General features: G+C 37.9%; 1 protein-coding gene across 1 annotated transcript; it reads right to left on the bottom strand.

Annotated features, from left to right (window-relative positions):
- Window positions 1–29,399: 29,399 nt before the first annotated feature.
- On the bottom strand, window positions 29,400–67,589 carry MAEL (maelstrom spermatogenic transposon silencer). The gene is made up of 12 exons (XM_025877843.2): window positions 67,298–67,589; window positions 66,933–67,025; window positions 65,413–65,512; window positions 64,182–64,337; window positions 62,730–62,771; window positions 54,500–54,624; window positions 53,696–53,750; window positions 53,435–53,576; window positions 33,004–33,066; window positions 32,117–32,249; window positions 30,388–30,463; window positions 29,400–29,852 (listed from the first exon to the last, which is right to left on the bottom strand). Exons 1-12 carry the CDS (start codon window positions 67,427–67,429, stop codon window positions 29,665–29,667), a joined length of 1,305 nt encoding a protein of 434 aa, XP_025733628.1. The 5' UTR covers window positions 67,430–67,589; the 3' UTR covers window positions 29,400–29,664.
- Window positions 67,590–72,089: the final 4,500 nt, after the last annotated feature.

Genomic DNA, 72,089 nt, shown 5'->3' with positions numbered 1-72,089 from the left:
TGAAAAGATGGGCTCGCTGTGCCAATGGGTAATTATTTCATATCGCTCTAAACAGAGTACAGACTGCAGTTGCCTTGAAGTAGGAGCGTTCAGAGGTGGATTCAAAGGGTCTCATCTCACCCAGCACCCAGGAAGAGACTTCAAAGAACCTGCTGAAACATTAATTGAGCAACTTCCTAGAAAGATCAGTCTCAGTGACTCGCAACTAGTCAGTCTTCCTATCTAAATATTTTGTGGTATATATACACATGCTTGAGGTTGTTGGGGTGGGAACTATGTAGCAGAAGTTCATAAATGGGGGCGCCTGGGTGGCACAGTTGGTTGAGTGCCCGACTCTTGGTTTTGGCTGGGGTCATGATCTCGGGGTCGTAGGATCCAGCCCCGCATGAGGCTCCACACTTGGCAGGGAGTCTGCTTGGGTTTCTTTCTCTCTCTCCCTCTGCCCCTCCCCTCCCCCCAGCTCTCTCTCTCTCTCTCTCTCAAATAAATAAATAAATCTTTTTTAAAGAAAGTATTGAACTTTATAAAGCATATTCAAAGACATGACCCATTTTGATCCTCACAGTCACACTGTCAGTCAGCCACACCATCTCAGAAGAAACTGAGGCTCAGAAGAATTAAAGTGACTTGTCAAGGATTCAGGCAGCTGTTTGGTGACAGAGCTGGGGCCCAAAGAGAAGTCTAACTATTAAGTCCTGAGCTTGATTATAGAACTATTTTTCTCAGAGAGAGATCCAGAACCCTTGAACAATATATTAGTTGCTTAAGTACCATTCTACATGCCATGAGCCTTAGTCCTTCCCTTCAGGAACAATCTATATGGTTTATCAGCTCAGAGTAGACTTCCTCCTCTCCCAGCATGTTGCTTTTATCATCTTGTTCCCACTTTTCTCTAACTGGGTGTTATTATCTCCCTTATGAAATTAAAAACATCTTGCAGTCCCTTTGAACCCATTCCATGACTCAGGAGAGCTCTGTGGCTTGACACGTAGGGTGGAGACAGGGAAGAGTCAGGCAGAAACAATACCACCACCAAAAAGTGCGCAAGACCCCATTAATTGGAGTTATTCTCTAGATCAGATGGGGACAAACAGATGGGGTTGCACTTGCATTATTTTTGCTCCCTTAACTTCTCTACGATGTTGATGCCGTGGAAATAACGCAGGAAGACCTGAAAACCAGGGCCTTTGGCTGTGTGACTTAGCAGTAATAAGATCTGTGGGGCTTTTCCTTCACTGATAAAAGAAGCCAGTGAGACAAAATGAGGTGACTAACAGTCATCTCTATGGCAAAAACTTTACCACTGTTTTTGACTCGCTAGTAGGGATGACCCCAAATTTCTGGATATCACAGATGGAAACATGGAGAAAATCATATGAACCAAGAATATATTCTTTTAGGGACAATCTTTCAGCCTGAATCAGAATAATGTCATTTCCTTCTTCATTAGCTCCCTTAGGTAGGAGAATAAGCTCATTGTGCTTAGAATAGCGTTTGGATATAGCATGTGCTCAATAAATATCAGTTAAATTAATGAAATTAATGTAAATACCCAAGAAATCTAAGATTTTTAATCTCATAATTCAGAACCCTAATCGATATTTTAAAATATCTGTACATACCACCCTTCAACTGCAGTTTTACCAGGACCTAAGCTTTCTTTAGTGTATCCTATTCTTGCTAAAATCTGAGGCTGTGTTAGCAGAAAGATAATAATCTGAAACATAAGGAAAAGCCTGAAGAATCCATTATCAGAGATATGGACAGACAGTGCAGAGAAAGAGAGTGAAATTAGCCTTAACCATGCAAAAATATGTTCAACATCACTCACTATAAGATAAACGTAAATTAAAACTACACTGAGAAATATTTCCAACCTGTAAGATCTGCAAGAATCCAAAATTTGGACCATACACTCTGTTGGTGGGTCTGTGGAGAAACAAACACATGTATACATTGCTGGTAGGCATGCAAAATGGCCCAATAGTCCTGACGGAGGAGATATTGGCAATATTTAGCAACATTATACATATATGTACCACGTGGTCCAATAATTACACTGAAAATTGATATTTTAGGAATCTAGATTCAAGACACTATACTGAAAACACACTAACAAAAATATGACTAGGTGTATGCCCAAAGTACTATTAGTGAACTATCTGTAATAATAAGACGAAGGCACCTGGGTGGCTCAGTCGTTAAGCATCTGCCTTCGGCTCAGGTCATGATCCCAGAGTCCTGGGATCGAGCCCCACATCGGGCTCCCTGCTCCACGGGAAGCCTGTTCTCCCTCTCCCACTCCCCCTGCTTGTGTTCCCCTCTCTCACTGTGTCTCTCCCTGTCAAATAAATAAAATCTTTAAAAAAAAAAGACTAGCAATAATCTGAATCAATAGGAAAACAGTTAAATAAAAAGTGCTTCAGCTGCACGATGAAATATAATACAGTGTAAAAAGGAATGAGAAGTATTTCTACATTCTACAATGCAGCAATCTCTAGGGTATATTGTTAAGTAGAAAAGGCATAGTGAAGAAGAACATGTATAGTGTGCTACCATTTCCTTTAGAAAGGGAAGATTTGCATATATCTGTATGTTGATATAGATACATACATATACACATGTATGGATTTGCTCATGTGATAAAAATCACTAAAAGAATAGTACTAAATTTCAAAATGGTTATATAGAGGGGTAGAGGGAGGAACTTCCTTAAATACTATGAAGATTTGTCTTTAGAAACAAACATTTCACAAAGTTATAAAACAGAATTAAATAAAAACCCCTGTAAAGCAAAAATAAAATACAAGTGATAATATCTGCATTTCCAGTTAATAGCATAATTGCACAGAGATGAACTATTTTGAGTGACTTTGAAATAGTAATTTGACCATATATTCCCACTGGGATCAACCCGAAGGACAAAAATAACAGCAAAAACAAAAACAAAACCTTAAACTGTCCTCAATAATTATAGTGTTGCTGGTAGATTTAGTGCTGCTATTTTGAGTTTGTTGTATTGAAAGAGTAAAGAAAAGTGAATATTTGTTATCATTAAGAACCAACTATTTCTGGTGTGGTTGAAAGGAGATACAGGATTAGGGAGTTAAGTAAAGTTACGCCTGGGGACCTGCACTTTGTTTGTAATATAGTATAAAATCATGATGTATTTGATCTTAAAAATACATATTCCCTAGTTGTATCTACTGAAAAGGCTCAAACACAGTTTCTGACTGTATTCAGGGGTCCCCAAGACCAACCTCAGGTTCACTGATTCTCTAAAAAATTTTACAGAACTCAGCAAAGCTGTTACACTCACAGTTACAGTTTATTCCATGAAAGATTGCAGAGTGAAATCAGCAATGGAAAAAGGCACATAGGGCAGAGACCAGGAGAGACCAGAAATAAGCTTGCAGTTGTCCCTTCCCTTGCAGTGCAATCATATAAACAGCACTTAATTTTCCGTGCAATGATGTGTAGCAACATGCACAAAATATTGCCAACCACAGAATCTTACTCAGGTCTTGTTAGGATTTCTATTAGGGCTTCAGTCATGTAGGCACGACCCTCCTGAGGTCAGCTGACACTGTATGGCCCAAGGACCCCCCCCCCCCCCCCCCCCCCGCCCCCATAAATCACATTGTTAGCATAGACTACCTTGTATGGCCCAAGGTCCTAGATAAACACTCTTATCAGGTGGGATCTTTCAAGGGCTTAGAGGTTATCTCCCAGGAGTTGGTCACGGGCCAAACCTTTCTTTGAAATGTGCAGGGTTTAGATAATCCAGGCCTGCTGAGTTAATTCTCTACTGCACACATGACCCAGTACCAGTGAGGCACCACTAGTACTCAGATCGTGGTTTTTAAATACTACTTCTCACAAAAGAAAACAGGGCTCTTTGGATAAATTGCTTAATTCAGGTCTAGGGCAGGAAATAATGTACAAGGCAAGCCTAGAACATATTGTCATACCAGAGAGTAAGGAAGTTATCAGACCATTGGAATTGTGTCAGTAGGATTCAGAAGTCAATCTTTCATTGGCCAAACAGGATGACTTGAGCAACAATAAAGATAATTACTACAGTAGATTAAAACACATAAAAATACGTGTATCTATTATTCATAATGGTATTAAAATAACCACAACTCATTGGTCACCTTTGGAAGATGCTAGGAGCAATACAAATTGTTAATTTGAAGGTAGGTAAATGAAACATTTTCTCTCTCTTTTCTAAATGATCAGGGAAACCAGAGAGTTGATATGGAGTGAATATGGAAGGGCTTCTCTTTGTGGAAGTATTTCAACTAAAAAGAAGGGGGGAGGAATGTCACTATTTTTCAAACACTACTAAACTACGGGATTTGGGCAATGATCATCACCCCTAAAAAAAGAGAGAGAGAGAAAACAAGAGACTGTTCCTTCTATTAGAAGTACAAATACTGCCAGTAAAGTAGGTTTGAGAAAAACAGAAGAACCAAAATGTGACCAAGCATCTACCAGTTCACAAGTGACACAGGAGACAAAGGAATATGTTAAAGGACACTCAGGAATACAGCCATGCAGCCAACAAAATCCAGACTATGGGAAAATGCAGTACTATTATGAGTAATTAGTAATATGGAGTTGGCTTTTTCAACCAAAAATTTGCAGAATATAAAGGAAAAACCTATAGAATAAAAGAGGCATATCAACATATCAGAATATACTGATATCTAACAAATTAGAATATCCTAATTTGTAGCCTAATTCAAACTACAAAAGTGAAAAACAAAACAAAAACATTTATAACACAAAATGTGAACACTGATTATATGATGATATTAAGAAATTGATTTTTAGTGTTCTTTTTAAAGGACTCCTTATCTTTCAGAGATACCCAATGGAATCTTTACAAATTAAAATGATATGATGTTTGGGATTTGCTTCAAACTAATCTGTTGGGAGGTACAGGGAATGGGTGGGAATATAGTGCATGAGTGTTCCTTTTTCTCCACATCCTCGCCAATCTGTTATTTCTTGTTTGTTGATTTTAGCCGTTCTAATAGGTGTGAGGTGATATCTCGTTGTGATTTTGATTTGCATTTCCCTAATGATGAATGATGTTGAGCATCTTTTCATGTGTCTGTTGGCCATCTGTATGTCTTCTCTGGAGAAATGTCTGTTCATGTCTTCTGACCATGTCAATCAGATTATTTGTTTTTGGGGGTGTTGAGTTGTAACAGTTCTTTATATATTTTGGATACTACCCCTTTATTGCATATGTCATTTGCAAATATCTTCTCCCATTCAGCAGGTTGCCTTGTAGTTTTGTTGGTTATTTCCTTTGCTGTGCAGAAGCTTTTTATTTTGATAAAGTCCCAATAGTTTATTTTTGCCTTTGTTTCCCTTGCCTCAGGAGACCTAGCTAGAAAAAAAGTTGCTAAGGCTGATGTCAAAGAGGTTACTGCCTATGTTCTTTTCTAGGATTTTTATTGTTTCAGGTCTGACATTTAGGTCTTTAAACCATTTTGAATTTATTTTTGTGTATGGTTGCTGAGGGTTTTCATCATGAATGGATGTTGTACTTTGTCAAATGCTTTTTCTGTGTCTATTGAAATGATCATATGGTTCTTATCTTTTCTCTCACTGATATGTTGTATCATGTTGATTGATTTGTGAATATCGAACCACCCTTGCAACCCAGGAATAAATCCCACTTGGTCTTGATAAATATTTTTTTAAATGTATTGTAGGAATTCAGTTTGTTAGTTTTTTGTTGAGGATTTTTGCATCTATATTTATGTTCTGCACAAAAGATTCGCAATAGTTATGTTTTGGGTCCAAAAAGGAAAGAAAACTTTATTATTACTATTCTAGAATCCTAATAGAAACAGAAGAGGAAAGGAATGTACATATAGACGAAGGTAATAGTAGGCCATAAATGAGAATAAGGCAAAGTTACATCAAACCTGGTACTTACAACATCCAACCTCATCAGCTGGGGAAACACTGTGGGAACAACCAGGCTGGGGTCCCGACTGAGAGGCCTGGGCAGAGCATCCTCCCCTCAGGTAAGCCTTCCAGCTGACCATCCCTGTAAGGGCCATATTTATAGGGCAAGTAACAGAGCTTGAAATTAAACATTTGTTCCCCTGCGTGCAGTTTGGAGCGAGCTGCATTTTCATGTTATCATATTTCTATATTTTCAAGGAGCCTGGGCTGTGTGTGTCTGCCTCCTTTGCCTAATTCCATTCCTGGGGGCCAGCCCAGCCTGGAGCAAGAGCGGACGTGAGACAAGATTTGTAGCTCTTGGTGTCCAGAACAGAAGGGCCAGTTCTGACCTGGAGGCCAGACAATATATTTTAAACAATTAGGCTCCTAAGGTTATTTACATAGCATGAGTCTCACAAACAACATTCCTTAGCCTGTCTGTGTATATGCAGGTCTAGATACCTGGTCAGTTTGCTGGACAAATCATAAAAATACTTATCTATACAGAAGAGTTATCATGCATATTGGCCTATAGTTCTCTTTTTTTGTGATGTCTTTACCTGGTTTTGATATAGGATAATGCTGGCCTCATAGAATGCATTTGGAAGTTTTCCTTTTCTATTTTTTGGAAAATAGTTTGAGAAGAATAGGTGTTAACTCTTCTTAAATGTTTGGTAGTACTCACCTGTGAAGCCATCTAGTCCTGGATTTTTGTTTGTTGGGAGGTTTTTTTTTTATTATTATCATTACTGATATAATTTCTTTGCTTGTTATTGGTCTGTTCCAATTATCTATTTCTTCCTGGTTCAGCTTTGGTAGTTTGTGTGTTTCTGGGAATTTATCCATTTGAGAAGATGGCATTTGAGCGAACATGTAAAGAAAGGAAGGGAAGAGCTGCATGGATATCTATGGGAAGAGCATTCCAGGCAGATGGACCTAGCATACAGGCCCTATGGCAGGAGTGTGCCTGGAGTGCTAACGGAACAGCAAGAGAATAGTGTGGTTGCTGCAGAGTGAGGGAAGGAAGGGGTGGGAAGCAAAGTCGAAGAGGTAGTGCAGGGTCTTGGTAGCTACAGAAAGGACTCTGTTACGTGAATTGAAATGGAAATCACCATTAAAGGTTGACTGGTCTCTTTTTAAGTAGTTTATTGAAGTATGTATTAATATCTTAGGACTGCCATACAAATTACTACAAACTGGATGGCTTAAACCAATAGAAATTTTATTCTCTCAACATTCTGGAGTCTAGAAGTCCCAAATCAGGATGTCAGTAGGGTTTATTCTTCCTGGAGGCTGAGCCCTGAGGAACTATAAAATTTGGAGGAAGGGAGATAATACAGCTAAGACTGATGAACAATTAGTAAGACAGGAAGGAACCAAGAGAATGTGGTGTCCTAGAAACCAAGTGAAGAACCTGTTTCAACTATGTCTAAGAAATGTTGCTGGTAGGTTCATTAAGAGGAGGACTGAGACTGAGCATTCAACTTAGCAATATGAAGGTCACTGGTGACCTTGATAAGAATAATCACAGCTGAATGACAGAGGCAGATGCCTTATTGAGCTCAGGAGACAATGGGAGGAGAGGAAAGGAAGAAAAGACAATTCTTTTGAGAAGCTTGGCTCTAAGAGAGCGGATAATGGAGCAATATTGAGAAGTACAAGGATTACTTGTTTTTATTTATTTATTTTTAAATTTTATTTCTTTTTTTAGAGAGAGAGAGAGTGGGGTTGGGGGAGAGGGAGAGAGAATCCCAAGCAGGCTCCACGCTGGATGCGGGGATTGATCCCATGACTCTGAGATCATGATCTGAGCCGAAATCAAGAGTCAGATGCTTAACTGACTGAGCCACCCAGGCACCCCAATTGTTTTTTATTTTTAACGGAAGAAATAATAACAAGTTTATAGAGTAATGGGAATTATCAAATAGAGAAGGAAGCATGAAGAGAGAAAAAAGAATTGCGGTGCAATGCTCTGAGTGAGAGGGATGAGATTTAGATAGAAGGAGTGGTGTGACCTTAAGGAGAAATGTGAGCAAATAATCCCTTCTAACAGGCTGGGGTGGCTAGGACACAGAGAGAGGCCAGAGGCCAGTGGCTGGGTATATGTCATGGTGGGAGCTTGTATAAGTTCTCTTCTGAATGTTGCTTCTTTCTCAATAAAGTGCAAAGCTAGGAGCGAGGATGGAATAGGAGGTGTTGGAGTTTTGAGGAAAGAAGAGAAGGTATGAAAGAGCCATCCAGAAGAGCGGAAGAGTGAGGGACTAGTGTAATACAGTAGCATTAAGGGTGCCCTTGAGGTGATGATCATAAATTTATAGTGAAATGGGGCAGCCTGGTAATGTGTCTTTCTCCAGTTATTATCAGATGTGCAGGTGTTGACAAAGAGTAGTCAGAATTGGGTTTAGCAAGGAGTAGATTGTACCAAACAAAGGAAAAGATCAGCAAAGGAGATGAGAATGTATGCAAGGGAGTGGCACTTGATTGTGGATTTTAACATGGTAAAAAGCTAAATGAAGACTGTGTGTGGTAAGAGATGGGGGAAATGGTGATTGAATCAATAGATTGTAGGTTCCACATGCAACAGAAGCATTGTTGAACTTGGGGTGCCAGAAGATATGAGCTAAAAAACTGAGGTGGTGAGTAGAGCATAGAATTTGAAATGAATGTATTCTGGGGTTGTGTTACTGGTAATTATAAGGACCAGGATATGAGTAGGAGACTGGGTAATTGAAGTGGGATGCAGGACAAGTTCACTGAGGAGAGGATGTCAAAGAACTGAGACATCAGGATTTGAAAAGATCATCTCCATGGAGACTGAAATCACCAAGAACCACAGCAGAAGTAGCACCGGAGAGTGTGACAGGGAGTCCGGAGTTGAAATCATCAAAGAATGAGTGTGAGTGTGCTGGCAGAGTAGGTGACAACAGCAAGGAGGGGTAGGTGACAATCTATCCGCAGGACACTTCAACCTGGAAGTTCTTAGGGAGAGGTGAAGGAAAAGGAGGAGCCTGGGGGCACCCCTCCCACCTCCAGGCCCAGGGGTATGAGGAAGGTGGGAAAGAGCCAACCTGAAGCTGAGAGAACAGAGAAACATGAAGAAGAAGGGAATGTTCTGACAAGAGGTGGTATATAATGGCGGATGCACCCACAACCCCCCTTGAGCTACAGAGGTCCCAGTAGAAGGGTTTTATGAGATGGGGAGGGCTGGGAGATGGGACCAGAAAAGAAATGTGCACAGCTGTATAGGGATCCCCGTGTGGGGAAAGAGGATGACCTAAGAGTCTGGTGTTTGGGAGCACGGGGTGGGGGTGGATGATGTAAACAGAAATAGATGGCCCAATGAGATTGGTCTCAATAGTCTCAAGACAGGAGGTGGTGAAGCTGCTCACAGCTGCTGGGTGTGAGGGAGTGGTAGGGTCTTGGGCCATGGTAACATTCCTGTCAACCAGAGATGAGGAGGCGGGACAGAGGACATCTGATCAGAGCACTGAGACATCCCCAGAGGCTGGGGATGGGGGGAATGGTGACAACAAGGTTGTCTTACCTAGAACTTGCTTGGTGCCAGGAATATTCTAAGTATATTATATCTTTTAATCCTCACAACAGCCCTAAAAGGTAGGTATTACTATCACCACTTTTAGATGAGAAGCAGAGAGGTTAAGTAATTTGCCCAAGGCCATACAGTGAGTAAGTGGTCAAGCCCAAATTTGAATGGAGACTGTCTGCCTCAAGGGCCATGCTCTTGACCACTAACTCTACCAATATTTGACATTCACTGGGTACCATCTGTGTGCCCACTTCTCCGTGAACTCTCTAAGAGTAGGTACTGCCGTTCATCTTTTCTCTCCTGCACTGGCTTGACGCCAGGTATTTAGAAGCTGTTTAATAAATGTTTGAATAGTAAATAAATGGGTGCATGAATGGAATGAATAAATAGATGAATGAAATAAGCAAACTTGACCTTGTGGTAGGGCAGGGATTGGGTTAAAAGTGAATAAAATCTTTCCTTTGGCATACCAGATAATTACATATATACAACCAGATACTTGTTGTAAAGCTCTAAGTAAAACAGGGCAATGAGTACATGAATAGAACAGAAAGTCGGGAATTAGACCTAAATATACATAGGAATGTATTAAATGAAAAAATCAGCATTTTGAAATTATTGTGGAAACACGGATTTAAAAAATGATCTCGGGAAACTGGTAACCATCTAGAAAAAATGCAATCTGAATCCATGTCACATTCTGACAATTTAGATGGATCAAAATTTAGGATATAATTAGATAGATCAAAAATTAAAATATAAAAAAATGAAATTCTAGAGGTCTGAGAAGCAAGTACATGTAAAAATATATTTAAAAGATTTGGGCGCCTGGGTGGCTCAGTTGGTTAAGCGACTGCCTTCAGCTCAGGTCATGATCCTGGAGTCCTAGGATCGAGTCCCGCTTCAGACTCCCCACTCGGCGGGGAGTCTGCTTCTCCCTCTGACCCTCCCCCCCTCATGCTCTCTCTGTCTCATTCTTTCTCTCTCAAATAAATAAATCTTTTTTTAAAAGATTTTTTTAAAAAAGATTTATTTATGTATTTTATATAGAGAGAGACAGCATGAGTGGGAGGGGCAGAGGGAGAGGGAGAATCTCAGGTAGACTCCATGCTCACTGTGGAGCCCAACACAGGGCTCAATCTCATGACCCTGAGATTATAACCTGAGCCAAAACCAAGAGTCGGAGGCTTAACCCAACTGTACCACTCAGGTGCCCCAGCAAGGATATATTTGTAGCTCAACATGTGGAAGGCATTTATTAATGCAATATAAAGCCCCAAAACATAAAAGATTGATAAATGTGATCAACATAAAAATAAAAATTTCAGCATGGCAAAAGCCACAATTAATCAAGATAATAGATGCACAAAAAGATGGGCTAAAATATTTGCAACTCATTCCATAAAGGGCTTCTAAAAATTAAGATTAAAAATAATTCAAAAGCATAGTGGACAAAGAACAGGAATGCTTAGTTAATAAAAAGGGAAATATACAACTGCTCTTAAGCATATAAAATATCCTCAGCCTCATAATGAGAGAAATGGGATTTAAATTATACTGCATTACCATGTTTACCTGTCACACTGGCAAAAAAGCCACTTTTTTTTTTAAGAATTTAGTATTTTTTTTTAAAGATTTTATTTATTTATTTGACACAGAGAGAGACAGTGAGAGAGGGAACATAACCAGGGGGAGTGGGAGAGGGAGAAGCAGGCTTCCTGCTGAGCAGGGAGCCTGATGTGGGGCTCGAACCCAGGACCCTGGGACCATGACCTGAGCCGAAGGCAGACGCTTAACGACCGAGCCACCCAGATGCCCCAAAAGCCACGTTTGATAACATGCTGTGTGGTGAGAGTATGGGGAAACGGGCACACTTACGTACTCCCACATGTGTAAAACTACAAATGTACAGGGATATTCATTGCAGCTTTGTAACAGTAAAAGATAAGAAGCCATTAATGAACAGGGATATGCCACACCCATACAATGGTGTGTTGCTACATGCACATGTAAATACAAGCACCTGTTATAAAGCAGGAGGAAACTCTATAGAATGATGTGGAATGAGCTCCAAGATACATCAAGTAGAAAGAAATATGGTGCAGAACAGTATGCTACCGTTTCTATTATCTTTTTTCTGAGAGAGAGGATAAGGAATATATGAATGTATACATGTTTGGTATGGTTTGGTAGGTGTAAAATATGGAGGAAGGATACCCAAGAAACTGGGAATCTTGGTTGCCACTGGAAAAAATATTGAGTACATGGGGAGCAGTGGTGTCCTGCATAGAGATTACTGCATACCCTTTGTATCTTTTGTATTTGTATATAAAGTACCTATTCCGAATAATTGTAGTGATATTAAAAGGAATGTCTTTTTGTCCTCAAGTTGGGGAGACAAAATATACATAATACACTGCTTTACTACAAGATGAAAAATGTTAGGTGTCCTGAGAGAGGCAGAGATGAAATTATGTTCTGTTGGCTAGAAAGAGCTGGGAGAAATTTAGCAGGAGTGTGCTTGTATTTTATTTAAATATACCCAAATGGAACTGGATTGAGTGTGCTTATTTCTTTTTTTTCTTTAAATTTTTTATTGTTATGTTAATCACCATTGAGTATGCTTCTTTCTAAGTTTAGGTTATGTTCAGCAGCACTTTGGCCCCCAACAAGTTTTTTTCTGGTTAAAAGCAGGTGCCTGAAAACTTGAAGAATTCCACAAGTACATGGATAGCATGTGGTAAAAGCCAAGGGCCTGATATTACTAAAGGTTTTTTAAATGCTCATCACCCTCCTTTGTGACCTGTTCTGGCGGTAAAATAATTGTGCTTAACTCCATTGTGTGCCAGTGGGAGACAGAAGATGTATGTTATTTTTAGCAAATTCTAGTAAAAATGGTAGATGCTCTTTGGACTCTGCTGGCAGATTTGCCTCTCAGCTCCTGGGAAGCCAAATTTATTTAAATTGCCATCCTGGTCTGTCATCTCAAATGGAGAAATGGACTTTTTAGGTTCCTCAAACTGAGAGGTGGTGGGTGAATAAATTCCCAAGGTGGCACCCAACTGGGGCTGATAGAAAGTTTCCGGTTTGTTTTTCTTAACACCAAGGAAAGACACAAAGTCTCAGCTCCACAGCTGACGCAGACACCTAATTTACTGATGTATCACATAGAGCACTTCTGCCTTTATCTTCTTTTCCTTTCCTTTTCTTTAAAAAGATTTTATTTATTTGAGAGAGCTAGCACAAGCTAGGAGAGCGGCAGGCAGAGAGAGAGGGGAGAAGCAGACTCCCCAGCGAGCAGGGAGCCCCAGGACCAGGTGGGGCTCCATCCCAGGACCCTCAGATCACGACCTGAAGGACCCTGGGATCACGATGAGCTGAAGGCAGACGCTTAACCCACCGACCGAACCACCCAGGTGCCCCATGCCTTTTTCTTCTAAAGTAGAAGTTTCAGGTGACTCATTAACTCTAGTCTTCTCCATATCAACTAGCTGAAACTGTCTTAAAGATTAAAATATTGTAACTTGAGAGAAAGAAACTCGATCTCACTATTGCAGGAGTCACCAAAAAGCCTCTATTAAAATTTGCTTTGTATTGTCCCTTTAAATGTAATATTTGACACATATATTTCTCTGCTTTCTCACTTTAATTCCCCAGAGGCAACCACTATCCTGACTACATCATGCTTATAATTTCCAGCCTGTGGATTGTCTTTTCACAATCTCTGTAGTTTGTTCTTGCTTTAATGAACACAAGTTCTTTAATGTAGTCACATGTATCAATTTTTTTTATAGTGAACTCTTTCTGTATTATGTGTTCAAAAAATCTTTATGACCTTAAAATCATATATGTCTTCTAAAATTTAAAATTTCTTTTCATATTTAAATCCTTAGACCAAAGGGAATTTTTTTTTAAGATTTTATTTATTTATTTGACAGAGAGAGACACAACAAGAGAGGGAACACAAGCAGGGGGAGTGGGAGAGGGAGAAGCAGGCTTCCCGCTGAGCAGGGACCCCGATGTGGGGCTCGATCCCAGGACCCTGGGACCATGACCTGAGCCGAAGGCAGACGCTTAACGACTGAGCCACCCAGGTGCCCCGGGAATTACTTTTTTGAATAAAGTAGGGAAGGGGTCTAATTTCAGTTGTTTTCCCTTTATGCATTTATCAGTTTTTTCTAAATAGAGACAATTGTCTAAGTGGACAATTTTCTAAATAGTCCCATTGGTCTGAAATGTCACTCCTGTCATACATCAGTTCCATAAATGCATGGGTCTTTTGACTCAGTTCCATTCGTTGTCGATCCTTACTGCAGTATCTCACAATCTTAATTATCATAATAATCTCTACAATAAATTGAAGATCTGGCAGAGCAAGTCCCATCTTCCTTACCACATTATTTTTCTACAGGAGTGTCCTTTTTCCTCTATTCTTCCCAGAATTGGCTTACTAAGTCCCACAAAAACAAGGTTGGGATTTTAACTGAAATTGCATTCAATCTATAGATGAGTCCAGGGAGAATTGAAATCTTTATGTTTTTTATAGCTAGAAAACTGATCTATAGAGAGATAACCTATCTATAGAAAGACTCAATATTAAAGAAATCTCTGTGTAGGACTTTATTAATGTTTTCCACTAAAGTTGTATAATTTTCTACATATGGGCCTTATACAGTCTTGTTTTGTCAGATTTATTCCTTAGGTACCTCACAGTTTTTTTTGCTATTATAAATGCTGTCTTTTCTTTTTAAAAATATTTTTCCAAACTATTTGTTGCTGATGTATAGAAATGCATTTGATTTTTTATATTGATCTTTTAGCCAGCCAAACTTACTATATCTGCCCATTATCTGTAGATCTTTTGAGCTTTTATGTAGACAACTGTATCTGTGAATAATGACAATTTATTTCTTTCCAAATCTTTTATTTTCCTTCTTATATTGTATGTGATAGGAACTCCAGTACAATGTTGAATAGAAGCAAAACAGAGTATTTTGTCTTATTCCTGGTTTTAAAGGAGATGCTTTTAAAATTTCTCCATTAACAATATTTACTGTAGAATTTTTGTAGATGATTTTCATCAGTCTAAGGAAGTTCCAATCCTGTTTCTAGTTTGCTTGGAATTTTTATCATGAATAGGTGTTGAATTTAGTCAAATGCTATTTTCTCCGTCCATTCTAATAATAACATGCTTTTCTCCCTTGAGTCTATTAATGTAGTAATTGACATTTATAGATTTTCTAATGCTAAATCACTTTTGCTCTCCTGATTAAACCCAGATTGGATACAGACTATTTTTTTATTTTTATTTTATTTTATTATTTATTTATTTATTTATTTATTTGACAGAGAGAGCGAGAGAGAGTCAGACAGAGAGAGCACAAGCAGGGGGAGGGGCAGAGGGAGAGGGAAAAGCAGGCTCCCTGATGAGCAGGGAGAACAATGTGGGGATCTGGGATCATGACCTAAGCTAAAGGCAGATGCTTAATGACTGAGCCACCCAGGTGTCCCCAGACTATTTTTTTAAAATATTGAACAGATCTATTCCTTGAAAATTAAGAATTCCCAGTTAAACCATGTGGCCCTGACATTTTATTTTTTTAATTTAAAAAAAATTTTAATTTAAATCCAATTAATTAACATATAGTATATTATTAGTTTGAGATAGAGTTTAGTGATTCATCTGTTGCACATAACACCCAGTGCTTATTACATCAAGTACCCTCCTTAATGGCAATCATCCAGTTACCACATCCTCCCACCCACCGTCCCTCCAGCAACCCTCAGTTTATTTCCTATGGTTAAGAGTCTCTTACGGTTTTGTCTTCCTGATTTCTTCTTATTTTATTTTTCCCTCCCTTCCCCTATGATATGTTTTGTTTCAAAATTCCACAGATGAGTAAAATCATATGATATTTGTCTTTCTTTTTGCTTAGCATAATACCTTCTACTTCCATCCATGTCACTACAGATGGTAGGATTTCATTTTTTGATGGCTAATATTCCATTGTATATATATATACTACATCTTCTTTATCCATTCATCTGTCGATGGACATCTGGGCTCATTTCATAGTTTGGCTATTATGGACATTGCTGCTATAAACATTGGGGTGTAGGTGTCCCCTGTGATCACTACGTTTGTATCCTTTGGGTAAATACCTAGTAGTGCAGTTGCTGGATCATAGGGTAGCTCTATTTTCAACTTCCTGAGGAACCTCCATACTGTTTTCCAGAGTGGTTGCACCAGCTTGCATTCCCACAAACAGTGTAGGAGGGTTCCCCTTTCTCCACATTCCTGCCAACATCTGTCATTTCCTGACTTGTTAATTTTAGCCATTCTGACTGGTGTGAGGTGGTATCTCATTGAGGTTTTGATTTGTATTTCCCTGATGCCGAGTGATGTTGAGCATTTTTTAATGTCTGTTGGCCATTTGTGTGTCTTCTTTGGAGAAATATCTGTTCATGTTTTCTGCCCAGTTCTTAATTGGATTATTTGTTCTTTGGGTGTTGAGTTTGATGAGTTCTTTATAGATTTTGGATACTAACCCTTTACCTGATAAGACATTTGCAAATATCTTCTCCCATTCTGTAGGTTGTCTTTTAGTTTTGTCAACTGTTTCCTTTGCTGTGCAAAAGCTTTTTATCTTGATGAAGTCCCAATAGTTCATTTCTGCTTTTGTTTCCCTTGCCCCATCTAGCAAGAAGTTGCTGTGGCCGAGGTCAAAGAGGTTGTTGCCTATGTTCCCATTTAGGATTTTGATGGATTCCTGTCTTGCATTTAGGTCTTTCATCCATTTTGAATGTGTTTGTATGGTGTAAGAGAATGGTTTAGTTTCATTTTTCTACATGTGGCTGTCCAATTTTTCCAACACCATTTGTTGAAGAGACAGTCTTTTCCTTTGTCAAAGATTAGTTGACTATAGCATTGAGGGTCAATTTCTGGGTTCTCTCTTCTGTTCCATTGATCTATGTGTCTGTTTTTGTGCCAGCACCATACTGTCTTGAGGGTCACAGCTTTGTAATACAGCTTGAAGTCCAGAATTGTGATGCCTCTAGATTTGTTTTCTTTTGTTGTTTTCTTTTTCAACATTCCTTTGGCTATTCAGGGTCTTTTCTGGTTCCATACAAATTTTAGGATTATTTGTTCCAGTTCTGTGAAAAATGTTGATGGTATTTTGATAGGGATTGCATCAAATGTGTATATTGCTTTGGATAGCATAGACATTTTAAAAATATCTGTTCTTCCAATCCATGAGCATGGAATGTTTTTCCATTTCTTTGTGTCTTCCTCAATTTCTTTCACAAGTCTTCTATAGTTTTCAGAGTATAGATCCTTTACCTCTTTGGTTAGGTTTATTCCTAGGTATCTTATGGTTTTTGGTGCAAAGGTAAACAGGATCGATTCCTTGATTTCTCTTTCTGCTGCTGCATTGTTAGTGTATAGAAATGCAACTGACTTCTGTGCATTGATTTTATATCCTGCGACTTTGCTGAATTCCTGTATCCATTCTAGCAATTTTTGGGTGGAATCTTTTGCATTTTCTACATAGAGTATCATGTCATCTGTGAAGAGTGAAAGTTTAACTTCTTCGCAGAATTAGATGCCGCCTTTTATTACTTTTTGTTGTCTGATTGCTGAAGCTAGGACTTCCAGTACTATGAACAATAGTGGTGAGAGTGGACATCCCTGTCCTGTTCCTGACCTTGGGGGAAGAGCTCTCAGTTTTTCTCCCATCGAGGATGATGTTAGCTGTGGGTTTTTCACGTATGGCTTTTATGATATTGAGGTATGTTCCCTTTATCTCTACACTGTGGAGATATTTAATCAAGAAAGGATGCTGTATTTTGTCAAATGCTTTTTCTGCATCTATTGAGAGGATCATATGGTTTTTATCCTTTCTTCTATTAATGTGGTATATCATGATTGATTCGTGGATGTTGAACCACTCCTCCAGCCCAGGAATACATCCCACTTGGTCATGGTGAATAATCTTTTTAATGCACTGTTGGATCCAATTAGCTAGTATCTTGGTGAGAATTTTTGCATCCATGTTCATCAGGGATATTGGTTTCTAATTCTCCTTTTTGGTGGGATCTTTGGTTTTGGGATCAAGGTAATGCTGGTCTCATAAAATGAATTTGGAAGTTTTCCTTCACTGTCTATTTTTTGGAACAGCTACAGAAGAACAGGTATTCTTTAAATTTTTTATAGAATTTTGCTGGGAGGCCATCTGGTCTTGGGCTCTTGTTTTTTGGGAGATTTTTGATTACTGATTCAATTTCTTTGCTGGTTGTGGCTCTGTTAAGGTTTTCTATTTCTTCCTGTTTCAGTTTTGGTAGTTTATGTTTCTAGGAATGTATCCATTTCTTCCAGATAGCCTAATTTGTTGGCATAGAGTTGCTCATAATATCCTTTATAATTGTTTGTATTTCTTTGGTGTTGGTTGTGATCACACCTCTTTCATTTATGATTTTATTTGGGTCCTTTCTCTTTTCTTTTTGATAAGTCTGGCTAGGGGTTTATTAATTCATTCAAAAACCAGTTCCTAGTTTTGTTGATCTGTTCTACTGTTCTTTTGAATTCTATTTCATTGATTTCTTCTCTAATTTTTATTATTTCTCTTCGCCTCCTGGATTTAGGCTTTATTTGCTGTTCTTTTTCCAGTTCCTTTAGGTGTAAGGTTAGGTTGTGTATTTGAGACTTTTCTAATTTTTTGAGAAAGTCTTATATTGGTAGGTACTTCCCTCTTAGGACCACCTTTGCTGTATCCCCAAGGTTTTGAAAGGTTTGTTTTCATTTTCATTTGTTTCCATGAATTTTTTAAATTCTTCTTTAATTTCCTAGTTGACCCATTCATTCTTTAGTAGGATGCTCTTTAACCTCCATGTATTTGTGTTCCTTCCAAATTTCCTCCTGTGATTGAATTCAAGTTTTAAAGCATTGTGGTCTGAAAATTACAGGGAAGAATCCCAGTCTTTTGGTACTGGTTGAGACCTGATTTGATACACAGTATGTGATCTATTCTGGAGAATGTTCCATGTGCATTCAAGAAGAATGTGTATTCTGTTGCTTTAGGATGGAATGCTCTGTATATATCTGTGAAGTCCCTCTGGTCCAGTGTGTCATTCAAAGCCCTTGTTTCCTTGTTGATCTTCTGCTTGATCTGCCCATTGCTGTGAGTGGGGTGTTGAAGTCCCCTACTATTATTGTATTTTTATCAATGTGTTTAATTTTCTTATTAATTGGTTTATATAATTGGCTGCTCTCTCATTAGGAGCATAATTATTTATAATTGTTAGATCTTCTTGTTGGATAGACCCTCCAAGTATGATATAGTGTCTCTCTTCAACCCTTACTACAGTCTTTGGTTTAACATCTAATTTGTCTGATATGAGGATTGCTACCTCAGCTTTCTTTTGATGTCCATTAGCCTGATAAATTGTTCTCCACCCTCTCACTTTCAATCAGGAGATGTCTTTAGGTTCAAAATGAGTCTCTTTTAGATAACATATGAATGGGTCTTGTTTTTTTTATCCAATCTGATACCCTGTGTCTTTTGATTGGAACATTTAGCCCATTTACATTCAGAATAATTATTGACAGATATGAATTTAGTGCCATTGTATTCCCTGTAAAGTCCCTGTTTCTGTAGATTGTCTCTGTTTCTTTCTGGTCTATGTTACTTTGGGACTCTCTCTTCGCTTAAAGGACCCGTTTAACATTTTTTGCAGGGCTGGTTTGGTAATCACAAATTCTTTTAGTTTCTGTGTGTCCTGGAAGCTCTTTATCTCTCTTTCCATTCTGAATGACAGCCTTGCTGGATAAAGTATTCTTGGCTGCATGTTTTTCTCATTTAATATCTTGAATATATCATGCCAGTCCTTTCTGGCCTTCCAGGTCTTTGTGGATAGGTCTGCTGTCAGTCTAATGTTTCTACCATTGTAGGTTAAGGAGCTCTTGCCTCGAGGTGCCTTCAGGATTTTCTCTTTATCTCTGAAATTTGCAAGCTTCACTATTATATGTTGGCATGTTGATCTATTTTTATTGATTTTGAGGGGAGTTTTCTCTACCCTTCGACTTGAATACCTGTTTCCTTCCCCAGGCTAGGGAAGTTCTTAGTTATGATTTGCTTAAATATATCTTCTGTCCCTCTCTCTTTCTTCTTCCTCTGGGACCCCAATAATTCTAATATTGTTTCACTTCATGGTATCACTGATTTCTTGAAGCTTCCCCTCAAGGTCCATTAGTTGTTTTTCTCTCTTTTCCTCAGCTTCCTTCCTTTCCATTGTCTTGTCTTCTATGTCACTCTCTCTTCTTCCTCATTTACTCTCGCTGTTGAGCATCCATTTTAGACTGAATCTCAGTTAAAGTATTTTTAATTTTAGCATGATTAGATTTTATTTCTGCACTAAGAGATTCTCTAGTGTCTCTTATGCTTTTTTCAAGCCCAGCTAGTAACTTCATAATCATTATCCTGAATTCCAGCTCTGACATTTTACTTCTATCCATATCAATTAGATCTATGGCAGAGAGTATTACCTATGGTTCTTTGTTGTGAATTTCTCTTTCTAGCCATTTTTCACAGTGAAGAATGGATGAATGAGAGAACAAAATAAAAAATATCTACCACAACCCAAATGAAATACACACTAGACAAATCCGAAGAGTTCAGAAACCAAAAGAGAAAAAAAAAAAACGGGGGGGAAAAGAGAATATAATCTCCCAGGTGGACAAAACAGGTTGATCCCCTTGGTCCTGGGTGTATTTTGGTCTGTTTGTTAGAAGACACTAAATCCCAAAATTGTAAAGAAAGCAAAAACATATATATACAATAAAATTGAATAAAGGAAGCCAAAAATGAAGACTCTTATCTATAAAATGCAAATGTAAAAATGAAAGTTAAAAAAACCCTTAAAAACAAAGTTGATAAAATAAAAAGCCAGTTGAAAAGAAAAAAAAAGGAAAATTTTAAACTGAAAGATGAAAAAATCATGAGAAAAAAACTTCAAATTCTATATACTATTTTCCCCTAGCACTGGAGTTTTGCAGTTTTGTGTGCTTGGTAAACTTGGTATTCCCCTGATGTTCCAGGTGGTCTTCTCGGGGAGGGACCTGCTGTGCTGATTCTCAGGTGTCTTTGCCTGGGTGTAGTTGAACCGCCCCTTGCCAGGGAGCCTGGCTCAGTGTAAGCTGCTTTGGTTTCTTCTGTGTGGCTTTTTTTCCCTGAAGGCTCTCCGCACCGCTTTAGAGTATGAAAATAAAAATGGCCATGCTCCAATCTCCAGCCCTGGAGCTGAAAGATCGTGGCCCCCTCTCTTCAGTAAACCATCAGGGAAAAGCAATCTTTACTTTTGTGTGCACCAAACTCCGCAAACTCCTTCGATGCACATCCGCACCTATCCTCTCGGGGTGGGGGGAGGAAGATCTCCATAGTCCACCGCTTGCAGGGCCCCCGAAAGGAGAGCAGTCACCACCCCTCCCGGGTTTAAGGTGCAGGACCCCCGCACAGATAGTGGTCGACTGGTTGTGATGCTATTCGTGGTTTATGGAAAACTGGGCTGAAAGCCCATTCCCAGGCTCGCTGACCATAGCTAGTTTCCCTGCTCTGATGCTTGGGATCTCTGCTGGTTTAGGCACCTCCATTCTTTCTGTGACCCGAGGAGATCCTGAGACCACACTATCCCACCTATGATTCTGCCCTGCTTTGCCTCCTGAGCACCTTCCAGGCAGGGATGTTTCTCACTGGAGCAGACTTCTAACTAAAATTTCCAATTCTGCACTCCAGGGCTATATCACTTTCTAGTAGCAGGCTTAGGAAGGCTCCCTTCTCCTGCCATTTATCTTCCAGTACATCCCCTCTGATTCACTTCTCCATGCCTCCTACCTTGCAAAAAGTGGTCATTTTTCTATTTGTAGAATTCCAGCAATTCTTTTCTTATATCTCAGGTTGAATTCATAGGTGTTCAGAATGATTTGATAGTTACCTAGCTACATTCAAAGGACCAGATGAAACAAGGTTCCCTACGCTTCCACCATCTTGTCTCCTAGCCTAGAACTATATTGTTAATTGAATAGTGGAGAAAGAACAGGACTTGTCAATTCCTTGAAATTTGAAACGTATTTTGCAGTTTGGTCCTTTACTATTTTTTGAAAAAAAGTCCACGGGTGTTTGATTATAGTCAACAAACTATCAATTCGAGTTTGTTAATATTTCTAATTAGTCTATATTTACTGATTTCTAGTATTCTTATCAATAAAAGACTTGTATTTAGGGATGCCTGGGTGGCTCAGTCGGTTAAGCGTCTGCCTTCGGCTCAGTTCATGACCCCAGGGTCCTGGGATCGAGTCCCGCAACAGGCTCCCTGCTCCGTGTGGAGCCTGCTTCTCCCTCTGCCTCTCTCTCTGTCTCTCATGAATGAATAAATAAAATCTTTAAAAAAAATTTAAAAAAATTAAAGACTTGTATTTAAATCTTTCAATGTGATAATATGTCTGTTTCTCCTTATGCTCTATTGCCTTTTACTTTGCAGTTTTTAAAACTATTATATTAGGTGCATAAAAGGAAAAATCAATGAACTAATTAAAAAAAAAACTAAGTGAATGATTTTTACCCTAAACGTTTTTTTTTTCTGTTTGATGTTAATAGGACAGATTTCAGGCAAGTTTTTGTCTGGAAATATGTATTTTTTATCCTTTTTTCATTTTTTCCCTGTCAAATTTGCTTCCAGTATATTTGTAAACCGCATATAACTGGGTTTTAAAAAATCCAATCTGGGGCACCTGATTGGTTGTTAGGTATCTGTCTTTGGGTCAGGTCATGATCCCAGGGTCCTGGGATTGAGCCCTGCACGGGGCTCTCTGCTCTGCAGGGAGCCTGCTTCTCCCTCTCCCACTCCCCCTGCTTGTATTCCCTCTCTTGCTGTGTCTCTCTCAGTCAAATAAATAAATAAAATCCTAAAAAAATAAATAAATAAAAAACCCAATCTGCAAACTTTTGACTGGCTAGTTCATTTATATTTATTATAGTTATTAATATACTGCACTGAATTGTGCCATTTTACTTTGTACTTTCTAGTCTTCCTGTTCCTCAGCTCTGTCTTTTCTTTTTTTTAGAGGGAAATTTATAGCATTCAATGCATATGTTAGAAAAAAAGAAAGATCTAAAGTCAATAATCTAAATTTTCACTTTAGGTAACTAGAAAAAGAAGAGTTAAATCCAAAATCAGCAGAAGAAAACAAATAAAAGTAGAGCAGAAATCAATGAAACTGGAAACAATAAAGACAATCAACAAACCAAAAGCTAGTCCTTTGAAAACATCAATAAAATTGATAAGCCTTTAGTCAGACCAAAATAAAAAGAGAAAAGACACAAATTACTTATATCAGAAATGAAAGAGGGGACATCGCTACAGATCCCATTAAAAGGATAACATTAAAAGAATAATAAATGAATTTATGAACAACCCTACACACACAAATTTGATAACTTAGATGAAATGGACTAATTCCTTGAAAGACACAATCTGCCAAAACTCACACAGGAAGAAATAGACAATCTGAAATAGCCTGTATCTATTTTAAAAAAGTGAAACATAATAACCTTCTAAAAGAGAAAGCACCAGACCCAGAATTGATTTACTGGAGAATTTTAACAAACACTTAAGACACTGTACCAATTCTCTACAATACTGTCCAGAAAACAGAGTCAGAGGGAATGCTTCTTAACTCATTCTTTACAGCCAGTATTAGCCTAATACCAAAACCAGATATAGACATTACAGGAAAACTACAAAGCAGTATTTCTCACGGACATAGATGCAAAAATATTAGCAAATATTAGCAAATAAAATATTAGCAAATAAAATCCAGTATTGTCTAAAAAGAATTATGCACCAGGACCAAGTTGGATTTATCTCAGGTTTGCAAGGCTGGTTCAACATTCGAAAATAAATTAATGTCATCTATCACACAACAGGTTAATGAAGAAAAGTCACATGATCATATCAACAGACACAGAAAAACAAATGAGTAAACTGGGGGGAAAAAAGAGACAAATCCAGAAACAAACTCTTAATGACAGAGAACAAACTGATGCTTACCTGAATGGAGGGGAAGAAGGGGTTGGGTTAAATAGGTGATGGGGGGGATTTAAGGAGTACACTTGTTGTAATGAGTACCAGGTGATGTGTGGAATTGCTGAGTCACTATTGTACACCTGAAACTAATATAACACTGTATGTTAACTGGAATTAAAATAAGAAACAAAAGAAAAAATAAGATACAAAAAAAGCATTTGATGAAATTCAATATTCATTCATGATTTAAAAAAAACAAACAAACTAGGAATACAGGGGAATTTCCTAACTTGATAAAAGAGTATCTACCAACCAATCAACCAACCAAACAAGACTCTTAACTATAGAGAACAAACTGATGGTTACCAGAGGGGAGTTTGATGGGGGGATGGGTAAAATAGAGGAAGAGGATTATATGTACACTTACCATGATGAGCACTAATATATAGAAGCGTTGAATCACTATATTGTACACCTGAAACTAATATAACACTGTTAACTATACTGAATTAAAATTTTAAACAATTTTTAAAAAGAGTATCTACCAAAAACCTTCAGCTAACATCATACTTAATGGCGTGAAATTCAAAGCTTTCCTACAAAGATTAGAAAAAAGGCAAGAGGTCTCCTCTTACCACTGCTTTTCAAAATTGTACCAGGAGTCCTTAGGCAATACAGTAAGATATGAAAAGGAAATAAGAGGTACACAGATTGGGATGGAAGAAATAAAACTGTCTCTGCTCGCAGATGATATGATCATCTCTGTAGGAAACCCAAAGATTAAAAAACTCCTAGAACTAATAAGCAATTATAGAATATACATATTAATTTGTATATTAAAGATTAATATACAAAAGTCGATTAGTTTCCTATATACCAGCAACAAACAAGTGGAATTCGAAATAAAAACATTACCAGCAGAGCACAGAGAATTTTTAAGGTAGTAAAAATACTCTTTCTGTAATGATGGATACATGTCATTATGCATTTATCCAAACCTATAGAACATACAACACCAAGAATGAACCCTCAGGTAAACTATGGACTTTTTTTTTTTTTTTGGTGATTATGATGTCTTCATTGTAACAAGTGTACCACTCTGGTAGGGCATGTTGATAATGGGGAAAGCTATGCATGTGTGGGGGCAGGGGATATACAGATCTCTGTTGCTTCCTTTAAATTTTGCTGTGAATCTAAAACTCCTCTAACAAAATAAGCTCTTTAAATACTTTCTAAAAATTATTTCCATTAGCAACCCCTAAAAATGAAATACTCAGGTATAAGTCTAACAAAGTATGTATTAGATCTATATGAAGAAAACTATAAAACTCTAATGAAAGATATCAAAGAAGAATTAAATTAATGGAGAGATATCCCATGTTCTTGGATAGGAAGACTCAATATTGTCAAGATGTCAGTTCTTCCCAACATGATCTACAGATTCGATACAATTCCAACCAAAATCCCAGCAAGTTATTTTTGTGAATATTAACAAGCCAATTTTAAAGTATATACGGGAAGCTGAAAGATCCTGTACAACAAACTCAACACTGAAGAACAATGTCAAAGGACAGACTACTCCAAGACTTTCTATAAAGCAACAGTAATCAAGATAGTGTGCTACTGAAATAGACAACAGACCGGTGAAACAGAATAGACCCACCTAAATATGGGTAACTGATATTTGACAAAAAAGCAAAGATAATACAATGGATAAAAGATGGTCTTTTCAACAAATGGTGCTGGAACAACTAAACATGCAGAAAAAATGAATCTGTCACAGACGTCATATCCTTCACAAAATTTAACTCAAGCTGGATCATAAACTTAAATATAAAACACAAAACTATAAAGCTCCTAGAAGATAACAAGAAAATCTAGATGACCTTGAATATGGAAATGACTTTTAAGGAAATCAATGATAAGCTGAGTTTCATTAAAGATTCTGTTCTGCAAAACACAATATAAAGAAAATGAAAAGCCACAGACTGCAAAAAAAAGTATTTGTAAAAGACACATGTGATACATAACTGTTATCTAAATTGTATAAAGAACTCTTAAAACTTAAAAAAATGAACCATCCAATTAAAAAATGGGCAAAAGAACTTAAAAGACACCATACTCGTTTTTATTTTTTAAGATTCTATTTATTTATTTGAGAGAGAGTGAGAGAGAGTACAGGCCAGGTGGAGAGGCAGAGAAAGAAGAAGAAGCATACTTCCCACTAAGCAAGGAGCCTGACATGGGGCTTGATCCCAGGACCTGAGCAGAAGGAAGATACTCAACTGACTAGAGCCACTCAGGTGCCCTGACATCATACCCATTTTTAAATTAGGATGTCTTTTTACTGTTGCATTTGTAAGAGTTATTTATATATTCTGGATTCTAGACCCTTATCAGATAAATGATTTCCAAATATTTTCTCCCATTTCTGTGGGTTATCTTTTGACTTTGATAAGTGTCTTTTAATGCACAGAGATACTTTTACTGGACTTAATTTTGATGAAGTCCAATTTATCTATTTTTCTCTTTTGTTGCTTTTATGTTTGCTGTCTTATTAGAAATCAATGCCCCATAAAAGGTCATGACTTACCCTTGTATTTTCTTCTAAGAGTTGTATAGTTTTAGTTCTTACATTCAACCATTTTGAGCTAATTTTTATAAATGGTAGAGTCCAAATTCATTCTTTTGAAGATGGATATCCAATTGGTCCCAGCACCATTTATTGAAAGACTATTATTTTTTCCTCTTGACACAAATGTCAAATCAATTGACCATAAATAGTTTATTTCTGGATTCTCAATTCTATTCCATTGATCCATGTATTTTAGGACTTTTGGTAATACATTAATCATTTATTACATCCATGAAACAAAGTTCCTTGAAGGCAGGGGAAACATCTTTATTCACCTGAGTATTTTTTACTCAGCACTTAGCAGACCCTCAAAACATGTTCACTGACAAATGAAATCAATCATTTACTTTTGAGGAAAGGAATGGGAATGGAGTCCACAAGAAAGATGGGCTCCTTTCCTCTCATACAGTACTTTACCATTTGATGTGGATTTGGAATCTTGGCATTCCTTCTCCATTATTTGCAATGGGATTTTTTTGTTTCAGGTGTACAATTTACTGATTCAACACTTACAATACCCAGTGCTCATCACAAGTGCACTCCTTAATCCCCACCACCTATTCTTAACCCATCCCTCTACCCACCTCCCCTCTGGCAACCATCAGTTTGTTCTCTATATAGTTAAGCATCTGTTTCTTGGTTTGCCTTTTTCCCCTATGATCATTTGTTTCTTAAATTCCACATATGAGTGAAATCATATGGTATTTGTCTTTCTCTGATTATTTTGCTTAGCATAATACTTTCTAGCTCCACCCATGTCATTGCAAATGGCAAGATTTCATTCTTTCTTATGGCTGAGTAATATTCCATTGTGTGTGTCTATATATATATGTATGTATCTTCTTTATCCATTCATTGGTCAATGGACATTTGGGCTCTTTCCCTAATTTGGCTATTGTTGATAATACTGCTATAAACATCAGGGTGCACAGTATCCCTTTGGATCAATATTTTTTTTATCCTTTGGGTAAATACCTAGTCGTGCAATTGCTGGATTGTAGGGAAAGTTCTATTTTTAATGTTTTGAGGAACTGCTACCCTGTTTTCCAAAGTGGCTGCACCAGTTTCCATTCCCACCAACAGTACAAGAGGGTTCCCATTTCTCCACATCCTTACCAACACCTGTTGTTTCCTGTGCTGTTAATTTTAACCATTCTGACTCATGTGAGGTGATAGCTCATTGTAGTTTTGATTTGTATTTTCCTGATGAGTGATGCTGAGCATCTTTTCATGTATCTGTTGGCCATCTGTAGGTCTTTAGAAAAATGGCTATTCATGTATTCTACCCAATTTTTAACTGGATTATCTTTTTTAGGTGTTGAGTTTTATAAGTTCTTTATGTATTTTGGAACCACAAAGGCCCCAAATAGCCAAAGCAACCTTGAAAAGGAAAAGCAAAGCTGGAGGCATCACAATTCAGATCTCAAGTTATATTACAAAGCTGTAGTGATTAAGACAGCATGATACTGGCACAAGAAGAGACAGATCAATGGAACAGAATACAAAAGCCAGAAATGAACTCAACTATATGGTGAATTAATCTTCAACAAAGCAGGAAAGAATATCCAATGGAAAAATGATGGTCTCTTCAACAAATGGTGTTGGGAAAACTGAACAGCAACAGGCAAAAGAAACTGGACCACTCTCTTACACCATACACAAAAATAAATTCCAAATGGATTAAAGACCTAAATGTGAGACAGGAAACCATTAAAATCCCAGAGGAGAGCACAGGCAGTAATTTCTCTGACATCAGCTGTGGCAACTTCTTACTAAATAGGTCTCCCGAGGCAAGGGAAACAAAGGCAAAAAATAAACTATTGGGACTTCATCAAAATAAAAAGCTCTGAACAGCAAAGGAAACAATCAATCAGCAAAGGAAACAATAAAACTAGAAGGCAACCTACCAAATGGTAGAAGATAATGGCAATTATTCATTTTAACATTTACTGAACATCCTGTACAGAAATATGGGTACCCTAAAGTTGGCAACTGAGGAAAAGGTAGGTCATGAACTCAAATGGCAACAATTAAAAGCTGTTAAGTGTTGTCAGATAAAACAAAGAAAATGCTCCTGAAGACAGAGCAGAAATCACTTTCAACCAGGATAGCTAGGAGTATCTCTCTCTCACTCATAAAGTCTTCTTGAAGGGTAGTTAATACCTCAAATTTGCTGCCAAAAGAATTTTGGAGGAAAAAAAAAAAAGGAGACAGGAGTTTGAATTTTACTAATATTGTTTGGGGGTTGATTAGCTCTCAAGAGAAAGAACAGCTATTCTTTTTTTTTTTTCTTAAGAACAGCTATTCTTCTAAAGCAAATTCCTGGGACCTACTGTTTTGGTTTATCTGATACATATACCTCAAAAGTATAACATGACCTATAAAATTTTAAAAACATAAGTTTTAGATTAACACAGGATTAAATTCAGATGGCACAGGACTTAGGCACCTAAATCCATGGATCTGAATTATAATTTTAGGCCTTCTCTTCACTGCTTCAGCCAACCCAATTGTTGTCATGCTGATTTTTTTTTTTTTTTCCAGAGAGGAAGAAAGAGAGAGGTGGGAGGGAGGGGCAGAGAGAGAGAGAATCTTAAGCAGGCTCCACAGCCAGCACGTGAGCCTAAGGTAGGGCTTGATCTACCAACCCTGAGATCACAACCGAAGCCAAATCAAGAGTCACATGCAACCAACTGAGCCACCCTTCTGTCATGCTGATTTTGAAGATATGTACTCAAAGCTTGGATATAAGATTTTTTTTTTTAAATCTGCTAGTAGAACATGAAATATAAACTTACATTGTGTGAGTTCTTTCTTATTAAAAGATCTGATACCAAAAACAGATGAAAAGGAAGTAGAAGACAGTGCCATATATGAGAAACAGTCTTTGGAGTTAGTTAACAGTTTCTCCTAAATATGACCTGAATCTCTGAACTTGTGTGTGTGCGTAAAATGGGTGTAACCTCCTTCCTCAGAGTGGTTATAAGGATTTCACAAGATGATATATATGTCCATAAAGTAGGTTCTCAATAAGGTTCCAACATTTCATAATGGGAAGAAAGAGATTAACACTATTTAAAAAGCCTTTTCCTAACAGATATTCAATACCTTTATTGTAGAGGGAAAGATTATCAAAATATTCCCAAAAGCACAACTCTGAAATGCCAGTTTTGTTCTTAAAGGACTCAAAACTTTAATGGTGTTTACATCATACAGTCAGGAAGTAGAACCACCCCTCAAAAAAGAAAAAAAAGAAAAAATGCCAAGATCTTCTCCAACCACAATTATTTTTACTATGAAACAGAATTTCCTTACAAATTAAGTAGTCTTTAGAGTGGTGACGTTTATCATTGATGTGATTTGTTTAATATGACTGTAGTCAGAAGGGAAGTCGGGCCTGTTATTTTTCCAGAAATTGAAAAAAGTACCATCATTAAGACAAGGAAGAGAAAGATTTGTATCCATCTTTCTGGGACATGTAAGGTGAGAGTGCAGTCTCACAGTTGGAGAATTTGTGGATATTGCTGGAGGAATTGGAGATGCTCTCTAGCAAGCGGGTAATCCCTCTTCCCCGAACACTGCTGTTTTGGCCAGAAATTCTCACCCCGGATGGATAGTCACCTAAGGATATTGGAAATACAAGAAGAGAAATGTTAGCAATTTTATGGTTTTATTATATAGAGATCCCTTGATTGACTCATATCCCACTGTAGACCTTTCATGAATAGGACAGAAATTCTTAGTAAAGGAAAACAGATGCTCAGAGTAAAGGCAAAAGGCTGAACAAGAATATTTTTGTTTTTAGCCCCAGAAACCTTAATTGAAGTTCTTCAGGCACCACTTGAAATTTCATGTCCCTAGGTTTTAAATTTTCCTATCTGCCCAAAGACATCACAAAACTATAACACTATAGCTGCTACAAGAATAACAGGCCTTATTTCAAATGCCTTGAACAAAAGTCTGAAGGCTAAGTTAAATTATATTGAAGTGATACAAAAGTGTACATATCCAATTGTTTAAGGTGCTAATAATGCCAAATTAAACTCTCAATTCAACAGGATCCTATATCTTAAAGCTAATTTAGAACATCTGTTTAAGTACCATACCATACCCTATACTTGCTGAGGTGCATTCTTAGGAAATAGAAGATGCTTACCGTTGGGTGTGTTTGGTCTTTGTTCCTGATTAGAAGGGCTGAAATGAGAAAATCCTGGACTCTCAACCCTCAGCTTCTATAAGTAACAAAGAAAAATACAAGGGAAAGTTTTCTTTCTTATCAATTATTGGATCATCTACTTCAATTTCAAATTATTCTTTGTAAAATACCAACTAACACCCATTTATCCAACGTCTAATCAACTTTTGAAGAGTACTGCTGTACAGGGAAGCAGAAGGTAGTGTTTGGAGGGGAATTACAGGGTCAAGAGAGGGTTAAAGATGAGATTATAGCATGTTTCCTGATAAGAAGGATTCAGACCTGAGAGAAACCCTGATGATGCAAGAAAGAGAAGCAAATTGTTGGAGACATATCTTTGAGCAGGTAAGAGAATAAGATCTAAAACATAAACAGAAGGATTGCTTTTAGCAGGAGCACAGACAATTCATGCATTAAAACAGGAGTAAATGCAGAGTACATGGTAGGTGCGGTGGTAGGAATATGTAGAAAATCTCTTCTGACTGCTGCTATTTTCTCAGAGAATTGGAGGCAAGGGCATCAGGTATGTCAAATGAGGATTGAAGTAACCCTAGGAGACTGGGAGAAATGGACAACTGACAGTGTTCTACTAAGGGCTCACTTGAAGTTGGTAGCGATATTTAATAAAAACAGTCAGTATAGACAGTTTCTTTTCAGCCTCATTTAGCTTGAGTATAGGAATAGAGTAGGTGAAGAGTTAGATTTAATCAGGGTTAGTGTTTGTCAACCAACTATTGATTGTATCAGTAGTTTATTCTACTTTGGGGGTTTCCTTTTCATTGTTTCATGAACTATTTTTAAATAACAACATCTATTTATTATCTACTATGTTCCAAGGCAGAGCTCTTGGCATTTTCATATACAGTTGCATTTAATCCTGCAGCTACTAGCCCTTATTACTGTTCTTGTTTTACAGATAAGGAATCTGCACAGAAAGTTCAAATAACTTGCATAAAGTCACACAGCCTGTATGGAGCAGACTGGAAATCTAACTCAGGAATTCTAACTCCAGAGTCTACACTCTTAGCTGCTATGTTGTTAGTAGTATATAAAGGCCTACCAGTAAATAAACTGCAAAGAGGGAAGAAAGGCAGTAGGGAAATTAGGTAGCTTTTAATCAAATTCTGAATCAGGTCTTATACATTTCTGAAGTAAATATTTTCGTATTTACATTATCTACATTCATATTTTAATTTTTGGAATGAATTTTGGAGATGATTTGTATAAAGACTAATTGTTAATGTTAATTTTCTTAAAACTTCATTAAATATAGTAGAAAAATACACCAGGAAGGAAAAAAGATTTATGCAACTGGGTCCAACTGGATTAAGAAGTGTTTGACATTCCAGGGGTGCCTGGGTGGCTTCAGTCAGTTGAGCAGCCAGCTGACTCTTGATTTCAGTTCAGGTCAAGATCTGAGAGTCCTGGGATGGAGGCCTGTCCACCCTGGTCTGGCTCTGAGCTCAGCAGGGAGTCTGCTCCCTCTCTTTCTGTCCCTCCTCCTGCAAGCTCTTTCTCTCAAATAAATAAATATTTTTTAAAAAGTGTTTGATATTCCATAAAGGATTTAAAAAAAAATGTTTTAGAAAAAAGAGAGAACCAAAGTCCTGATCTTTAGCTACTGGTGACCAGGACCGCACTGAGTAGCACATATAAAGTAATCGGTAGCTCCTAAAAGTCAGTTCTTTACCTGGTAACGCCCTGCATCCAATACAACCATTTTGGGAGTCACAGTATTGCTGGCCTCATAATCTTGAAGTGGTACATGAGTCTCTGTGAGCTGGATTCCAAAGAGAGTAGCCAGAGAATTACTGATGCAGTACCTTTAAAAGGAAATAAGAAAAGCTCATTATCAGAATCTGATCTAATTCATTCTAAAATGATTCATATTTTTAAAATTTCTAATATAAAGAGAAAGCATGTAAGATCTACTGTCCTAAACTGGGGAAAAAGAAATTTAGAGATTTGGAGAAGAAATGGGAATGGGTAGCAATACATATCATAAACTGGTCATTAATGGTAAGCAATACTCTGATTACCAGATAGAATTTCAGGTTCATTATAAGGGAACAGGATTAAGAGTAAAGATTACTAGAATTCTCCAATGTTTAAGGCAGGCAAAGGGCAGCAACAGAAATTAGGCTACAACTTTATAAACACTTTTTTATCCTCAGAACCAACTGTAACCAGCCATGTAAAGGGACCATCAGAGCACCCAAAGATCCGAGGCTCCAGGTGCTTTCACTACAAAATGAGAAAAGTATCTCTATTTTTTGAGCACTTTGGCAAGGAAATGCTGTTGCTACTGATATTAGGGAATTTCATGTCCTACAAGGAAAATTTTCAGTGCTTCTGAAGGTTCACCCAAATTACTCAGGTGGTAACTTTACTAAGAAGTATGACATGGACAGAATAATAAAAGGAACATGAAGTTTAAAAAAAAAAAGACCCAAAAAAACCAAACCCCTGTCTTAGAAGAGAATTATGGAAATAGAGGTGAAAAGCAACAGCAAGCAAAATGGCAAAGAACTCAATGCAGAATACAGCATTACAAAGAAATGCCTTTCTCCAACTTACGCAATTTTCTTGCAAACAGCTAAAGCACAGAAGAGAATATCGTTTTCTTCATGCCACTTGCACCTGCACAAAAACAGGACTTTAATATCCTTAATGGCAACACTGCTTAAACATTTTATATGCCAGATTTCTAACTTACCAAGTTAAAATCATTTAAGAAAAACTGACACTATTACTCAAAGATTAAGGTTTTTCATTTAACAAACAAAAAATAGATTTTTAAAAAAGGTTTAAAATGTTATCTCCTCTGATTCAAATTCATGATGCTATGCAAACCATACATAACTCTAACAGGTAAATTCTACCTTGAAATAAAATAAGTGTTACAGAGACACATTAATGATTAGTTAATGTGCAGTTGTTCGACAACTGTTGACTAAGTGCGTACTATTTACTAGGTATTGTTCTTGGCACTAGGGACACAGTACTGAATGAAACATGGGCTCCTGGGCGTGGAGCCTAGTTTAAAAAAAAGGGAGGGGGGAGGAGGAGGGAGAAAGAAGAAGAAAAAGAATGAAACACAGAAACTCTTACCCACACAAAACTTACTTTCTAGTAAGGAAGAGAGATCAAAAAAGATGTAGGCATAATAAACAGTAAATTAGATAGAAACAAGTTCTAAGGAGGAGAAAAAGATGGTATGAAATGTTGGAGAGGTGACATTTTAGAAAAGGCAGTCAGGAGAGGGACCACTGAGAAGCTGTTTGAGTGGGGACCTTAGAAAGTTAATAATTGAGAGGAACTGCCGAACAGCATATTTTTACAATGAAAGCCTCTATATACCTGTATCTTTTCACTGAGCACAGTCTACTGAGACTCAGAACAGTACTACCTGCATACTAGCAAGAATTATTTAAAAATTACAAACATGCTAAACACTAAGTGTAAAAAAATCAATTACACTTAAGTTATTTAACTGAATGGAAGACTACACCTAAATATAAGATTAAGAATTTCTCCCACTGCTTTTTTAAAAAGTGATTCAGTAAATAGGATTCATAAAACTCTAACTCTAAAATGAAGATTTAGGTTGAAACTAGGCCTATGTTCTTACATATGCACAGAATCAAATATTTAAATTTCCAGTTAGTTTTGCTCCTTTTCCAGAACTTAAACCCCAAGTTTAGTACCTCATATATACATTTCCACTGCAGATCGTGTGTGAAATAAAAGCAAGTGAAAAACCAACAATGTATTCCAGGATTAAAAACAAACAAACCATAGGAACAAACCTATGGAAATCTGATCCCAGGGAAAAATGCTTCCAAACCTACAGTTACACTGTTAAAAATGACATTGTTTTCATCTGTTTTTACTTAAGTTTTTATTTAAATTCCAATTAGTTAACATACAGTGTAACACCAGTTTGGGGTGTACAATTTAGTGATTACAAACTTCACACACATCACCCTGCCCTCACCACAGGTGCACTCCTTAATCCCCATCACCTAGTTCCCCCATCCCTCCATTCTCCTCCCCCTGGTAACCATCAGTTTGGTCTCTATAGTTGAGAGTCTGTTTCTTAGTTTGCCTTTTTCCCTCCTACAATCATTTGTTTCTTAAATTCCACATATGATGAATCATATGGTATTGGTCTTTCTCTGACATTTGATTCTCTTCCCCAAAATCATCCCACCAATCCCCCTAAAAATAGGAGTGTATTTTCTAGTAAAGAAAGATTCACTCTAAAAATCTGTCAAAAATCAGAACTGCTTTGTACACTTTGTTAAGCTATTAATATTCACTTTGCAGCCTCAAATCTAGCCCTAGCTTTGACACATCTTATATGGGCTTCTTTTATGAAATTTCACACTAAAGTCATAAGGTCACAAGTGAGTTGGGTCTTTTGGGGAAATCCAACACTATCTCATTCACTCAAATGATGTGTCGCATAAAGGCCTTGACACTCCTCTTCTCTTATCTCAAAAGGTCTCAATGATCTCCTTTCCTATTTCAGGATTATGATCCCTCCTTCTTTTCAAGGATAACCCACCTTTCCCTTGCTCAGAACCATGATCACCTGACAGCTACAGAGGTTCTATACTCTAGTCAAATGGAGTCACTAGCTTCTCTTCAACAGTTTTTGTGCTTTCAGTCCTTTGAGTCACTGTTCAGGACCTTTTCTCGTCTTGGAAGTCCTCCTTTCAACCTAAATCTCTGCTCATAGAAATTCTATTCATCTTTTCAGGAGAACCATTTACCCCATAAAGTATTTCATATATTTTTAGCCCTTACACTCAAGTGATTTCTCCCTGATGAACATAATCTTTTGAAACACTTTTAGGAATTATCAGAAATTATCATATACAACTCCAGTGTCTTTATTGCTCTTGTCAGACAGGAGGCACTGAGGGCTAGGACAATCATGCTACTCTTTCCCATATTTCCCACAAAACCTAGTCTCAGGCCTTATGTACAAGAGCTGCCCAATATTGGTTAAAAATTAAAAACTCGATAAATTGAGCTAAGAAAAAACAATTCTAAAGTGACATCAAAATATAAAACTGCACCCCTTAAGACTACATTCTGGGGCTTCTGGTTTAAAATGCATAAATTTATCTCCTCTTGCTCCCAAGACTCTACCAAATGACAGTCAAAGAATAAAAATAGTAGCAGTCCACAATAAAGAGAAAACAGAAAGAGGCCTCCATGGAAGAGAATTTAACATGTGTGGGATATAGAAAGCAAATGAGGGCATGGTAACCAAGGAGGCTAGATAAAGGAAGTCACAGCCTTCAGTCCTCACAGACCCAGCTGCACAGAAGGAGATCTGCCTACCAGAAGTCAAAAGAGGCTCTGAACCCATCCATGCACATGTCCCTGACCAGAGAGCAGAGGTAAGACAGGAAGCTGAACTTCTTCTGAACAAAGAATGGTCAAGTTCCCTGACCCTGTACAAAGAAGTAAACTGTTCTTAGGAGAATCAGGCAGCGAGAACGGGTGCTGGTACCTTAAGGCAAAGCCCACAATATTGTGGCATTTAGGATTCTGCCTCAGCTTAACATCTAGTTCCCTCATCTGCTTCCCCTACAGTAAAGCCCAACTAGTTGATAATCCCCAATGAATACAGAGCACTTCCTCAGCTTTGCAGCCCCATTTCTAAACACGAACACAACCAAGGACAATCAGACATTCAAAGAAAGCATGCAACACAAGACAGGAACACAACTCACAACCCCAAAGAATGAGACAATCCAGAGAACAAAAGCAAACAAACATCCTTGCCCCACCACAAGTACCCCAATGAGATGTGAAATTATTGCATCGATGATCCTACTTTTCTTCCTCAGATCTTTAACCCAAATCAACACTGATGATGGCTATGACAATACGTAACATGATAGTAACTGCAGGCTGAGAGGTACTGAGACCTCTAAAAAGTCAGCCGCTGCCCAGTTTTAAAATGTCAGAGCTTGTTAGGGCTCTGTGCTGGGTCCTCTTCTCTTTTTGCCCTCTGCCAGAGTGACCTCATCAATATGCTGTAAGATCCATTAAAGCAGAAGACTGGTCTCTCTTCACTGTATTTTCAGTGCCCCGAACAGTGCCTGGCACATAGTGAAATGCTGGCATTATCCAAACCTCTCCACTGAGTTCTAGACCAGGAGGACCACCAGCTGCCTGCTTGTTATTTCTAGATCTTACCACACCAGGGCCTCAAAACATTCTAAACTTGCTCCTCTCTCTCTTCCCCATCTATAAACCTAAGCATGATCTTTACTTCTTTTCAATCTCCCTTCCTGTATCCAGTCCATCAGCAAGGTCTACTGGTTTTTACCCAGATGAAATCTACTTATTCCTCTCCATTTCTACTGTCACCCCTCTCCAAGCCATTTCGTGTCTAGACTAGAGATATAGTTTAATAGTTATAGACTGTACTTCCTTTTTTTGCCCCTTTTCAATATAGCCCTTAAAAACTCAGGAGCTCTTTTAGAAACCTAATCAAATTCTGTTAATTCCCTCTTTGATAAAATTCCTTCCCGTACCCCCTAAATACAGAGAACTGATGGTTGCCAAAGGGGAAGTAGCAGGGGGGAGAAATGGGGAAAAATTCCTTCCTGCAGCTAAGAAGGCTTATGGTATTTATGGTCCTTGCTTATTTCTTTAACCTCACCTTGTATATTCTCCCCTTTGCTCACTACCTTCCAGTCACACTGACTTAACAATTTCCAGTAAACACCAAGCTTTCACCTCCAGGCTTTTACACCTCTCTGCCCAGGATGCTCTTCCTTCCATTTTTCACATGGCTACATCGCTCTCTTGCTTCAGATCTCAGTTTTAATGTTCCATCCTCAAAAAAAAAAAGTCTTGAATATTCTAGAAAGTAGTCTATCTTTCTACACACTCTTCTCGGCTTAAAGAGCAACAGTATCTTGTTGATTTCCTTCTTAGCACTGATCACAAGCTAAAATTACCATTTTGTTATTTACTGAAACTTTCACTTTCCCATTAAAATGTTAGCTTCAGGGTGCCTGGGTGGCTCAGTGGTTAAGCGACCGCCCTGGGCAGAGGTCATGATCCTGGAGTCCCAGGATCTAGTCCCGCATCGGCTCCCTGCTTGGTGGGGAGTCTGCTTCTCCCTCTGACCCTACCCCCTCCCGGGCATGCTCTCTCTCTCTCTCTCAAATAAAATCTAAAAGAACTTTAAAAAAATGTTAGCTTCATGAGGGCAGAGACCACACTAATCTTGTTCACCCCTGTACCTTCAGCACAGTGCCTGGGACAGAGGAGATGCTCAATAAATACTGGCTGATTAAATAAAAGCTTCCTTGTTTCATCCATCAGTCATACACAGTGAATTAATTCAAAGACAATTATGACAAGAAACAAGGAGAATGGCAGATTTGTAAGAGTTATAAATATTCTAGCCTTCAAAATACCAGGATAGTCATCAATAGCCTGTTTAAGATTCTGATACTCACTTTGTCTGTTCTCAATTTCACCAATACCTACCCATTTCTCCTAAAGCTAGAGACAAAAATTACAAACTTTAATGTAAAAACAGAAGTTTAAGAGAAGTGTTTGAAATGAGCCCTATCTACTTATATTAACAGATTCCAACAATAGTTTCTGTTGGCTACTAAGCCCAATCTCCCTCCTAAAATGCTATATACTGGAATCTTACATTAGGAAGCTCAGAAGAAGGCAGATCCAACCTGTTCAAAGCAGTTTATTACCAAAGTGCTTACAGTACTATGTAATAGTTTCATCATAAACAAAACCCATGGCACAGTCCTCAATGTCTTACACCAAAGCTACGCTTGTTGCAGCCTGTACTTACCCAACTGAGCTCAACACTAATTTTTCATTTTTAAAACATTTTTTTTCACATTTTAACTGAAGTTGGAATGCATCTTACAATTGAAGGTATTTTACAATTGCTATTGGTTAGTCTAGAATTAGTTGCATTGCCTGAACATGTACAAATGTGCTTGTTCTTGATGATAAACAACTATAACTCATTTTAGTCAATAAACCATTTGAAGATTATTTGAGAAAGTATTGGTTTGTCTCTGAACAATTTCTGCTGATATCATCTGATAAGATCAAAAAAGAACCAGCATCAAAATTCACAGAAAGGTGTTTGTCCGTGGCAAAAAAGTATTTTAATAGATTGGCATAGAAATACATATAACCATTATGTAGGATTCATTCTAATTCATATCATTCACTTTCTTTGTAGAATACTTAGTCTATTCCGTTTCTTTTTTCTCCTAGTAATCATACATTTTATCCTTCCCCTAAAATTATTTTTCATTTTTTTAACTATAGTTGACACACAATGTTACATTAGTTTTAGGTGTACAACATGGTAATTCTACAAGTCTATACATTACACTATACTGACAAGAGTAGCCACCACCTGTCATCATACAACACTATTACCATACCATTGACTATATTCTCTACACTATACTTTTTTCTTTCTAAAGATTTTATTTATTTATTTGAGAAGCATGTGCACGTACAAGCAGGGAAGCAGGAAAAGGAGAAGCAGACTCCCTGCTGAGCAGGGAGCCCAACACAGGGCTCGATCCCAGGACCCTGGGATCATGACCTGAGCCGAAGGCAGATGCTTAACCAACTGAGCCACCCAGGCGCCCCTATACTTTTCATCCCCAAAACTTATTCATTCCATAACTGGAAGCCTGTACCTCCTACTCCCCTTCACCCATTTTGCCCATTCCCCCACCCTCCCCTCTGGCAACCATCAGTTTGTTCTCTGTATTTATGAGCCTGTTTCTGCTTTTGTTTTGTTTTTTAGATTTCACATATAAGTGGAATCCTATGGTATTTGTCTTTCTCTGACCTAATTCACTTAGCATAACACCCTCTAGGTCCATCCATGCTTTGCAAATGGCAAGATCTCATTCTTTTTTACGGCTGAGTAATATTCCTGTGTGTGTGTATACACATATATATAACATCTTTTTTATCCATTCATCTATGGATGGACATTTGGGTTGTTTCCATATCTTGGCTATTGTAAATAATGCGATAAACATAGGGGTGTATATCTTTTCCAATTAAGTGTTTTCATCTTTCTTGGATAAATACCCAGTAATGGAATTACTGGATCATATGGTATTTCTATTTTTAATTTTTTGAGGAACCTCCATACTGTTTTTCACAGTGGCTGCACCAATTTACATTCCCACCAAAAATATACAAGGGGAAAAAACCTCTTGATTTCCAGTGGAGTGACTTCTCAAGTTCACACCTGAGCCTTTATATGGGGAGTGGAGTCCACCAAACACTGGGGGAGAGACAGAGGGGAAATAGCCTAAGATTAAATTATAATTATTCCACAATGAGAAGATCTGTAAATATTCAGAATCTTGACAGATCAGAGGACTGACCACGGCAAAGAGACTTAAAAGTGCCTGTGAGGCTCTAGGAGGTCGTCTGAAAGGGAGGGAGGGAGAAGAGTCATTTAGAAACTGTGTGGAAGGGGAAAAAAGCAAAGAGGAAAGGGGAAAAATTTAGGATTTTTCAGGACAGAAGAAAACAAAAGCCCACAACCACATCCCTGCCACCCCGAAAGTATTCAAAGAAACCAGTTTGCTACACTGACAGAAGAGGGAGCACTTGAACTATGAATCTCAAACCTCCCCAAACCACCAGCCCTGTCCAAGAAATACAAAGGAACAACATACCTTCATCTACAGAAAGCTACCACAAAAAGAAAACTGAAAATGAGACTCAAAACACTCTAGCTGATAACTCCTACCCTTACCTTCTTCCCCTCCCCTGCCAAAAAACCATGAAGGGAAAACTGTAACGTAACACTCTGTTGAATTAAATATCCTCAAACAAGAATTTTATAAGATATGAAAACATGCCCTGAATGAGAAATTTCAAAACTAAGAACAGAAATAAAAAGAAATAAAGAGTTGACAAAACTCTAGAAATAAAAATTACATCAGAAAAGAACTAAATTACATACACATGCCGGGCTCCCTTCAGAAAAATTAAATAGAAGAGAACTAATATTAAACGACCATCAAAGACAAATCTCCAGAAACAAGACCTGATTCTGCATACTGAAAGGGCTCACCAAGCAGTGGAGAAGACAGATCTGCAACAATATATTCAGAGACATATACTAATAAAACTATTAGGCTTGAAAGATGAAAAAATATTCTTAAGGTCTCCAGGCAAAAAGATCAAATAACTTAGAAAGGTCAAGAGAATTAAATGAGCAAGCTTCTTAAAAGCAACACACAAAACACACAAAAAAAATACAGCTCTATTTTCTAGAAACTCAAGGAAATAAAGGTCAAATAAAAAGTTTTTATAAGGCAAGAACACAGGGACTACTGGTTCCTAAGAGCCCTAATTAATCTACCAGATCAAGATTCAGCAAATTTTTTTTCTGTAAAGGCACCAAATACCACAGTAACCAGCTTAAAACTACAGAAGATGTAATGAAACATAGAAACACAATAGTAACAGGAGACGTTTAATACACCATTCTCAACACATGACAGATCAAGTAGATATAACTCAAGCAATTAAGACAATTTTTTTTTTAATAACTGGAAGTTTGTAGCTCTTAATCTCTTTCACTTATTTAGCCTATCCCCTCACCCACCTTCCCTCTGGCAACTACCAGTTTGTCCTCTGTAGTTAAGAGTCTGTTTGGTTTTTTATTTGTCTGTTTTGGTTTTTAGTGTCCACATATATGTGAAATCATGGTATTTGTCTTTCTCTGACCTATTTCACTCAGCATAACACCCTCTAGGTCTATCCATGTTGCCATAAATGGCAAGATTTCATTCTTTTTTATGGCTGAGTAATATTCCTGTGTGTGTGTGTGTATGCGCACACATGTGTATTGTGTATACCAATCTTCTTAATCCATTCATTTATCAATGGTCACTGGGGTTGCTTCCATATCTTAGCTATTATTCCAAATGTGTATTTAAGGGTGCATGTATCTTTTCGAATTAGTGTTTTCATTTTCTTTGGGTAGATATCCAGTAATGGAATTAACTGGATCTTATGGTATTTCTATTTTTTAATTTTTTGAGGAACCTCCATACTGTTTTCCACAGTGGTTGCACCAATTTACATTCCCACAAGTAGTGCACGAGGGTTGTTCCCTTTTCTCCAACCCCTGTCTTTCTTAAGAGATGAAACAAATTAAACAACTCAAAGTAGATCTCATGGATAATAAATACACCCTAATAATAAATATTCTTCTCACACACCCACAGAACATTCACAAAAACTGATTATATATTAAGTTAGCAAAAAACTGCATAAAGTAGAAATATTATGAACAAAACTGATCACAATGCAAAGACACCAGAATTTACTAACCAAACTAGAAAGGCCTTTACATCTGGATATTTAAAAGCCTTATATTAACTTGTGGGTTAAGACTACAGAATTTTTTTTAAATGACAAAATACCGTATATGTCAATCTAGGAGATGCACTGAAAGCAATGTGTAGAGGAAAACTCACTCGACTAAACAGTTATTAATAAGAAAATTAGGGGAGCCTGGGTGGCTCAGTCATTAAGCGTCTGCCTTCGGCTCAGGTCATGATCCCAGGGTCCTGGGATCGAGCCTCACATCGGGCTCCCTGCTTGGTGGGAAGCCTGCTTCTCCCTCTCCCACTCCCCGTGCTTGTGTTCCTGCTCTCCCTATCTCTCTGTCAAATAAATAAATAAAATCTTAAAAAAAAAGAAAATTAATGAAGTCTGAGCCCCCAAAATAGAAAAAGAACCACAGTACCAAGAAAATAAAAGCAGAAATTAATGAGGAAGAGAATTTAAAAAAATCTACATCTAATAAAAGCCTGTTGTTTCGGAAAAAAAAATAGACAATACACTAGCTTCATTTAAGGAAAAAAAGCACAAATATACAAGAATAACCACTGAAACAGAGGAATTTTAAAAATTGTAAGAGACTAACTTCGCAGACTTTTAAGCAAATTTGGAAACATATAAAATGTACAATCTCCTAGAGAAATAGAGATTACCAATATTGATCCCGTTAAAGTTAGAAAGCCTAATCAAACTGATTTTCATAGAAGAAACAGATAAAAGTTATCAAAGAACTGCCCCACAAAAATTCGCCCAATCCCAGATATGCACAACTTGTATAAGAAAATTTTAAGTCTTTAAAGACTCAAAAGTAGATTTGAGAAATGGAAAGACATCTCTTGTCTTTACATAGAATTCAACATTATCAACGTTTCAGTTCTCCCTGTTAATTTATAAACTTAATGCAATCCAAGGAGTTTTATGGAGCTGGATTGAAGTGATACTTCTGAATATATGTTTTTGTTTAAAAACATTAAAAAGGTAAGAGAATCAACAAGGATGGGGAAAAAACAGAAATGGAATAAAACAAGCAAATGGACTGAACTATACTTCAAAGGAATAATTTAACCATACTGAAGGGGGAAGAACCATCTCAAATAACTTCTAAACAAAGTATTTTGACTATATGCCTTCAGACTAAAAAACAACTGAAAGCAAATTCTGAACTATTAATATTTTTTACAGGGTATCACTTAATTCTCTAACTGATTTTTAATTAATGTATTCTAGGACTAAACAAGAATATTGAGTGCCAGGTTTTTCACTCACAAAAGGGAAATACAAAAATAGAAAACTAGAAAACAGTATGTGTTGAACTGGAACTATAAGTACTTAGTATGAACTCATGGTGAGACAGACCTAAAAATGTGCGTGAGGGAGTGCCTGGGTGGCTTAGTCGTTCAGCACCTGCCTTTGGCTTAGGTCATGATCCCAGGGTCCCAGGATCAAGCCCCGCATCGGGCTCCCTGCTCTGCAGGAAGCCTGCTTCTCCCCCTTCCTTCTACTCCCCCTGCTTGTGTTCCCTCTCTCGCTGTGTCTCTCTCTGTCAAATAAATAAAATCTTTAAAAAAAAAAATGTGTGTGGAGGCTGTGTATATATGTAGCTCTCTCCACTAAGGAGAACTAGAATCAATAATGCTCTAGCACCCACATCCTATCTCCTAAATACTGTCCTCCATTTAAAGGAACCAGGGCTCCATGGAGAAATGGGTAATCCAAAGCTGAAGCAGGGAAAGCACAAGGATGAGCCTGGAACATTTTAAGCTAGAAAGCAAAGAAGCATTCAGAGGATGATGAAGAAATGTCAAAAGGACACAGAAACCACTCCTTGAAGGGACTCCCACTGGCCATAAAAATCAGTCAAACTGAGCATAAAAAATAAGTTGACAGTAACAGATTACAGCCCATTAAAAAAATAGGAATCCATGAGTCCATACTCATTATTTTTTAAAAATAAAAGCTCTCTTGGGGTGCCTCAGTGGCTCAGTCAGTTGAGCAGCTGACTCTCGGTTTCAGCTCAGGTCATGATCTCAGAGTCCTAGGATCAAGCCTTGTGTTGGGCTTCCTGCTCAGAGGGGAGTCTGCTTGAGGATTCTCTCTCCCCCCCGTGACTCTCTAAGTAAATAAATCTTAAAAAAATAAAAGTAAAGCTCTTCCTTACAGTAGAATGCCAACTAATAAACGTAAAGGGAACAACTGGATTAGAAAAATCACCATTTCATAAATATAAGAATTACTGATTCAGGCAAAAGCCATCAATGGATATGAAAATTAAGAGGCAGACTGAAGTTTGAGAATATCTACCAAATCTCAAAATATTTCCCTATAAAATATTAATCACAAGGTGAAAACCAGTAACTTTTCAAAGGAGAAATCTGGGAGGCATCATCTTAAGTGATCAAAGTTATCAGTAATGGAACAAAAGGACTTCATAAGCACCCAATAGGACACACTGAAAAGGACACACTGAGAAGACACATAACGTCCGTGGTACTCCTGCCAAAAATATACAAACTCAAACTAATCATGAAGAAATATAGGCAAACTAAAACTAAGAAACATTCTATAAGGTAACCGGCCTGTACTCTTCAAAAATGTCAAGATCATGAAAGTCAAAGTAAGTCATTTGCAAATATCTTCTCCCATTCTGAAGGCTGCCTTCTAGTTTTGACTTTTTTCCTTTGCTGTGCAGAAACTTTTTATGTTGATGATGTCCCAATAGTTTACTTTTGCTTTTGTTGCCTTTGCCTCAGGAGATATATCTAGTAAAAAGCTACTACCGCGGATGTCAAAGAGGTTACTGCTTGTGTTCTCTAGAATTTTGATGGTTTCAGGTCTCACATTTAGGTCTTTCATCCATTTTGAACTTATTTTTGTATAAGGTGTAAGAAAGTGGTCCAGTTTCATTCTTTTGCATGTTGCTGTCCAGTTTTCTCAACACCATTTGTATATTTATAAAGAACTTATAAAACTGAACACCCAAAAAACAATCCAGTTAAAAGGTGAGCAGAAGACATGAACAGACATTTCTCCAAAGAAGACATACAGCTGGCTAACAAAGACATGAAAAGATGCTCAATATCAAAACTACAATGGACATCACCTCACACCAGTCAGAATGGCTAAAATTAACATAGGAAACAACAGGTGTTGGTGAGATTGTGGAGAAAGGGAACCTTCATACACTATTCGTGGGAATGCAAACTGGTGTAGCCATTCTGAAGAACAGTATGGAGGTTCCTCAGAAAGCTGAAAATAGAGCTACCCTACAATCCAGCAATTGAACTACTAGGTATTTACTCAAAGGATACAAAAATACTGATTTTGGGGCACGTGGGTGGCTCAGTCGGTTAAGCGTCTGCCTTCAGCTCAGGTCATGATCCCAGGGTCCTGGGATCGAGCCCCATGTCAGGCTACCTGCTCAGTGGGGAGTCTGCTTCTCCCTCTCCCTGTCTGCTGCTCCCCCTGCTTGTGCTCTCTGGCAAATAAATAAAATCTTTAAAAAAGATACTGATTCGAAGGGATACATGCACCCCAATGTTTATAGCAGCATTATCAACAATATCCAAACTATGGAAAGAGCCCAGATGAATGGATAAAGGAGATGTGGTGTATGTGTCAACCATAAAAAGAATGAAATCTTAGAGGAGGGGGGGCAAGGTGGTGGCACAGTAGGGGACCTCGTTTCATCTGGCCCTCAAATTTAGCTGGATATCTAACAAACCATTCTGAACACACACAAATTCAACCTGACATGCAAGAAGATTTATCTGGACCTCCACAAGCAGAAAAATGACTAATTTTTGCAAGGTAGGAGGTACAGAACCTTGAATCTTCGGAGGAAATATCAAAGATAAATGAAGAGGAGAAGGAGCCTCCATAAGCCAGCCACCGGAAAGTGATGTAACACCGGAGCAAAAAATCAGGCCCCCTGGAAATCTGCTCTAGTGAGAGGCACCCCCTTCTGAAAAGGGCACAGGGAATGAATAAAGCAGCATTCTAGGGGGATCACTGTTGTCTCAGCATTCCAGGAGACTAAGAAAGAACGGGTGAGCCTGAACCGATAAGAGTGCTCAAGCAGTGGAGTGGGGAGACTGGTTGTGGTCAGTGAGCCCAGAGGGGACTCTCAGCTCCGGACACCATAAACTGTGAGGTGCATTGGTAAGGAGACCGCCCTCTGCCTGACCACCCTGAAAAGGACTAGAAGCTGCGGGCTGTTTAACATCCTAGGGGAGATATAAAACAGCTTGTGCCCAAGACAGGGCAACAGCTCTCAGGGCGGTGTGGCCCACGAAAGGACACTGGGGCAGCACCCAGCGTGACTAGGGAGCTGCAGAAGAGGGTGCATGCATGAGCCCATGACCACTAGCAGTTGCGGAGTCACAAAGCACAGAGATGCTCCCAGGTCCCCGTGACTCCCCTGGGAAAGGTGCGGCAGGCGCGAAATGCGCAGGTCTGTGGAGCTTGGTACGTGCAGAAGTAGAGATGGTTTGACCTGGAGGATTTGCTGGGCAGGCTGGGGGGACAGCGACACTGTGGCTGTGGCCAGAGATCCCCACATGGCCATATTTGTTCCAACCCTCTAAAGAGAAGTGGCAAGCCACCAGGGAACAAAAGCCACACAGCCAACCAGCTCACATTAAGCCCATCCCCCTGACAAGAGGTGGGGCAACTCCATGCAGGCAAAGAGGCCTGAGAAGCCAAGCAGCAGGCCCCTCCCCCAGAAGACAGACTGGATGAACAGGTGAAAGATAAGCTTATTTCCCACAGTGCCAGAGGAAAATAATACAGGGAGCTCCAGGTGTTCCCTCACTACTCCTTCATAGTTCAGGCTAAAATTTTATATTCTTTTTTTTCTTTTTTTACCCTGTTCCTGTTTCAAACAGATTTTTATTTCCCAACCTATGTTTTTAAGTCACTTTTATTTTTTTCACATCTGTGTTGTATAGATTTATACCCAATACTAGCCCACTTTTCACTCTATTCAATTTTATCTTGATACATACACACACACACACACACACACAAATATAAGTTCTGATTTCTTTGCAATTTGGGGATATAGTGTCTTCTAACATACAGACCAAAAATCAATCAGGAAGGGAGATCACCCTGCTTTGTCCACCCTGAGAGATGATAATCTCTCTTTCCGCTCTCCCCTGCCCTTTCTTTTCCTTTCTTTTTTGTTGTTTTGGATCATCTTGGCCTTGGTTGCATCTGTGGTAGCTTTCGACCACTTTGGATTTTTTTCTAAGTTGCATCTTGCTTGGGTCATGGTTGGTACTTTGAACTCTGTTCATTCACTCAACCATCCCTCGACAGAATGACTAGGAGGAAAAACTCCCAACAAAGAAAAGAACCAGAGACAATGTCCTCTGCCACAGAACTTGCTTATATGGATATAAGCAAGATGTCAGAGATAGACTTCAAGATAGCAATTATGAAATTAATAGCTAGGCTTGAAAAAAGCATTAGTGACAACACAGAATCTCTACGGGCAGAAATGAGATCTAACCAGGCCGAACTTAAAAATGCTCTGCATGAGATGCAGTCTAAACTGGATACTATAACAGCCAGGGTAAATTAGGCAGAAGAATGAATCAGTGATCTAGAAGATAAGCTGACAGAAAGGAAGGAAGCTGAGGAAGACAGGGATAGGCAGCTAGGAACCCATGAAAATAGACTTAGAGAGATCAAGGACACCATGAAACATTCCAATGTCAGAATTACTGGGATCCCTGAGGGGGTGGAGAGAGAAAGAAAACTAGAAGGTATATTTCAGCAAATCATAGCTGAGAACTTCCCTAATCTGGGGAAGGATAAAAGCATTCATATCCAAGAGGCAGAGAGAACCCCTCCAAAAATCAAAAATAGATCAACACCCCAACATATAGTGACGCTTGCAAATCTTAGAGATAAGGAAGCTATCCTGAGAGCAGCTGGGGGAAGAGATTTCTTACGTATGGAGGGAGGAGCATCCGAATAACATCAGACCTATCCACAGAGACCTGGCAAGCCAGAAAGGGCTGGCAAGACATATTCAGGGTACTAAATGAGAAGAACATGGAGCCAGGAATACTTTATCCAGCAAGGCTGTCATTCATAATGGATGGAGAGATAAAGAGCTTCCAGGACCGGCAGAAAATGAAAGAGTATGTGACCACTAAGCTAGTCCTGCAAGAAATATTAAGGGGGATTCTATAAAAGAAGAAAGACCCCAAGAGTAATATGGACCAGATATTAACAGAGACAATCTATAGAAACAGGGACTTTACAGGCAATACAATGGCACTAAATTCTTATCTGTCAATAGTTATTCTCAACGTGAATGGGCTGAATGCTCTTATCAAAAGACACAGGGTTTCAGATTGGATAAAAAAGCAGGACCTGTCCATATGCTGTCTACAAGAGACTCATTTTGTACCTAAAGACACCTCCATATTGAAAGTGAGGGGATGGAGAACTATTTAACATGCCAACAGACCTCAAAAGAAAGCTGGGGTAGCAATTCCAATATCAGAGAAATTAGATTTTAAACCAAAGACTGTAGTAAGAGATGTAGAGGGATACTCTATCATACTTAAAGGGTCTACCCAACAAGAAAATCTAACAATTGTAAATATCTATGCCCCCAACATGGAAGCAGCCAACTACATAAACCAACTAATAACCAAAATAAAGAATCATATTGATAATAATACATTAATAGGAGACTTCAACACTCCACTCAGAGCAATGGACAGATCATCTGAGCAGATCATCAACAAAGAAGCAAGAGCTTTGAAGGACACATTGGACCAGACAGACCTCATAGATATTTACACATAACATTCCATCCTAACACAACAGAATACTAATTCTTCTCAAGTGCACATGGAACTTTCTCCAGAATAGACCACATACTGGGTTACAAATCAGGTCTCAATCTATATCAAAAGATTCAGATTCTTCCCTGCATTATTTTCAGACCACAATGCTTTGAAACTGGAACTCAACCACAAGGAAAAATTTGGAAGGAACACAAACACTTGGATGTTAAAAAGCATCCTGCTAAAGAATGAATGGGTCAACCAGGAAATTAAAGAGGAACTTAAACAATTCATGCAAACCAATGAAAATGAAAACACATCAGTTCAGAACCTATGGGATACTGCAAAGGCAGTCCTTAGAGGGAAGTACATAGCCATCCAAGTCTCTCTCAAAAAATGAGAAAATTCCAAATGCACGTTAACCTTACACCTAAAGGAGCTGGAGAAAGAACAGGAAATAAAGCCTAAACCAAGCAGGAGAAGAGAAATAATAAAGATTAGAGTAGAAATCAATGAAACAGAAACTAGAAGAACAGGAGAACAGATCAACAAAACTAGAAGCTGGTTCTTTGAAAAAATTAGTAAGATCAATAAACCCCTAGCCAGACTTATAAAAAGGAAAAGAGAAAGGACCCAAATTAATAAAATCTTGAATGAAAGAGGAGACATCACAACCAATAACAAGGAAATAGAGACAATTATTAGATCTTATTATCAGCAACTATATGGCAACAAACTAGGCAATCTGGAAGAAATGGATGCATTCCTGGACACTTAAAAACCACCAAGATTTAAACAGGAAGAAATAGACAATCTGAACAGAACCATAACCAGCAAGGAAACTGAAACCGTAATCAAAAACCTCCCAAAAAAATAAAGAGTCCAGGGCCAGATGGCTTCCCAAGGAGACTTCTACCAAACATTTTTATTTATTTTTTTAAGATTTTATTTATCTATTTATTTGTCAGAGAGAGTGAGCAAGAGAGTGCTGAGCTGAGAGCAGACACTTAACTGACTGAGCCACCCAGGCATCCCTCTAGCAAACACTGAAAGAAGAAATCATACCTATTCAACTGAAGCTGTTTCAAAAAATAGAAATGGAAGGAAAACTTCTAAACTCGCTCTACGAGGCCAGCATTATCTTGATCCCAAAACCAAAGACCCCATCAAAAAGAATTACCGACCAATATCCCTGATGATCATGGACACCAAAACACTCAACAAGATCCTAGCCAGTAAGATATGACAGTACATTAAAAGGATTATTCACCACGACCAGGTGGGATTTACTCCTGGGCTGCAAGCGTGGTTCAACATTCGCAAAATCAACGTGATAGATCACATTAACAAAAGAAGAGGCAAGAACCACATGATCCTCTCAATTGATGCAGAAAAAGCATTTGATAAAATATAGCATCCTTTCTTGATTAAAACTCTTCAAAATATTGGGATAGAGGAAACATACCTCAATATTATAAAAGCCATTTATGAAAAGCCCACAGCAAATATCATTCTCAATGGGGAAAAACTGAGAGCTTTTCCCTTAAGGTCAGGAACACAACAGGGACACCCACTCTCACTACTTTTGTTCAACATAGTACTAGAAGTCCTAGCCTTAGCAATCAGACAACAAAAAGAAATAAAAGTCATTCAAATTGGCAAAGAAGTTAAACTCTCTCTCTTTGCAGATGACATGACACTTTAGGTGGAAAATCCAAGACTCCACCCACAAATTACTAGAACTCCTACAGCAATTCAAAATCAATGCAGAGCAATCAGTTGCATTTCTATACACTAATAATGTGAGTGAAGAAAGAGAAATTAAGGAATCAATTCCATTTACAATAGCACCAAAACCCACAAGATACCTAGGAATAAACCTAACCAAAGACATAAAGGATCTATACTCCAGAAACTACAGAACACTTATGAAAGAAATTGAGGAAGACAGAGAGATGGAAAAACATTCCATGCTCATGGATTGGAAGAATAAACATTGTGAAAATGTCTATGCTGCCCACAGCAATCTATATTTTCAATGCAATCCCTATCAAAATACCATTGACATTTTTCACAGAGCTGGAGCAAACAATCCTAAAATCTGTATGGAACCAGAAAAGACCCCAAATTGCCAGGGGATTGTTGAAAAAGAAAACCGAAGCTGGGGGCCTCACAATGCCTGACTTCAAGCTATATTACGAAGCTGTGATCATCAAGACAGCATGGTATTGGCACAAAAACAGACACATAGATGGGTGGAACAGTATAGAGACTCCAGAAATGGACCCGCAAATCTATGGTCAACTGATCTTTGACAAAGCAGAAAAGACTATCCGATGGAAAAAAAGACAGTCTCTTCAATAAATGGTGCTGGGAAAACTGGACAACCACATGAAGAAGAATGAAGCTGGACCATTCTCTTACACCATACACAAAGGTAAACCCAAAATGGATGAAAGACCTAAATGTGAGACAGGAATCCATCAAAATCCTAGAGGAGAACATAGGCAGTAACCTCTTCAACCTCAGCCACAGCAACTTCTTGCTAGACACATCTCCAAAGGCAAGGGAAACAAAAGCAAAAATGAACTTTTGGGACTTTATCAAGATAATTTCTGCACAGCAAAGGAAACAGTCAACAAAGCTAAGAGGCAACTCATGGAATGGGAGAAGATATTTACAAATGACATTACAGATAAAGGGCTGGTATCCAAGATCTATAAAGAACTTCTCAAACTCAACACCCAAAAAACAAATAATCCAGTCAAGAAATGGGCAGAAGACATGAACAGACACTTCTCCAAGGAAGACATACGAATGGCTAACAGACACATGGAAAAATGTTCAACATCACTAGCCATCAGGGAAATACAAGTCAAAACCACAATGAGATACCACCTTACACCAGTTAGAAAGGCAAAAATTAACAAGGCAGGAAAGAACAAACGTTGGAAAGGATGTGGAGAAGGGGAACCCTCTTACACGGTTGGTGGGAATGCAAGCTGGTACAGCCACTCTGGAAAACAGTATGGAAGTTCATCAGAAAGTTAAAAATAGAGCTACCCTACAACCCAGCAATTGCACTACTAGGTATTTACCCCAAAGATACAAATGTAGTGAAAAGAAGGGGCACCTGCACCCCAATGTTCATAGCAGCAATGTCCACAATAGCCAAACTGTGGAAGAGGCCAAGATGTCCTTCCATAGATGAATGGATAAGGAAGATGTGGTCCATATATACAAAGGAACATTCCTCAGCCATCAGGAAGGATGAATACCCACCATTTGCATGGACATGGATGGAACTGGAGTGTATTATGCTAACTGAAATAAGTCAAGCAGAGAAAGACAATTATCATATGGTTTCACTCATGTGTGGAACATAAGCAATAGCATGGAGGACCACAGGGGAAGGGAAGGAAAACTGAATGGGAAGAAATCAGAGAGGGAGACAAACCATGAGAGACTCTGGACTTTGGGAAACAAACTGAGGGTTACAGAAAGGAGGGGGAGGGGGGAAGGGGTAACTAGGTGATGGGCATTAAGGAGGGCACATGTGGTGATGAGCACTGGGTCTTATATGAACTAATGAATACTACATCAAAAACTGTAATGTTGGTTAATTGAACATAGTAAAAAAGAGAATGAAATCTTGCCATTTGCTACACCGTGGATGGAGCTAGAGAGTATTATACTAAACGAAATAAGTCAGTCAGAGAAAGACAAATACCATATGATTTCATTCATAAGCGGAATTTAAGAAACAAAACAGATGAACATAGGGGGTAAGAAAAAGAGAGGCAAACCAGGAGACAAGATCTTAACTATAGAGAACAAACTGAGGGTTCCCAGAGGGAGGTAGGTGGGGAATGGGTTAAACAGGTGATGGGCATTAAGGAGGTCACGTGTGATGAGCAGTGGGTGTTGTAAGTAAGTGATGAATCACTACATCCCATACCTGAAACTAATATTACACTGTATGTTAACAGGAATTTAAATAAAAACTTGAAAAAAACAGAACAAAACAAAGTCAAAGACTGAGAAACTATTTCAGATTAAAGGAGCCTAAAGAAACATAATAACTAAGTGCAACATGTGGTCCTGTCTTGGACTCTAGACTAGACTCTTTTTTTTGCTATAAAAGACATTATTGGAACACTAACAAAATATGAATATGACCTTCCAATTAGACAACAGTATTGTATCAATGGCAATATCCTGTTTTGATAATTTTATTGTGTTAATATACATGTTCTTGTTTTTAGGAAAAATACACTGATATTTAGGAAAGAAAAGGCATCATGACAGCAACTTACTCTCAAGTAGTTCAGAAAAAGAAACCGTGTATATACATCTTGAAAAAAAGTTACAAGAATATGTATTAACGATTTGGGAATCTGAGAGAATGTTATATAGGACATTTCTGTACTATTCTTGCAACTTTTTCATAAACATGAAATTATTTGAAAACAAAAAATACTTTCAATTTATTTCACTTATGTATTTCTTATATGTAAGTCTAAGAATCCTATGTAATAAAATGTCTTTAAATAAATATATTTTTTCATCGGTACAAAAATTCTAAGTGATAAAGCACCATGTCAGTTATTTGGTAGTGTTTTGTTTCTAGTTGCAGACAAAATGACAATCAATGGAATCTTACTATTCAAAGAAATAATAATTCCAAAGTTTCATAGGAAAATACTGCCTCTTGATCAAAAAGGAAAAATTAATCCTGCCATATTTTCTCAGTTCAAAAAGTCAAAATCACTATCACAAAATCACCATACCTTGTGTTGCTAGAATAATCCCACATGGCCACATCTAGGAGGCTCCGAACCCAGGTTTTAGAGGGCTCCTTAAGAAACTTTTGCTGGTAGATCCCCACTACAAGATCTTCTACAGTGAGAAGTTCTAGATCTTGCCTGATTTCTTCCATAGGTAAACAGAAAAAGACAAACAATTACTGAATTTAGGCACACAGAACATGTGTACCAAAATGGAAATACAGTTATTATAATGCACTTCAACAGTGACCTAGTTTTACTTACCTGATACCTTTGCCATATGCTTCAAACACCAGTTGACTCTGGCTCTGTCATCAGACTGGAGAAGGGAAAAAAATTACTTGTATTTTCTCCTACATTGAGTTAATTTTAATCAATTGCTGTCCTTTCAAACTGGGGAGGTGGGGGTGGCAGGAAGGGAAAGACTAAAGAGTTTGTGACAACTAAATGAGAACCATAAAAAAGAGCAGCATGTATTTTAAAAGACTACTGCTCTTAATAACCAGTTACATTTATAAAGCAATGTTAACAGACTCTCTGAAAAGCAAGGAAAATCTAGGGTAGGCACATGAAGAAACCAATGTTCAGAAAAAGATAAGGTAATCTGTTCATGGTTACACTAAAATAGTAAGGTTAAAACCCAGTTCTTCAACTACTAGCTAAAAGAATTTAGACAAAATAAAGAATAAAGGCTCTAAAGATTACAAAAGAGGGTCAAGAGATTGCTACAAAAACAGTTCTGAATAAACAGTGATCTTACTTAGAAGGATGGGTGTGTACAGATTAGGACACCCTTTCTTCAGAGTAAAAAGATACTGAGAAGATATTTCAGCAGGAGAAACTAAAAACATGAGATCAAAGTAGAAATACATTCAGCTTTTGCAGTCTTCAGAATCCCTATAAAACCACAGGAATTATTATACCTAATCACATTCAAAACAATTCAGAATGAACATGTTTTAACACATACAGCTAACATACAAGCAAACTTACTTTCTTTGGATACCTTTCATGGATCTTTCAGTATCTAAGTGGATGCCTTAAAAAAAATTCTTACAATGAAATTACCTTGCAGTAGATAGGTGGCCAGTTTCCTGCATTTGGGTGAATAAACCTATAAAGGTTTTGTAACACAGTTGCTTGGTCATGCCCAGATTCAAAGTTTGAAATAGGAATCTTGTGACTAGAATCACCTGAAGGGAATAAAAAGGAGAAAGGAGTTCAAAATTAGACCAAGACAAATATTACGAAGTGGGTAAGGAAGTAGTTCAGGAAGACAGTACTGGGTAACTCATATTTAAGCACTTGTACCAAGCCTAGTTATGGTTAGGTACTTTATATAATTTATCCCATAATCTTATGAGATAGGGGATATACACATATTAGAGAAGACACAACTGACAATCACAGAAGTTAGCACAGTAGGTTAATAGTTGGCAAACAATGGGAGTCAGGACTCAAACCCAGATTTAAAAGCCTCTATATGTTTTCTTTATTCCCATCTACCTTTCATGAATCTGTTTTATACATATAAGGCTGGAGAACTTAACAGCAATGACTGCTGTTTAAAAGGTTGTAGGATTAAGATTTCCACTTCCAGTAAAAAAAAAAATGGACCAAATAATTCAGACCAACCTCCCACAAAAATTTAAAATACCTGAGGATATCAAGAGCGCACACAGTAGCAAGAAATTATTAGATCCAGATGCAAGAGAATACAGAAATCCAGAGAGGCTCTCCAGAGAGCCTAGCTTTGGGGGCAGTTTTCCCCCTGCAGTTATTTGCTAATTCCAGAAGAGGAAACTGAACAGCTGAGAAGTGTGCTTTTGACAGCTTTTGGGACCTGGTTTGCTAGGCCCCCAGCTATCTAGCAAAAGCAAACATAAATCCTCTCTGGATGAAGGGAACATCGTTATAAGCCCCAAATTACTTTAAAATCTTTTTTTTTTTTTTTTCCAGCGTGGCAGGGAAAATAGTGGACAGGAAGATGGAAGAGGAGAGGCCTGAGAAGCCAAGGTAAGCTGGAGCCTCTGGAGTAATGGAGGGGAAAGTTCCAGTCGCAGTGTTGAGAAGCAAGCTGCTGAAGCAGCAGCTTGCAGACTTCCCAACAAAGCCTACAAACATCTCCAAGTTTGGATTTGCCATAGGTAGTCAAACAACAAAGAAAGCCTCAGCCATATCCATCAAACTTGGGTCAAATAAACCTAAAAAAATTGTTTCAACTCTTGCTCCAAAAACCTTTTCAGTAGCAGCAGCTTTTAATGAAGAGGAAGACAGTGAAACAAAGGAAATGCCTCCAAAGACGAGAATGAAGAATACTGGAAGGGATACATCTACATCCCAACTCCTTCAATAAAGGAAAGCATGGTTTCTCTGATAACCAGAAGCTATGGGAGCGAAATATAAAATCTCATCTCAGAAATGCCCACGACCAAGACAAATGATGTGTTTTAAAACTGGAGGATGGCGTGGGTGTAAAGTTAAAAGGAATAGTTTCCTTTTTTAAAGAAGGGTAAAAGAATATCCTTGGAGCCACAATTTTTTTTTTTCTTTTTTAAGATTGGGTGGTGGTACTCTAATAAATAAGAGTTTGAAATTAGAGTTAATTTATGTTTTGTATTCAGATTTCACATTTGCTAATTTTGTAGTGTCATGTGATTAGTTTCCAAAAGGTTACAGATAATTTAAAAAAAATCAGAAATGGTACTTTTCTAAGAATTGCATATTTTTTTAGACACAACTATTAGCACATTAAAAGGGAGGCAAAAAGTTATCATCTATTTAAACTGCAAGCAATTAGTCTTAACTCCCTTATTAATCTAAACTCTCTGGCTCCCAGGAACAGCCTTATAGAGAGGGAGTATTGTATTGGGAGGAAAATGTTACTGGAATATATTAAATTAAAATACAGCTTTTTTCCTAATGGGCATTTGTTTTGTTTCAAGTCATCATGAACAAGGTACTGCACTGCTATCAGTTGGTATAGATGCTTAGCTCTTTAAAAAAACTTTTAATTTCATGTAAATTGTTGAGTATTTGAAATAGCCCACTTCACCTTAATGGGTCTTGTCTACCTTCATTGGTCTTCAAAGACCATTTGCTACCAAAGTAAATCAGTATTTTGAATGTGCTTCCCTTGGTTTTTGTTATTAGCTAGTCCCTGTAAGCATTTCTACCAGATCCTGAGGCAAATCACAAGGGAGCTCTTTTCAAATACAGGCCACCATCAAAAATTTAAATGTACATATAATAAATATTTGGCTGGGTTTTTTTTTAAAGGTAGAACCAAAAAAGCAACATTGTATGAAAATGAAAAGGAGAATGATGTTTTCTGCAACTCTGTTAAAGCTTAAGTTACTAACTTGTGAAAGTGAATTTGATTTGGACTTAATAAAAAAAAATTCTTATTTTAGCACAGTAATAGGATTCGAAGTGTATACATATGAATCAATGGCCTCTCAAAAGTACAGCTTAGGTACTGAAGGTAAAAGAAAATGCATCTTTAAACATGTCTTATGGGATCTTTGACCACATATACTTTGTCAGATCTATGTATTATAGGGTTTTAAAAAAATTTTTGTATATGAAATTTTTTCATGTGATTTTTCACATCTTTACAAGCAGAGACACAGATAAAAGAAACATACAGTATAATGATTTCCTTGAAACCTCCTGCGGTGCTTATTTGGAGGCAGCTTCAGACTATTTTATTGGTGATAACTACTGGCTGGGCTCTTTTAAAGGTAATAGAGAAGGAACCTGTATTTATCCCCAACACTTTGTTCATTTGCGTTTAAGTTTAGAGTAAGCCCCAAACAATGGAAATGTATATAGAACTATTAGTTCTTACATGATTTAATTATATCAAGATACGTGAATTTAACTTGCTTTAATGTAAGCAAACTTTCCACTTTTGTCCATTTTACTGTTTAAGTTAAAATAACATCCCTTTCCTACATGTTCTTTTCTGGACTCAAATGAAATATTAATCTAGGGTCACGATGGGAGAGAAACGACTGAGATTAATGTCTTTACTAAAATGCCAATAAATTTGGGGCACCTGTGTGTCTTAGTTGGTTAGGTGTCCAACTCTTGATTTCTTTGTTCATGATCTTGGGGTCCTGAGATTAAGCCCCATGTTAGGCTCCAAGCTCAGTGGGGAGTCTGTTCAAGATTCTCTCTCTCCCTCTCTCCTCCTTCCTGCCCTAAAATAAATCTTAAATACCAATAAATTTGTCACACTAAAAAAAAAAATTTTTTTTTTTAGTCTATATGAATAACCAGGTACAGGGGCGCCTGGGTGGCTCAGTCATGAGGCGTCTGCCTTCGGCTCAGGTCACGATCCCAGGGTCCTGGGATCGAGCCCCGCATCGGGCTCTCTGCTCAATGGGAAGCCTGCTTCTTCCTCTCCCACTCCCCGTGCTTGTGTTTCCTCTCTCGCTGTGTCTCTGTCATTTAAATAAAATCTTTAAAAAAAAAATGAATAACCAGATACATGAAGAAAGAAGAATGAAACCCAAACCAAATTTGATAGGAAGAGATCCAAAGGTATTCCAGCTACTGAAGTTATTCGGCACAGATTTTAAATAATCATATCTGAGGGGATCAAATTATAAATTTCAGCATATAGTTATAAAAAAGGATACAGAAGAGTTTAATTTCTGATAATGACAGACTAGAGAAAAGCTGAACAAAGCACTACAGAGATAAAACAGCAGCAAGGAATTAGGGGTCCAAAATCCTGGAGAGGAAGAAATGCTAGAGAGCTTCATTCTGGCATTTGGGTTCATTGGTAATTTGGGCATTTACCAATTCTGGAAGAGGAGATTTAGATTCTGAGAAAATGAGCAGTTTTCAACAGACCTAGACTTGTAAGAATTAAAAATATTACTCTACAGGCACCTGGCTGGCTACGTCGGTAGAGCATGTGACTCTTTAAGTCTTTGGGTTGTGGGTTCAAGCCCCATGTTGGGTGTAGAGATTACTTAAAAATAAAATCTTTTAAAAAATATTACTCCAGTATTACTTGAATTTTTAATTATATACTTAATATATACCATTGTCTTCTGGCTTCCATTGTTTATGCTATCAAGTCAATTACAAATTTCACAGATGGCCCTTTGGTGGTAATCTACCTTTCCCCCTTTTTTTTTTTTTTTTTTACAGATAATGAGAAATAGATGGGACTCTTAAAATGTCTGAACCCAATTTTGTATTATCTCAATCTCTGAAATTGGACTATGGTACTCTGAGATGGCTAGTGACAGCAGTTTTCTGCCAGAATCAATCATAAATATTTTTTGGAGAGGAATAACAAGTTTTCCTATCTACTGTTCAGCACTCAAAAATAATCAGAAATATGAAGAGCTCTGATAACTTGACTGAACATCAAGATAACCAACAGATCCATAAAGAAGATCTCTATAATAGGGTTATCAGACATAAGACTTTAAATGTTCAGGAAAATAAAAAAATATTGATAATTTCTGCAAAACCATAAAGAACCAAAGGTAAATTCAAAAAACTAAAGACACATTCTCTAACCCATGTTAGGACAGCAAAATAACCCTGGTAACAAAATTAGGTAAGATAAATCTCAGTCTTTAACATGACTGCACAAATCCTAAAAGAAAATATGAGCAAACCAAATCCAGCAATTTAAGAGCCATGTACTGATTATATTGGGTTTACTGCTGGAATTTAAGGTTGGTTTAGCATTAGCAAATTACCAAATGAACAAAAGACACAAATCAAGTGAGACACAGAAAAACCACTCATTAAAATGTACAACTGGTATCTCTAACCAAGCTAGGAATAGAAGAGAACTTAACCCTGATCAAGAGTGCATACAAAAAATGAGAGAAGAAAAAAGAAACAAAAAGCACAGCAAACAGCATACTCTAATGGGGAAACATTAGAAACTAGAGTTCCTAGCCAGCACCCTAAAACAAATTTTTAAAGTTTTAAATAAAAAAATATATAGATTAGAAAGAGGTCATTTCACAGATATGACTAAGAAATTTACTAAAAACTCAAAAGAGTTATAGTTTAGCAATGGCTGGATAAAACTAAAATACAAAAGTAAATAAAAATATAATTCTAGGAGATATCACTTATAAATAATAAAATTTATAAGCTATAAATTTAACAAGATGTTATAAAGCATTATAGATCTAAAAAAATAAGTAGACTCCTGTTCACTGATAGAATATCATGAAGCTGTCCGTTTTCTCCAAAATGATCTGAAGATTTAAAGGTAATCCCAATCTAAATTTCAACAAAGCTTTTTGTAAAGCATGATACTCTGACTTTAAATTGTATGGAAAAGCAAAGGGTCAAATAACGATGATGTTCCAAAACAAAGTCAAGGAACTTGCCTAAGTATTAAGATATTGTGTTTACTGGTATGGGTACCAAAAACCAAGTAGACCAATAGAACAAAATAAAAGATATCAAAAAGACCCAGGCATCAACAGAAATGTGGCACTACATACTGAGGAACAAATTGCTTACTGAATAAAGGATGCTGAGACAACTAATTATCCACATGGGAAAAAAATAAAAAAAACTCTACTTCACACCATACACAAGTCAATGCCAGGTGGATTAAGAACTTGGATATGAAAAACAAAACAATAAAAACTATCACTTATGGCCTTCAGGTAAAAGAGGATTCTTAAATAAGACACTAAAACCCCTCAAAACATAAGGGAAAAGATTGATACATTTACTAAATTAAAAATAAAAACTTTTAGTCATTAAAAGACACCATAATGACAATAAAAAAATATAATGCACAAACTGAAAATAGGTATCTGCAAATTAAATCAATCTGCAATTAAGTCTGCAATTAAATCAGATACATAATAAAATTCCACAAACCAATGTAAAGGACAATCCAACAGAAAAACTGGGAAAAGGTAATGTTGAGTGAAGGAGAATACAGGTACCGAAAGAAGCACTCAATGTTAATTATATAAAAATTAAAAAAAAAAAAGCAAAATTAAATACATAAATAAATATATATTCACAGGATGCCTGGGTGGCTCAGTTGGTTAACATCCAACTCTTTTTTTTTTTTTTTTTAAGATTTTATTTATTTGACAGAGAGAGACAGCAAGAGAGGGAACACAAGCAGGGGGAGTGGGAGAGGAGGAAGCAGACTCTCCACTGAGCAGGGAGCCCCTTGCAGGGCTTGATCCCAGGACCCTGGGATCATGACCTGAGCTGAAGGCAGATGCTTAATGACTGAGCCACCCAGGCGGCCCAAGTGTCCAATTCTTGATTTCAGCTCAGGTCATGATCTCAGGGTCGTGGGTTTGAACCCCAAGTGGAGCATGGAGCATGGAGCCTGCTTAAGATTCTCTCTCCCTATCCCTCTGCCCCTCCCCTCCATCCTCCCAACCCCTGCTCATGCATACTCTCAAAAAAAAAATGTATTCACAATAAAACTATTCAGAAAAGAAAGGAAATGATTAGCACAAAATTCCAAATAGTGTCTCTCTTATAAAGAGGGAGGGGGATGCAATCAAGGAGAGATATAATGACCTTCATTGATAGCACACTGCCCTTATTTCTTCTGCTGACTGGGGAATGCACTGCTGTTCATGAATATTCTTTATACCTTAAGTCAATGTTACGTTCTGTATGAAGATTTTAAAAGCCGATAGACCTTTTGTATAGGAAACTGAAAGCAGTTCTCAAAGCTTTGCTTGTTTTAAAGCAGAACTTCTCTCAAGAAAATTAAGCAGTAAAATGGACAGAATCAGAACTCCGCTGGTTAAAGTGGGGGAGAATGAGAAGGACCAAAGACCTCCTACCCCCACAAACTCTTACAGAACCTGAGTACCCCTTCCAAGAAAAACATGGCAGTGAGGATAGGGAAATCAACAGATTCCATATCAACACCTCTTCCAAACTTGAAATTCTTTGATTGTAATGTGCTAAACCATCATGCCCATCCATGAAGTATTCACTTGATTTCACTTCACTTTGACTTAGCACAGGAGCATCTGAAAGATCTACACGCACATTCCTTAGCTTCTACTCACTGCATCCACATGTAAGTCTGCTTCAGTGTATTCCTCTATGAACCATGATCTTTTCCTAAGCACCAGGTTGATTACAGCAGCATAAGCATTTTTAGTTATGTCAACATAGCCATCACTCTAATAGTCATTTATCTTCTTTAATTGGCACACTTCCCAGGGTTACCAAATTGGCAATTTAAGACCTGTCTAAATTGGTGAGCTCCAAAGCAGCTCACCAAGGAGCTTTCCTGAATGAATTGTGTTCAATTTCAATTAGTTTGAAAAATAAATTAAGAAAACATTCCTAGAGTCTTTAATAGGTTTCTGTTAACCTGGTTAACTTGAAAATGTTGGAAAAAGAAGCCTTAAAAACTTTTTAAAAATCAAGTATTTATCAGAACCAAAATAATGAACAGTAAGGCCAGTGGCATGCTCGCAAATGAGAGTCTGGCAGACAGCAGGGATTCCAATGCGCTCAACCGATGAACAAACCAGAAACAGCTGAAGTAAAAAAGAAGTTAATTCACCAGCTAAGTTTCTATTTTTGTCTTACTACCACCTATTTAGTTAATAACTTCAGATGATGTAACACGTGAGGAGATTAGCTAGGTTCACACTTCAAAATCTACAACAGAATTCCTCTTCTGTATTATGTTTTTCATTCAAAGCTATAAAGGGACCAACTAAAAAAATTTGCCCTTACTTTTGTTTGCCCTGATCCCAGGCAAACAAAAAAAGTCTAGTATATATTTTTCACTAAGACTGGAAAAAACTCAAAGGACATAACCAAAAGGGACTCTAAAATATTATTCTCATTTATAAAGAACAGCATTATAAATATAACAAAATAGCTGCTTGTTATGGCAGATTTGAAAAGCTTATTTCTAATTTCAAAACACTTCTATAGGCTGTCTACATTTTTAAGTAAAAAAAACTAATAAAACAATGACACTTTTGAATGTAAATAAAAAATAAAACTATTATCATGATTTTCATTCTAATCACAGAGGAAACTGGTTAAAACCTAGTTTGTAGAAGACTTTAGTTCAGAGTTTAGGTATACAGTCATATCCTTTGGTATCCCACAAGTCTATTTAATTTTAAATTTAAGGATCACATACACCACCTACCATTTCTATGAAGATTCTCCAACAATGACGTTATTCTTCCCCCAACTTATGTTTTATGTGTCCATGTAAAGCAGGAAGTCTTAACCAGGTACATACACACTCAATGCCTATTATTCTATCCCATTCCCTTATACTTACTTGCAGCCTGACAATGAAACCGAAATCCTCGTGGAATTTCACCTGTAATACAAAATATTTTGTTGAGAGCAGCTGTCTGGTTTTGCTAGAGCCATATGCCATAGGATGACCAAGTCCTAACATAGGTAGGTAATGGCTATTGCTATGTGAAAATACAAAAAAATTAAACTTTCATAGAGGTTTATTTTTTTTTAAACCAAAGGAATGATGACTCTTAAAGAATTTTGGTATATTGTCTAAACTACTTTAAAAAGGGGCGCCTGGGTGGCTCAGTTGGTTAAGCGACTGCCTTCGGCTCAGGTCATGATCCTGGAGTCCCGGGATCGAGTCCCGCATCGGGGTCCCTGCTCAGCAGGGAGTCTGCTTCTCTCTCTGACCCTCTTCCCTCTCGTGCTCTCTCTCATTCTCTCTCTCTCAAATAAATAAATAAAATCTTTAAAAAAAATAAAAAAAATAAAAAATAAAAAAAATAAACTTTAAAAAGGAAGTTACTCCTTACGGAAAAGAAATAGTAAAGAAAACTTGCTTAAGGAGTCTTAGCTAGGGGTCCATGAGGCCCTTAACATAGGGCCTCATGTATGTAGATCTCAAAAAAAAAAAAGTCTCCAAATTCAATCTTTTTAATGTTTTACAACCGTATGAAGAAAACTAGTTATTTAATTTATCTTAAGCAGCAGCTCTCACAAGTGTGAGTAGGATGATTAGTTTCTCTGTCACTGAAACACAAGAAAAAGTGCTGGCTTATTCTAATGAATTTTAAAGCAACTGACAAAATGAAAGATGAAGTTCTTCTTTCCCCAACCTCTATCCCTTCACTCGCCTCCCTATGTGTTTCTCCTACTTGCCTTTAAAGGTATACTGGTCCTTTAACTATCCTCTTGGGAACCTAATGGAATCCTAGGTCTTCATCACTACTTGGTTTGCTGGGTGGAAGAGCCAGAAGAGCTCCTGAGAACATCTGAGACACTATTACGTATCAGGCTATCTTCACAACTTCTCTCGTACTCCTTAGAGCAGCCAACGATACATATTAGTCCCACTTTACAGATAAGCTAGTAAGTTCAGAAAGGTTAGGAACTTTGCTCAAAGTTATAAAACAAAAGCAGGTTAAAATCTAGTGATCTCCAAGGTGAAGTCTGGGTTAAAGAAATAAAAGAGCAAAGGCATAAAAAGCTTTTAGAAAATTCCAAGATGTAAGGCCACAGGTAAGCAAACAGGCTATCTATTTTTCAGTCATACTACCCACCCAACTCTAATGCTTCCTTGAGATTAAAAGCTTAAACTAAAAAACTGTGTAAACACCTAGTTCTTAACAATTTTTCAACCAATTACGATGAAGCCTTATTACACTTTAAGAATAATACATCAGCCCTTAAGAAAACAAATCCTGTTGAATAAAGTCAAGATAAAATGCATACTGTTTAAGATCTAGCATCTACTCACTCTACTTACCAGGATTTATAAAACTGTGGAAATCTGCCATAATACCTTCTTGGAGAGAATATTTAACACAGCCTATTTCACAAGGGAGGAAGCGCTGTTCACAATGAGGAGGTAGCTCACCATGGCTAAAAATGTTCAAAAAATAAAAAATGCCTCCAAGGATAGCTAAAAAAAATAAATAAGAAAAAAAAGTAAGGCAACACAAACAGTTGAGAGTTGACTCCTCTACGAAAGCAAAAGTTTTAGAACCATTTTCCTTGTGTTCTCATAATCCTAAGAGCTGGAAAAGAGAAAACTAATCATCTGTACCAGATAAATGAATCAAAATTTTTATAATTACACTTATGAACTACAGCGGTAACCACTCTGCATGAAGCAACAAAATTATTCAAACTTGCAGCCAGCTCTACATAATTTAGCTAAACATAAGCCCCAAATTTTAGAAATGACTTAAGAAAAGCGTGACCCATATTCAACAAATACAAGAGGTTTAGGAAATAAAGCCAAGTAGAATCAGTATAGAAAAACTCTGATATAAACTATGGACAATTTAGTTCACTCTTCACTTTTTACCAATATACACGAGAACACCGATAAATTCTCTAAAGAAAGAAATATGAGAATGTGTGAAGGGTCTTATTTAACAGGATTGGCCACATTTAAGAGTGTTAAAAGTTGGGACACCTGGGTGGCTCAGTCGGTTAAGCAGGGAACCTGCTTCTCCCTCTCCCTCTGCCTGCCATTTCCCCTGCTTGTGCTCTCTTTCTCTGACAAATAAATAAAATCTTTAAAAAAAAAAAAAAAAAAAGACTGTTAAAAGCTTATTAATCTTCAACAAAGTCAGAACACAAAACAGCCAGAAGGAATAAGAAAGATTCTTATTAGCTAAGTTCTTCTCTAGGCTAGCTCAATTCAACCTCTTTATAATTTAAATGTATTTAAGGGTCTAGCTATAAACACTTAAATTTAAGAACTACATTTAGTAACATATAAAGCGGTTATTAACCAAGAGACCAGATTTTCGTATAAAACAAACAAAAAAATCTCTTCACTGTTATTTCAACAAATGCAAATTACCCGATTTTTTACAACTTTAGCATCACCATATTTGAACACCTGTAGTCGATTATTCTGAAATACAGGATCAAAATGAACAGAACACATAAATTACTGATCAATATATCATTGTGTTTTGCGCACCTACACTTATCTAAGCGTTTTGCTTTTAGGATTACTCTACCTTGATCACTTTTTAGAGACAAATTTGACATATCCGGGGGTGAAACATTCTGCCTTGGTACAAGCATGCCTGGCCACCTCAGTGGGGTGGAAACAGGTTTCTAAAGAGGAAGAAAATAATTGATCACATACTCGAACTCTTACTGGGCACTTTATACAAATACTTAAATTCAGCAAAATAACTGAAAAACAGTTCACAGATAACTTCAGTAACCTCTGTAGGCCAATGAGCCCAATGAGTAAATAAGCATATATTTGTCAGTGACACCAACTCCCAAAGGCAGACAAGGGCAAAATCTATAAATATTCTGAATCAAAAGGTGAGTGGTAATCGACCAATTCAACAACCATTTGCCCACTACTGATAATCTAAATTAATCCCCCAAGTGGCCAAAAGAACATCATTCGACAAAGTAATTTGTTTTTCACTTAAAGTAAAAACCCAATCATGCTGACTTCAAAACTCAATGAGGTACATATATAGCATGGCTTACATTTTGAGGGAAAAGGTCTTATAAGAAATTATAGTTAAAAACAAAATCAAGGTTCCCCTATATAACTAAGTACCAATTCAACTGATTAGAGCTTCTATTCAAACATACATCTACAAAATAAAAAGCTCTCAAACCCAAAGCAAGCAAAGCGCTCTTGAATTTCAATCCAATGTTGACAGATTAAAGTAAGAATGGAATTTTACTATGTAAGAACGGAAAAAACAGGGGCGCCTGGGTGGCTTAGTCAAGTGTCTGCCTTCGGCTCAGGTCATGATCCCAGGGTCCTGGGATCGAGCCCCACATTGGGCTCCCTTCTCGGCGGGAAGCCTGCTTCTCCCTCTCCCACTGCCCCTGCTTGTGTTCCCTCTGTCTCTGCCAAATAAATAAATAAAATCTTAAAAAAAAAAAAAATGGAAAGAACACGGAGGGGGAAAAGTCCACAATTACACTGAATTTTCCTGATACAAATTAACAAGAAAATGTTTATTTAGTATTTTACCATTCTACTACACATAAATTTACCCAAATCAGCTTTATTCAACTCTTACCTATAAGGCACACTAACATTCACCAACATGTGCAAGTTTTGTTATTTTAATATTTTAAACACCACAGTGTGCCTGGTTTCAGGTGTCATTTAAAAAGAGAGAATGGTCCAAACTACTTTTAAACATAAAAAAAGGGGGGTCTTTAATCATAAAGGGGTTGAAAGGAACCCTTAGAGATCATCTAGTACAAACCTTAAAACCCAACACTCATCACTGATCATGGTTTATTGGTTGCAGGTTTCCTAACAGGGATTCCCCCAGCCTTTCAACACCAAATAACAACATGTGCCTAGTTAGGAAACCTGTTGGCTTTTTAACAGGCTTTCTGACACCGGGGGAAAAAAAAAGAAAAATTCTTCTTTGCACTAAACTGAATCACCCACTGGTCCACCCTTGGCATTCACCCACTCACTCATCCAGCATTTAGTGAACATGCCTCTGTGCCAGGCAGGTAGCGGCTCTTCCCAGGCTAACTTTACCTGCTTCTCTGAAGGCCCAGCGTCCTTTCCCTGGGCTGCTCTCCACTCTCGAGCCATTTCTGCATATTTCTCCTTTTCTTCCTCCCTCAAAAGCTTGGGGACATTTAAGAGGGTTGAGAAAGGAGAGAAACAGCAATAAGGACCGAGTGCCCTAGGCCCCAGAGGCAGAAGCCCAGACATTACAAGTGGTTCCTGCTTTCGTTTGCCGTAAGCCGGGAACAGGGGGCTTCCTTCCACTCCAGCAGGGGCCAAGGGGTCACTGGCCTCCTCGAGGCCCCTTTCCTTGTCACCTCACCCTCCCACTTGCCCAACTGTCTGGTCCGCCCCCCTGGACTCCCCTGCCCCCCCACTCCCTCCAGTCTTACCGCCCAGTCAGCAGAGCAGTAGGGGATGGCATCAGCTACGCGAGCCACAGGCAGGCCTCGCCTCCGTAGTTCGGGGATCTTCTCCTGCACAAAAAAGTAGTAGGCATTACGGCTGGCCCTGCGGTTTGGCATGGCGAGCGAGGCCAGGATTCGACGACCTGAGCCAGAGACACCACAAGCTGCCGGCGCCCTCGCCGGGCTCCCGCCCTTAGTAACCGAGGCAGGCGCCTGCGCGCGAAGGCCGGCAGCTCTCGACCAATCAGGGCGCGTTGCGCAGCCGCATTGACCTCCCTGGGAGAAAAACAGTCTGAGACTGACTCGTGGGGCAGTGGGGGTAGGGTGGAGGGGGAGCTTGGTCATGGGTGCAGTGCATTCTGATTGGCTGGGATGAGGCGTTGGCGGGGGTGCTGCCGCGTGGAAGGTTTGGCGTAATTCCTGTACATTATTGCGTAATGTGTGTCAAAGCTGGTAGAGGAAAAGAGGACTAGCGAGTGGTTCAAGTTCTTTTCATGTTTTCTAACTGTAAAAGGCCAACTCTGTGCCAAGCACTGTGAAAGGTGTTGGGTGGGGGACAGAGAGAGGAGCACGACAAACAAGATCTTTTCCCTCCAGAAGTTTGCAGTACAGTGGGGAGAGTTTGAGGGGAAGATGACAAAACAAGTGCATCAACCAGTATGGGTTTTTCTTTTTTTTGGTTATTGCTTTTTTGTTTTTCCCCCATTCTTAAGTTAAACTTGTTATAGTTGCAAAGAATATGTCTTTTTAAATAGCAAATTTTAATGTGTTAGGAAGAAAATGTACAATAAGAAGCTAGATTTAAAATAATGTCCTTGAATAAAATTTTATAGATTTTCTCATAAAGGTGGTGTCATTTTTTTTTTTGTTAGTTTTATTCCTGGTATATATTTGGAGCTACTATGAAAGCTTTTGTTTCCATTGCATCTTCTTTTTTTTTTATTCTTTATTTAAGTTCAATTTAGTTAACATATACTGTATTATTAGTAGAATTTAGTGATTCATCAGTTGCATATAACACCCAGTGCTCATTAGATCAAGTACCTTCCTTAATGCCCATCACCCAATTATCCCTGTCTCCACTCCCCTCCCCTCCAGCAACCCTCAGTTTATTTCCTAGAGTTAAGCTTTTCTTATGGTTTGCCCCCCTCTCTATTTTCATCTTATTTTATTTTTCCTTTCCTTCCCCTATGTTCATCTGTTTTGTTTCTTAAATTCCACATGAGTGAAATCATATAGTATTTGTCTTTCCCTCACTGACTTATTTCACTTGGCATAATATCCTCTAGTTCCATCTACATCTTTGCAAATGGCAAGATTTCATTCTTTCTGATGGCTGAATAATATTCCATTGTATATATATACACCACATCTTCTTTATCCATTCATCTGTCGATGGACATCTGGGCTCTTTCCATAGTTTGGCTATTGTGGACATTGCTACTATAAGCGTTGTGGTACATGTGCACCTTCAAATCACTATGACTGAATGGGTCAACCAGGAAATTAAAGAAGAATTTAAAAAGTACACAGAAGCAAATGAAAATGAAAACACGACAGTTCAGAATGTTTGGGATGCACCAAAGGTGGTCCTAAGAGAGAAGTGTATTACAATACAGGCATTTCTCAAGAAACAGGGAAAGTCTTTTTTTTTTTTTTTTAAGATTGTATTTATTTGACACAGAGAGAGACAGCCAGAGGGGGAACACAAGTGGGGGCAGTGGGAGATGGAGAAGCAGGCTTCCCACAGAGCAGGGAGCCCTACGTGGGGCTGGATCCCAGGACCCTGGGATCATGACCTGAGCCAAAGGCAGATGCTTAATGACTGAGCCACCCAGGGACCCCCTGAAACAGGAAAACTCTTAAATATACAGCCTAATATTACATCTAAAGGAGCTGGAAAGAGAACAGTAAATAAAGCCTAAATTCAGTAGGAGAAGAGAAATAATAAAGATTAGAGCAGAAATCAATGATATAGAAATTAAAAGAAAACAGAGCAACAAAACTAGGAGCTGGTTCTTTGAAAGAATTAATAAAATCAATAAATCCCTAGCCAGACTAATCAAAAAGAAAAGAGAAAGGACCCAAATTAACAAAATCATGAATGAAAGAAGAGAGCTCACAAGCAACACCAAGGAAATACAATTTTAAGAACATATGAGCAACTATATGCCAACAAATTAGACAATTTGGAAGAAATGGATGCATTCCTGGAAACTTATAAACTACCAAAACTGAACTAGGAAGAAACAGAAAACTTGAACAGACCCATAACCAGCAAAGAAATTGAAGCAGTAGTAAAAAATCTCCCAACAAACAGGAGTTCAGGGCCAGATGGCTTCCCAGGGGAGTTCTACCAAATATTTAAAGAAATAATACCTATTCTTCTGAAGTTGTTTCCAGAAATAGAAATGGAAGGAAAACTTTCAAACTCATTTTATGAGGTCAGCATTACCTGGATCCCAAAACCAGACAAAGGCCCTATCAAAAAGGACATTTACAGAGCACGGATGCAAAAATTCTCAGCAAGATACTAGTCAATAGGATCCAACAATACATTAAAAGGATTATTCACCACGACCAAGTGGGATGTATTCCTGGGCTGCAAGGGTGGTTCAACATCTGCAAATCAATCAACAACATGATACACTACATTAATAAAAGGAAGGACAAGAACCATAATATCCTCTCAAGAGATGCAGAAAAAAGCGTTTGACAAAATACAGCATCCTTTCTAGATTAGAAGTCTCCACAGTGTAGGGATAGAGGGAACATACCTCAATATCATAAAAGCCATATATGAAAAGCCCACAGTGAATTTCATTCTCAACGGGGAAAAACTGAGAGCTTTTCTCCCAAGGTCAGGAACACAACAGGGATGTCCATTCTCACCACGGTTGTTCAACATAGTACTAGAAGTCCTAGCCTCAGCAATCAGACAACAACAACAACAAAAAATAAAAGGCATCCAAATTGGCAAAGAAGTAGTTACAATAACTCTTAATGTCCTTGTCTGTTCAGTCCATCATCTGTGTCATTTCTGGGTCTGGTTCTACTGATTGATTTTTCTCCTTATTGCTTCTTTGCAAGTGTGGTAATTTTTGATTTGATGACAATTGTAAATTTTATCTTTTTGAATGCTGCATATTTTTGCCTTCTTATAAATATTCTTGTGCTTTTTCTGGGACAGAGTTATGTTATTTGGAAACAGTTGGAGTATAGTTTTTTCTCCTTTTGAGGCTTGCTTTTATGCTTTGTTATTTGGTATCAGAGCAAACTTTAGGGCTAATTTTCTCCTCCGTTGATATAATACCCTTAGTACTCTGCCTGACAACCCATGAATTTGGAAGTTTTTCCGTTTTGGCTGATGGAATCACAAACTATTTCTAGCCCTGTGTGAATTTCAAGGATTGTTCCTTCTAATCCTTTCAGGTTGTTCTTTCTCTGGCACTGTGTAGTTTCCTCCCACACATCCACAGAGCAGTTATTCAGCTGGAGCTTCAAGGGAGATCCTTAGCAGATTTCCAGAGCTCTTTCTTTGTACTGTTCTCTCTTTTCTGGTACTCTGCCCTGCAAACTCTAGTCACTGTGACCTACCTAGACACCAGCTCCATCTCCTCAACCCAGCGAGACCACAGGGCTCTGCCTAGGTTACCCCTCTTGCTGCATTCTGGATACTCTCTCCAGGCAGCAACCTGGGGCCATCAGATGGCTCACCTTGTTTGTTTCTGTTCTTGCAGGGGTTACACACCTCTGCTCCTCAATGTCCAGTGTCTGAAAACATTGTTTTATATATTTGATCAAATTTTTAGTTGTTTAAGACGTTGGATAAAGTGATTCCCTGTTATTCTACCTTGGCCAAGATTGCTTTACCTTATTTTGACATTTTATTTTTTTATTATTTTTTAAAGATTTTATTTATTTATTTGACAGAGAGAGATAAAGCGAGAGCAGGGGGAGTGGGAGAGGCAGAAGCAGGCTCCCCGCCAAGCAGGGAGCCTGATGTGGGGCGCGAACCCAGCACCTGGGATCATGACCTGAGCCAAAGGCAGATGCTTAACGACTGAGCCACCCAGGTGCCCCTTATTTTGACATTTTAAAACAATACATAGATTTAACTGCTAAATTTTTAGATATGTAATCAGGACAAATCTCTCGGAGGAGACACCATTTAAAACAAGAAAGGATGCTAAAGAATAGAGCTAATCATGTGAAGAATAAAAAAAAAGAGCATTCTAGATGGAGGGAACAGCACGTGTGAGGGTCTCAGACAATAAATAGTCTGGTGTATCATCAGAATAGACAGAAGATTGGTTGATGTTACAGTCATGTGTCCACTCAGGTGGAGAAGGTGCATGCGGAGGATGGAGTGATCAGCAGGAATTTGGACATGGCACTGTCCAGGGTTCAAGTATTACTAAGTATGTGGGTGGTCATTGAAAGATTTTTTTTTTAAAGAGTCACGATATGGTTTACAGCTGAAGAAGATCAGTCTTGTTATTATTTGGAGAATAGGTTCAAAGCAGCAAGAATGGGCATGGGGTGACTAGTTAGGAGGTCCATTCAGAAGTCCAAGTGAGAGGTGATGGTGACCTAGAACAGAAAAGAAACAGGAGAAATGAAGGGGAGAGAATGGTTTCAAATTGTGCTTTGGGGAGAAAAGAACTAACTGATGGATTGGATGTAGAAGTGAGAAAAGGGGAGGAATTCTAGGGTTTTGGCTTAAGTAACCCAGTGGCAAGTCACGTTTTTTTCTAAAATAGCAAGGACTGGGGGA

Source organism: Callorhinus ursinus, unplaced genomic scaffold (genome assembly GCF_003265705.2).
Source record: "Callorhinus ursinus isolate GAN/ISIS: 27379988/994484 unplaced genomic scaffold, GSC_fseal_2.0 scaffold13, whole genome shotgun sequence".
Taxonomy (NCBI): Eukaryota; Metazoa; Chordata; class Mammalia; order Carnivora; family Otariidae; genus Callorhinus; species Callorhinus ursinus.
This window is presented reverse-complemented; position numbering and strand designations above follow the sequence as displayed.

Excerpts from the sequence above, each read along its gene's own strand:
- MAEL (XM_025877843.2), bottom strand. The coding sequence starts at position 67,429 with ATGCCAAACCGCAGGGCCAGCCGTAATGCCTACTACTTTTTTGTGCAG. Across the intron at positions 64,338-65,412 it reads GTCTCTAAAAAGTGATCAAG|CTATCCTTGGAGGCATTTTT; the intron begins GTAGAGTAATCC and ends TATTTTTTTTAG. Across the intron at positions 29,853-30,387 it reads AAGACCAAACACACCCAACG|GTGACTATCCATCCGGGGTG; the intron begins GTAAGCATCTTC and ends CAATATCCTTAG.